The sequence below is a fragment of the Sus scrofa genome, chromosome 2 (assembly GCF_054392235.1).
Source record: "Sus scrofa isolate SSC_HxYL_T2T_F1_AM1 chromosome 2, Sscrofa_HxYL_maternal_Yorkshire_Landrace_v2.0, whole genome shotgun sequence".
Classification (NCBI taxonomy): domain Eukaryota; kingdom Metazoa; phylum Chordata; class Mammalia; order Artiodactyla; family Suidae; genus Sus; species Sus scrofa.
Window position 1 is genome coordinate 62672161 of NC_139384.1, and position 72089 is coordinate 62744249.

Sequence of the window (72089 nt, forward strand, 5' to 3'; positions counted from 1 at the left end):
ACACATATACATTGAAAGTGGGGTATGGAGAAAGATACTTCATGCCAATGAAAATGACAGGAAAGAAAGTGTCACAATATTCCTATCAGACAAAATCTTTTTAAAAAGGTCATAATGAAGGACCAAGAAGGACTCTATTAAATGTTAAAAAGAATCAATCCAAGAGGAGAATATTATACTTGTCAATATATATGCCCCTAAAATAGGAGCACCCAAATACATACACACAGATACTAACAGACATAAAAGAAATCGATGGGAATGAATAATAGCAGGAGATTTTAACACCCCACTCACATCAATGGATAGATACTCTAGACAAAAGATCAACAGGACCACAGAGATCCTAAATGATACAACAGAACAGTTAGACTTACTTGATATTTTCAAGACATTACATCATCCAACCAACCAAACAAACAAAAAACAGAATATACATTCTTTTCAAGTGCACATGGAAAATTCTCTTACATTGACTACTTACTGGGACATAAAACTAACCTCAGCAACTTTAAGAGTATATAAATTATTTCAAGCGTCTTCTCTGATCTACAATGCACAATGCATGAATCTGAAAACAATCACAGGGAAAAAATGAGGAAAAAAAAAAAAACTACTACATGGAGACAAAACACATACTACCAAAAAAAAAAAAAAGGGGGGGTCAGTGAGGAAATAAAAAAGGACATAAAAAATACCTTGAGACAAAGGACAATAAAAATGCAAACATGCAAAAATCTATGGGAGGCTGCAAAAGCAGTTCTAAGAGGGAATTTCATAGCAATACTGGCCTTCCTCAAAAAAACAAGAAACAATCTCAAATCAGCAAAATAAGATATCACCTAAAAGAATTAACAAAAACAAGAAAAAACAAAACCTAAGGTCTGCAGATGGAAGGAAACCATAAATATCAGAGAGGAAATCAATAATACAGAGATTTTAAAAAAAACAGAAAAAAATCAATAAAACTGGTTATTTGAAAGGGTAAACAAAATCTATAGGCCTATGGTAGGACTCACCAAGAAGAACGAGAATCCAAATAAATAAAATCAGAAATTCAAAAGGAGAAATCAATTTCAACAGATGCTATAGAAATATTAAAAAGAGAATACTATGAATAATTATATGCCAAAAAATTTGACAACCTACAAGTAATGGATGACTTTCTAGAAACACATGGCCCACAAAACTGAATCAAGAAGAAATAGATCATTTGAACAGATTAATCACTAGGAATGAAATTTGGATAAATAATAATAATAATAATAAAATCCCTACAAACAAAAGTCCAGGACCAAATGGCTTCATAGGTGAATTCTACCAACCATACAAAAAAGAATATATAATGAATCCTTGTTAAATTCTTCCAAAAGATTGAAGAAAAAGAAACACTTTCAAAGACATTCTGTGATATCTAATACCAAAACCAGACAAAAATACTACCAAAAAAGAAAATTATAGGCCAATATATTTGATCAATATACATGCAAAACTTCTCAACAAAATATTAGCAAACTGACTCCAATGATACATTAAAATGATTACACACCACTACCAAATGGGATTCATTTCAAGTTCACAAGGAAGTTTCAATATATGCAAATAAATCAATGTATTACACCACAATAAGAAAATAAAATTCTAAAACTACGTGATCACCTTGATAGATACACAAAGAGCATTTGACAAAATTTAACAACCATGCATGATAAAAACTCTAACCAAAGTGGTATCGATGAAATATATTTCATCATAACAAGGACCCACTACATACCACAGGGGCATCTACTCAATATTTGGCAACAACTTATAAAGGAAGATAATTTGAAATATATATATATATATGCATATATATATATACACACATACACATATATATATATTAGATAAAAAATTACCTTTACTGTAAACTGAATCTAACACAGCACAGTAAGACAACTATATTTTATTTAAAAAATACTAATAATTAAAAAAAAAAACTGTGGTGATTCTTCAAACAAGTAAAACTTGAACTACTACATGATCTAGAAATGCTTCTTATAAGTCTCTTAAAAAAATGACAACAAGCTCTAAAAAAGGTATCTATACCCCTATCCTTATTGAAGCATTATTCCTTTTACAACCTGAGTTATGTCTGTCAACTGATAAGTAGATAAGGAAGATATGCCCTATATAATTTCATCCATGATAAGAAATAAATCTTATCTTTTGTGACCAGACAGATGAAACTGAAGGATACTATCCTGAGTGAATTATAAGAGAAAAAAATACAAATACTATATATCACTTACATGTGGAATCCAAAAATAAGCAAATGCATGGGAATGGAAAGTAGAGTGGTGGTTACCAGGTAATGGGAGGGGAAAACATGGGGGGTATCAGTCAAGTGATAAAAATTTTTACTTAGAAGATGAATAATCTGTAGGTATCTAATATGTAGTATGGTGATTATAGTTAATAACAATGTATTATAGATTTGAAAATGTAAAACACATAGAAGAGAATAAATAAAAAATAAAGGAGAATCAACAGTATTGGAAATGTGAAAGCAATTGAATCTATAAAATAGAAACTGGTTTTTAAAAGTTATAAAACTTTATCCTGCTAACCAAGAAATAAAAATAGAAAATTCACAAAGTAACAATTTGAAAAATTAAAAGGGATCACTACTTAAAAAGATAATTAGGCATACAGTGAAGCAATTCTGGTATATAAACTTGATGAAATGCGCAAAAATCCTTGAAAATCTACCTAAAACCCACACAGGAAAAACTAGATTATCTATAAAGACATAAATAAACTTAAAATCAATATCATGAGGTAAAAGAAGCTAGTCTGAGAAGGGTATAACTTGTATCATTCTAATTTCATGACTTTCTGGAAAAGGTCACTCTATAGCAACCTTAGAAAGATGAAGAATTCCCAAAGGGGAAGGTGGAAGGAAGGATAGGTTAATTACATGAAGAGAGTCATTTTTAAGGAGATAAATCTCCTCTTCTTACAATATTGGCTACATGACATTATGTGCCTTTCAAAAATTAACAAATTTTTAATGATCAAAGAGTGAACCTCAATGTACATAAAAATTTTAAAAGATATCAACACATCCAAGAAGGATATGAAGATCGTGACAAGATAATCTAACTGAATGGCAAATTTATGAAATAACTTCACTGAGGGGAATGTAGGGTAAGGTTCTGACCTAAGACATGAGTGAAATCTCTAAAACCAAAAAAAAAAAAAAAAAAAAAAAAAAGAAGGCACATATATATTGCATTCTACTGATAAAGTTCATACAGTGTTGCAGACTAATAATTCTAATACTGCTACATGTGAGTAATAAATGGAAAAATAAAGTGAATAGATAGTGGGTGGTGGGAGCAAGTTTTCACAATATTAGAGTAGAAGTAGAGTGGAATAGTAGAGTGGAAGTTTATGAATAAGCAAGGGGAACAGACACTAGATTGATCCACCTGTTAAAAAGACAGAGATGGATATCTATTCATTACAACTTCATGTTAGCATAATATATATACATGTTGTTACATATGCAAACCTAAGCTTTTATTCATTTGGTACCACACAGATTTATGCCTTGTCTGTGTCCCTTGAAAAGCTTTAGAAACCATGACATCTACTGTAGCAATAATCATATCTAGTGTCTTGACTTTTGTTTCTAATATCATTCTCCAGCAAAATGAAATTTTAAAGCCATTTTAAAGCATTATGGAGAGATGGCTAATTCTATGTTTGTGGTTGGAATTATGCAGATGGACCTATAGCATCTTGTAATTTCATAAATTAAGGATGTGTTTTGAAAAAAACCACTTGGGGAGTTCCCATCATGGCACAGTGGTTAATGAATCCGACTAGGAACCATGAGGTTGAGGGTTCGGTCCCTGGCCTTGCTCAATGGGTTAAGGATCCGGAGTTGCTGTGAGCTGTGGTGTAGGTAGCAGACACAGCTCAGATCCCGCATGGCTGTGGCCATGGTGTAGGCCGGCGGCTACAGCTCCGATTCAACCCCTAGCCTGGGAACCTCCATATGCCGTGGGATTGGCCTTAGAAACGACAAATAGATCAAAATATAAAAAATAAAAAAAAATAAAAATCCCACTTGGTTTAGGGCATGTCAAAAGGACATAGGAGTCCACTAAAGAGCTCTCAATGACCAAGGCTAGAGCTTTTAAGTAGAAAAATATATATTTATATATGTAGAATATATTGTAACAATTCAAAGAATAAAATAAATATCTGGAGTTCCCATTGTAGCTCAGAAGGTTAAGAACCCAACATAGTGTCCATGAAGATGTGGGCTCAATCTCTAGACTCAGTGGATTGACTATCCCAAGTTGACACAAGCTGTGGAGTAGTTTGTATATGTGGCTTCGATCCTGTGTTTCTGTGGCTGTGACACAGCTGTATCTCCAATTTGATCCCTAGACCAGGAACTTCCATATGCCACAGATGTGGCCATAAAAAGAAAAAAATTTAAAATCCATGTATTCATATTGAATACACATATATTTAGTCTGCATACAAATATGAGCAAGGAAGGAACATAAGTTTCAGGCTGAAGAATTTAAATAATATATGTATAATTCACAATCAATGAAAAGGAGTATAACCAAACCCTACTTAAAACTGGCCTGTGATTTCATTCCAAAGAAATAAAATGCTTAAAAAAAGGTGGGGGGGGAGAGAATAATTTTGTATTAAACTAAGAGAATACTGTTTCATCCTATTATCTAGGTCAACATCAACAATGACAAATCATATTGATTACCTTTATGCTTTGAAATGAGAATGGCATTTTCCATATGGTCTCCCATATAAAAATCCAAAGCACAGTTTAATGATGAAAAAAAAAAAAAAACAAACATATTCTACTAAGAGGACATACTACAAAATATCTTATGAATACTTTTCAACAATGTCAAGATCATTAAAAACAAAAAGTCTCAAAAATAACCATAACCAAGTACAGCCTAAGGAGACACTATAATCGAAATGATGATGTGAAATGGATGGTCTCTGGAGTAGAAGACAACTATTAAAAGACTAAGTAAACATGAATAAAAGATAAACCTTAGTTAACAATGATATATTAACATAATTTTAGCAACTGTAACAAACTTACCAACTAATATAAGAAAATTGTAGAGGAAAGTGGTGCAAAATATATTAAAAGACTGTACTCTTTTCTCAAATTTTATGTAAATTTAACATGGTTTTAGGAAATAAAACTTTTCTGAACATAATATTTATTTTGTTGTTAAATTTAAAATTTTACATTTTACTAAAATAATTTAATGTAAAATATTTAATATCTTGAAGTGACACAAAGATTAACATCTAATATAATCAATTCACTGTCTGGTTTTGATCTATATTGATGTAAATTGAGTGTCAACAAAATCAAGGTGTTTTCAATTAACTTTTTCTTAAGTAGTTGTGGCTCCATTACTTGGATATTTGTGTGTGTGTGTGTGTATATATATGTATGCACATATATATATATTTACAAAGATTTATATTTATATATAGTTGTATCTTTATAAATATTTACATTATTTCTAAATATTTTTGAATTTATAAAAATTACATTATATTTATAAATATCTATACATGTGTATATATTTATTTTAAATATTTATATTTACTTATTTTCACAATTATGGACATAATTCTTCATTCTACTTTTCCATGTAAGAGTTACTTTTATCATAAAATAGAATAAGTTTACACTGATATTTATGAATGTAAAAGGAAAAGTGTAAGTAAAACACCTAAATTCTCAAGGAAATTTAAGAAATATACATGAACAATATTAACAACCACAGTAATGATCTGGTTAGCAGAGAGTGTTAATTTCTACATTCAAAACTTTGATCATTTGTTTGTCACAGTTATTATCCATAAACAATTTTATAAGCCCTGACGATTATCAGATTAAAATATACTTTCACAATATAATATACAGCACGGTTACTATAGTTAAAATTACTGCATTATATGCTTTAAAGGTGCTTTAAGAGTAGAACTTTAGCGTTTTCATAATAACCAAAACAATATGAGATTTATGTGAGGTGAAGGATATGTTAAGTAACCTTATTGTAAATATTTGGAATTTATACATGGATCAGTTAATTACACTGTACACCATATACACAGTACAGTGTTATGTGCCAATTACATCACAAAGTTTTATTGTAAAATTAGCATTATGTGTGAATAAATTACTCAGTACCATAGTTAAGCTGTACAACTAACTGCCATAATGACCAATAATAGGTTAGATAACAATGCTTGGTCCACCATGGTTGACTGTTGAGTAAGAGACGAAAAAACAGAGAGCAGAGAATATATTGGTAACAGTGTATTACGCATAGCCAGATGACCATGACACTCACAAGAGCCCAGAGTATTAGGGAAAGCACTCTGCAGAAGGGCAAAAGCATCATAGAGAAGTTCATCAGTGGCTGCCAATTTTGGCCAAGTTCATTGATCATAGATACTGCTGTGTAATCAGAGATGTGTTTGTAAGTGGGAATAAAAGGATACAGAGATAACAGACATCATGCCGCAAACACTTCAAAGGAAATGTGAATAATTTGCAGAAAGTCCATGGACCCTGGCTCTCTTAAATTTAAATATATGTGTAGCCACCAAAAATACTGCATAATTTATAGAACCAACAAAAATAAAGATTTAGAAAATGAAGTTCCTATGTGGCTCAGCTGGTTGAGGATCTGGTGTTGTCACTGTATCACTGAGGGACCATTATGGGACAGGTTTAATCCCTGGCCTTGGAACTTCCACATGCCACAAGTGTAACCAAAAACAAAAATACAGCAAGCAAATAAACAAAAAAGACATATAGAAAGTGAAAAACTAACTCTAGACATGGTTAGAAAAAAATATGATTAATTAATTTGTTGCTTGTTTTGAGTTAATTGAATCTCAGAATTAATCCAATGAAGACACTAGGTCACCTGAAGAAAGGGCTCAAAATTCAACAATAAATTCATATGCTCACTGTATATCAATCCTTCTCAAAGAAAATGTGGCCATATACCAGAGCAGATTTTTTAGCTTTTTAGCTTGGGCTTACTTAACAAAATATCATAGGGTAGATTAAACAACAAACAAACAAACAGATATTTATTTTCTCAGGGTTCTGGATGTCTTCAAGTCTAAGATCAATGTGCTGGGTAACTTGGTTCTCAGCAAGGCCTCTTCCTAGTTTATAGAAGGCTGCCTTATCTCCATGTCCTCACATGGCCTATCCTTAATGCTCAAGAAGAGAAAGGGTGAGCTCTGGTGTCCCTCTTCTTAGATCAAAGACCTACCTGTGTGGTCTAATTTAGCTTTATTCAGACCTGTAAAGCCTTGTCTCCAAATATCTTCATATTTGGGTTTAGGATATCCAACATAGTAATGAAATCCAAGCCATAGCACAGAGAATGGACACTCTAGGTTAAGCAAAATCCTTACATCTTTTGACAGCTGTTGTTTACAGTCTGATTGGCCCTAAAGTGTGCTATTAAATGGAATGCAGTTCCTTGCTACATGGACTCAAACTACATAGGGAATTGGTGTTTTCTGTTAATCTCTTTCTATTAATCTCTTTTAGGATTAATCTCTTTAGGATAGAGTTCCAGCTTCTCAGTTTAGGACTGATGTATTTATCAGAGGCATATAAGCAGTCTCTCCAAATCAAAAGCTGGGCCTGCCAGAAGATGATTTGAGCTCCTCATTCCAGCATGCTCCTGTGGGCAGGTTGCAAACAACTGTGAAATTTTGTACTGGATGGAAACTATATTTTTATTGAGCTCATCAACTTGCTAGATATATTCTGTGAGCCCCATCACATGATTCATCTTGTCTATGCTACACGAAGCCAGCCTCTAGGAATGACAATCAGGGGACCCTTTTCACCTAGACTTCTTATTCAGAGTGGCGTATGAAATATTTCAGAAATTATTCTGTACTCCCATTTCCTCCATCCTCTTTTGGTGCTGAAGTATTTGTTCTCCAGGTCCTAGGAGTGCCAGCATCAGACACTATCAGCTAATACCTCTCATGCCATTGTTCTTAGTTGAGAAAAACTACCTAGCCCAAGGCAATCTATGTTCCTTTCCTGGGATTAGGTCACATTCAAACAATGCTCCTGTGGGTACACACAGGGAACCATGTGTACCCGACTTCAGGAGACTTGGTAAGGGCATGTCTGAATTCCTCTGGTTAGCTGAGAACTTGTGACTCTATCATGGTTCAACACCATGCTGTACCCAATTCTGTTCCCTTTATCTCAAAGTGCGTTGATCCTAACGGCACACCACAATAAACTTCCTGCATGCCTATCTCTGTCTCAGAGTCTATGTCCCACAATTTATCACATGTGTCCCCCTAATCCTGGAAGTTGAGAGGACAACAGCAGAGTGATATTCATTTCCCTTACTTCCTGCCTGCTTATGTGTGACTTCTTGACTGTGCATTCTAGTCAAGTTTGAGCAGCTGTTAGAGGTCCCTTTCAAAATAGCCTGTTTTTGTGAAGTTTGAAAAGTCTTCCATTTCCACGTATCTCCTAGAGAAGAGGTGGGGAAGACAGTCTGTTCATACTAAATGAGTATCTGGAATAAATTTTCTTTGGTTTCCCTAGTTTATGTCCACCTATTTATAAATTGTCCTATATTATTCTCAATTATGACACTGAGGTTCAAAGTAATTTCAGTTTCATGGTGGAATTCTGAGAGGTATGTCCATTTTTGCCTTTTATATAGAACGTTTGTTGATTATCACTGGCATGTCCCCTGGCAACCCACAGAACATTTGATCTACATTGCTCAAAGTCTGTTTATCCCACCTGAGAGCCGCAACCCTGTGTTACCAGACCATCATTTTGGCAAATCTGAGACTAAGTCAAAGCAATAGTCAGAAAAGGATATATGAAAATGTATCGAAAGTAATTGTTAAGCTGCTGCTGAAGGTCTTATTTGAAACCTGATATACTACCTCTCTATGATGTACTGCTTGTACTTAACTAGGTGACTGAGGTTTTGCACAGGAAATAATATAGCTTTCTTTTAAATATAGATATCACTCAGGTGGTCAATTATGTTCTAAATCAGAATATTGACACTCTGATAAGAATCAACATCCTAGGATGTGCTCCCTTTCTAAAATGAAAACCAAGACAATCAAAATAATAATTATTATAGCTTACTTGGATTAAGCAATTACAGTATATCATGCTTTTACAGAGGCACGTTTTCAACTAACTATGCCATGATAAAGGTATGTATATAGTTTTACAGCTGATCCTATGTTTACTCTTAGACAAGGTCAGAGGAGTACTAAAATGGAGCCAAAGAAACATGCTTTTCCTGGACTGTGAAAATGTAAAGTAAAATAATAATAAAATCATGAAAAATATCCCAGATACAATAAAATTGAAAAGTTATTTGTATAAGAAAATATAATCTGGTATAACAGTCCTTGGCTATTATTTACATACAAAATTTTAAAATATAGATGCAAACTAATTGAAACTTACAACATATAGTAATTATCTCAAAAAGTTCAAAAAGGAAAAATAGTAGTTGAATTCTACCTGGGTTTGACAAAATCTGGTCTTTCAACATTCTTTAATCCTTACCAAAGTTTAAGCAACTAAAGCAAGAATCAGATTAGACCCCTCCTTAGTGTATTTTTAAATCATCATCTCTTTCCAAACATTTATATACATAGGTTTTTTTTGATAAATAATTCTCTCATTTTAATGAATCATTGCATTCTGAAATGCCGTATTTTGAAGTGTTAAGAATCTGTAAAATCCTTGAAAATTAAATATCTCTGACATCCAAAGATTCATGCTAATGCAGGTCTGACATCTTAGTAGCATAGTAATTTTAGAACAAGATGGCAAAAGGCCACACCCCTTAATACGTCACTTCAGACATTGATGTGACAAGCTTGAGGCTGCAAGACCAGAAGAGCCTTCTTCCACTCAAAGAGGCATATTAGGAGGATGTCCTATAGAGTGGATGCACATGCAAGTTACTGGGGTTCATCATCTTATGTAAGTTGTACTAATTTTTAATATTTATTAGTTTTGCTTATGGTGTTTGAACTCTAGAAAGTCCATATTTATACCATTTTCTCTGTATTTTCCTCCAAGTATTATCCATTTGACTATCTATTCTGCAATCTGAAGGATTTAAATAAAAGTTGGCTGACCAAGTCATCAGGTTAAAACACCTGTAATAACTTGCCAATTCTGTCAAATAAGTGATTTGTCTCTTCTTATTTTATTTTTTATAGAATAGATTGATTAATCATCTTAGTATTTTGGGGGGAAATTTATAGTTTTCATTTTGAGGGTGAAAAGGATCAGAAAAATATAGAAAGAAAAATTGTAGTTAGTTATAAATAGTCTATGACTACTCTATAAAAAAAATGAGGGATTATATTTACACCTTCTGGTAGCATTGCATAAGAGATGAGTTTGTAATTTAAAGTAAAAATATCACAATTTTAGCATCATCCTAAGTGAACAACTATAGAGACAGAAGAAAAGATAGAAGATGTCTAGTGTTCTGAAACCGTAGCAAAGAAAGAAGAAAATATTCATTTTTACTGTATTCCTACTCCTATTCTAATAAGTTAGAAGTAAGCTTTTACACTTCCACCTAATGTTACTTTCATTATTTTACTTACAAGATGAGTTAATTCCTCTTTTAAAATTTCACCACACTTTGTATACATAATAAATTGTGTTTGAAATTTTCCCTCAGAATCCTCTTTGCGTAAGTTTCCAAACATTCTAAATAGTGACAAACTGTCTCACTGAAGCAATGTGAAAAGATAGGAATTGTAATCAAATCAATAGCAAAATGCTGTCATATTTTAGGAAAATAAAATTTCCCACTCATTTTATTTAATTGACATATTTAGCTACTATTTCCATTAAATAATCTAAACATTATTGGAATGCTGACTAGTCATTTATATTCATGATAAACTGCTTGTTTTTTATATATTTATTTTCACCTAAAAATAAAGTGCATATTTATGTCACTTACATCTGTTGAAAAGTTAGGAGCTAATGATTTAATATATAAAATACTTAAACACAAGTATAAATTTCATGTTAAGAATATTTTTGTAAACTGAAAATTTATGTAAGTTATAATTATTATCTAAAAACATAAACCTCTCTTACATGGTATAAGCAAAAATTCAGCTATGTATATTTTTCAACAAAATTAAAAATAATCACTACATGTTAATAACAGCAACAAAAAACCCATTAAATTGATAAATACACAAATGGGGTAGAACCAACACAAAAGCCCATAAATGGAATTAGTAAGTAAAATGTAGTCCATGCATACAAAAGTACATTGGTCATCCTTAAAATGGAAAGAAATTCTGACATATGTTACAATATGGATAACTTAGATGATATTATAAGTGAAATAAACTAATGAAAAAGCAAAAAAAAAAAAAATGCTGTATGCTTTCACTTATCTAATGTCCCTAGAGTATTCAATTTTATGGAGACAAAAAGTAGAACAGTGATTGCCAGAGACTGAGAAAAAGGGGTAGTGAGGAATTATTGTTTAATGGGTTATTGTTTCAGTCAGAGAAGATGAAGTCTAGGGAATAATATTAGTGAAGGATTCACAACAATATGAAAATATTTAATGACACTGCATTAACAGCACATTTAAATTAAGAAATTACACAACACCAAATAGTTACTAAATTACTTATTGATTTCTAAACAAGTTTAAAGTTCTATCAGTCTTCAGTAATCAAAAGAGATGAAAGTAACGGAATATAAGGGCTGAAGTCAAAGAATAAGAGGATTTCAGATCCTTCAGAAGAGTGATGCTGAGGACTCTGATTAGGAATTACATATAGTTACCAGTGGTTCAGAATGCATACTATAGGTATGAGGATGTGCAGAACACCACAATTTGGCAAATCTGAAATACATCTGACAAGAAGGAAGTGTATTTCCATGACATCTAACTTTAAAACATTCAGCTAAACCTTACAAGTAGAATGTTGTCAGAATAATGATGAAGCCCAAGCAGTGGAATTAAGGATAGAGTGAGCCTTTTTCGAAGACTTTTTCCTTCTTAATTGGCAGTCTAGTGGGAGAAGGATATAAGTGGTGGGAAAGGGAGTGACCATTGAAGAGGTGGACTCTTTCTGCCATGTAACTTCATTGAATCATACCATACCTTTGAGACTGAATGAATAACTTTATCTCTGCATCTATGGTTGTATTTATTCAACAAGCTAGAAAAGTTTTGACTCCAGGATATCAGAGGTGAAAATGTCTCTAGGGACTTAGAACCTCTTGGAACTAAAGAGACTTTTTTATCTCTATGGTTGGGTGAAGAAGCAAGGAGTTTTATTTTTTTTCTTCTTTACCCAGTAAAGGTTGTACTTCTGTTACTTTGCAGGAAAACCTTCCCTCTGCACAAAATGTCTTTTAAGGTTAATGAAAGTTTGCATCATAATGTTAAATTAGGGGAGGATATTCTAAGGTCATTTTTTTTTTTTTTTTTGTCTTTTTGCTATTTCTTGGGCCGCTCCCGCAGCATATGGAGGTTCCCAGGCTAGCGGTCCAATCGGAGGTGTAGCCACCGACCTATGCCAGAGCCACAGCAACACGGGATCCGAGCCGTGTCTGCAACCTACACCACAGCTCATGGCAGCGCCAGATCCTTAACCCACTGAGCAAAGAGAGGGATCGAACCGCAACCTCATGGTTCCTAGTCAGATTCGTTAACCACTGCACCACGACAGGAACTCCAGTCATTTTTATTTTCAATGTATACCTTGGCAGGTTTAAATGAAATTCATTAACAATTTCAAAGTAAGTTATGTTTATACCAGCAGCCTCAATACTTCCAGCTCCTAGGCTTAAGAAAATAAGTCCTCTTGAAGTTCCCCTTGTAGTGCAGCAGGTTAAGGATCCAGCATTGTCACTGATTGCTTGGGTTGCTGCTATGGTGCTAGTTTGGTCACTGGCCTGGAAATGTCCACATGTCTCATGTGGTGAGGGAGAAAGAATGTTCTCGTCATGGCTCAGTGGTTAACGAATCCGACTAGGAACCATGATGTTGCAGGTTTGATCCCTGGCCTTGCTCAGTGGGTTAAGGATCCAGTGTTGCCATGAGCTGTGGTGTACGTTACAGACTCGACTTGGATCCCGCATTGGAGTGGCTTTGGTGTAGGCCAGCGGCTACAGCTCAGATTAGACCCCTAGCCTGGGAATCTCAATATGCCATGAGAGTGGCCTAAGAAATAGCAAAAAACTAAAATAAAATAATAGTAATGATAATAATCCCTCCCTGGATTAATGCATGTCAGCAAATTTCTCCAATTTTAAGAGGTTTTAATAAATTTTGGTATGTTGTATATGTGTAATCCTCATCAATTTCTCCATTTGCAGTGTCACTCTTGTTTGAAATCATGGAAAACTGGAATCTCACTTCGGATTTCATTCTCCTAGGACTCCTTAACCACACAGGACCACATCTATTTCTCTTCATGATGGTTCTCACAATTGCCTTCTCCTCCTTAGTGGGCAATGCCCTCATGCTTCTCCTGATTCTCCTGGACCCCCAACTCCACAGGCCCATGTACTTCCTACTGAGCCAACTCTCCCTCATGGACATGATGCTGGTTTCCACAGTTGTGCCCAAAATTGCTGCTGACTACTTGACTGGCAGGAATTCCATCTCCCCTGCTGGCTGTGGGTTGCAGATCTTTTTCTTCCTCACTTTGGGAGGGGGTGAGTGCTTCCTCCTAGCAGCCATGTCCTATGACCGCTATGTCGCTATTTGCCACCCACTGAGATACCCAGTCCTCATGAGCTGGCAAATATGCCTGAGAATGATTTTGGGGTCTTGGTTCCTGGGTGCAGCTGATGGACTCATGCAGTCTGCTGCTACCCTGACCTTTTCATATTGCAGTTCACATGAGATCGATCATTTCTTTTGTGAAGCCCCATCTCTGGTGCGTTTGGCTTGTGCTGACACGTCTCTCTTTGAGTCTGTCATGTACATATGCTGTGTGTTAATGCTCCTGGTCCCCATCTCCCTCATCCTGATTTCCTATAGTCTCATCCTTGCTACAGTTCTCCAGATGCGCTCTAATGAAGCCCGCAAAAAGGCTTTTGCCACCTGCTCCTCTCATCCATCTGTGGTGGGACTCTTTTTTGGAGCAGCCATATTTACCTACATGAGACCCAAATCCTACAGATCAGCAAACCATGATAAAATTGTGTCAGCATTCTATACGATCTTCACCCCAGTGCTGAACCCCCTCATCTACAGTCTGAGGAACAGTGAGGTCAAGGGAGCTCTGAAAAAATGTATTGATCAGTGTGTTGCTTTAAATCATGATTAAGATTACATTTATTTTCCTGAAAGTTCAAAGCTATACAGAGTTACAAAGTATTTACGCAAGATTTCCTTGAAGGAGGTTATGTACACATTATATCTCTGTCTCTTATTTCTATTTTACTTTGGAATACATATGGATCTCCATACGTTGGGATTATTTATTAAGCAGCCATTAATAAATCAAACTGTGGATCGGTAAAAATTTGTTTATTCACAAATTCTTGTTAAAATGTTTATGCACCTTACCTCACAATAAATAGTTGTTCAAAGAATGAACAAAGTAGTGAAATAATGTTGAAGTTTCCTGATTTTTAAATTTGAATTAAAATTTATAAACACTAGAATACTCAGATGTGAAGGCTGCCTTTCAACCAGTTGCAATGTACATGAACTTGTAAGTTATACCTACTAACAAGAGACAAAACTTTTGCCAGACTAGAAATGCCCCTCATTCATTTTTCCAGTAAAATACCTCAACCTAGAGACAACCACTGTTCTGATTTAGATATCTCTTCAATAATTTAACTTATTCTTTCAATTCATTGAAAACATACAGCAGGTAATTTTTTATATGTCTTCTTTCTCTCAACATAATATATATATATATATTTTTTTTTAACTTTACATTTATCAGTAGTTTGTTTTTCTCATTGCTAAATAGAACTTCCTTGTCAGTATACATCACCATTTATTTGTGCACTGATTTGTTGATAGACATCTGGGGCTATTTTCAGTCTGGAACTGTTATGACTAAAGCTGATATTTTTGTGTCTGTGATCATGTTTTTAGTTCTTTTGGCAGATACAAGAATAACTTTTTGGTAATCTCTGGTACCTGATTTTCAGTTCCCACCAGCAGAGTGCATGAGTAGTGCAGAGTGCATGAATAGTGCAGAGTGCATGAGTAGTGCAGAGTGCATGAGTGCAATTGCTCCAAATTGGCCACGAACAAAACCTTTTTTTTTTTTTTTCCATTTTATCTGTTCTATTTACTGTAGTAACTCATTTGGATTTAATTTGCCTTTTCCTGATACATACTGATGATACAAATTTTGCATTAGCTTATTGCCTATTTGTGTGGTCTTCCTTTGTAACTTACTCATGCAGACTTTGATAAAAGCAAAAAGAAAAAGTTTAGATGCTTTTAAAGTGAACACAATTTGACCGCTTACTGATAGACATGATGCTTATTGATAGGCACATGATGTTCATAGAAATATTTGGAATTTTTAAATAAAATTGTATCATGTTATTTGTTAATATTTTATGTTTTCTAAAATCTATATTTCCATTCAATTCTTGAAGATTATTTTCATTGATCTGGATATGTATATAATGAATCTCTTCAACCTCCTCCATTGGACTTGAAATTGTAAGCCTGTTTGTTTTAATTATGAATTGTAACTAAATATTTCAATTACACTGGTGAAATTTTGTCATTGTTAATCTGAAATTTTTTTTCTAGTATGTACTCATCACCTAAAGAAGGAAGATAAAAAATCTATGGTTTGGCCCTGCAAAATATTGTGCACAAAAAATAATTAATAATTAATGGTCAACCGGAGAAAGAAATGGAAAATTTTATTTGAGCCAGTCTGAGTGTTATAACCTCTCAGAGAACTCTGAGAACTGATCCTATGAGGTAAAGTTGGACATTAGTATATATGTGATTTTGATGAAGATATACATGCAGTCAAGCAAACATCATGTTAGAATTTGCTGCTTTTGCAAGGGACAGACCTCTTAGATAATGGTTTAAGTGCTTTTCTCAGTTCGAGAAGATGAAAGAAACTGAGTTCACAAAATTTTCTCCTGGAAAACAAACAAACAAACAAATCAAACAAACAATTAAACAAAAAAACCTAGCTCTTTGAGGGCCACCTATGAGTTTTCCTGGGCACAAAGTTCCACATCCTGATCTTCACCCAGAAATCCTTTGAGGGGATGTGGTCAGCAATAGCAGTGATAAATGACTTGATTCTTATATAGCTGGATATTGAGAAGCATTCTTTAGTTTATAATTCCCTCCCTTTTGGTATTACTTTGGTCAAGGTTTGGGAAGCATTTTATGATCAGTTTGTCTCAAGGTGATAGGAATGCTCCTTCCCAGGTCAGGGAAGGATTTCATTGATAAGCCATTCAATGTACTATTATTGGGCTATGACCTTTTAACTGTAGCCAAAACCTTCTGAACTGCCTATCCTACTAGTTTGTTATGATCCAGGAAATAAATGATTCACCCTTGCTGTGTCTTACCTTATCTGAAATTGTCTAGTACAATCATTGATATTAGACAACTTTATCTTTGGTCACGTGTTTTAAGTTCCTAGTCATCATTATTATTCTCAGAGGCTCAGTTACACATCTGGTAATACAATAACCAATAATGTTGCAAAATAAGTAGAATTCAAGTAACATAGCTAGTAATAACAATAAGTTCATAAGTATTAAACTAAGAAATTTCCATTAGATGCTGCTTAGTATCTCCCCAGGTCATCTCTTCCAATCTGTTTTGAATCATCCACCATCTTTAAGGGTAATAATATTTTGGAATCCTATATAAAGTTTACCAAAAATATCTACATTTACAGGGTAAATAGTGTCTCATCCTGAATCCTTACAAGATTGGGAAAGGAATGTTATCTTCTAAGGAGTTACATAGCTGACATCAGAAGAAGAAGGAAAAAAAAGCTCTTTATATTTGAGCAGGTATTTTTTTGAGAAGATCTGATTTATGTGTAATACAGATGCAATAATACACATGGGAGGGATGGGTGGAGATCCAAAAGGCCAGAGAAAAATGTTATGCTCAAGATTTTTCTTGAATTGTCATGAAATATGAATTTTATTTTATCAGTATATTCCTTATTTTCTCCTGCTAAGTATGTACCTACAATTTCAGCCAAGAAACTTGGCAAATTTAAAGAGACCATTGGTTTTGCAAAGAAAATAGTTACAAATGTGTATTTATTTATATGTACATATTTACAAATAACTCTCCAAAGTGATAAAGTAAATGTAAAGCAATAATTTAAAATAACTCATCCAAAAATATATTTAGAAATTTAATTTATTTTGCCTTTTTTGCTTGATCGTAATCCCATTTTACGCAACTTTTGTTGCTATTGTTGTTTTTGTTCCTTAAAATTGTTGTCCACACTGTTTTCCATATCTCACATGAAAAAAGAAAAGTATGACCTAAAGAAGAGAAAGTCAAGGAATATGGGATAGAACCAGTTTTGCAGTTTCCTGGAGTATTTTGGAAGTGACATCAAGAGATTTAGAATAAAGGCCAGATGATGAATTTATCTTAAACCTGAATACAGTGTTTTAAAGTCTCTAATGAAATTCAATCATTTTATTGTATTTTAAACCTTGTTTGTTCCCCTAAACTCAGTTATACTTTGATTAAAGGGTGACTTCATTAAATATTTTGTTCCCAGAGTTCCTTTAAGGTACATTAAGTAGATTAAGTATAAATCTTCACCGAAATGTAGTAAATTTAACATCATTAAATAACATTAATAACATCAATAAACACAGCATAAATATAACATATTTCATTCTTGGATTATTTTGTCATTGCATTTGGCTTACCATTTCACTTTCATATTCTTTTTTATTTATTTATTTATTTATTTATTTATTTATTATTTATTTTTTTTTCTTTTTTTTTTGCTATTTCTTGGGCCGCTCCCGCAGCATATGGAGGTTCCCAGGCTAGGGGTCGAATAGGAGCTGTAGCCACTGGCCTACGCCAGAGCCACAGCAACGTGGGATCCGAGCCGCGTCTGCAACCTACACCACAGCTCACGGCAGCACCAGATCCTTAACCCACTGAGCAAGGGCAGGGACCGAACCCACAACCTCATGGTTCCTAGTCAGATTCATTAACCACTGCGCCACGACGGGAACTCGATATTCTTTTTTTAAATCATTATAATCTTTTGAGGAAGGTTCAATGTTAGTTTTATTTTTGAAAAATGGAAATATGTTTATTGGGGAAAAAGTATGGCCCACATTCACAGAGATCTGAACTCAGTTGTTTGTTTTTAAAAATCTTACACTTGAGTGGGATGAACAGGGAGTTTGGCGTTGGTATATGCAAACTATTACACTTAGAATGGATAAGTGATTAGGTCCTGCTACAGCATGAGGAACTATATCACATCTCTTGGGGATAGGACATTATGGAAGATAATATGAGGAAAGGAATGAATATATATGTATGACTGGGTCACTATGCTGTTACAACAGAAGTTGTATTGGCAAATCAACACTTTAATGAAAAAAAGAAAAAGCTTATGCTCAAGAAAGGATTGCTTTTAAAAAATAAGACTGGAAAAACACATCCTACCCCCCACAATACACACATTCTTTACCTTTCATAAGGAACAAGATATTGTCATATTATGTCAGGGTAAAATAGTTAAAGATTGTAGGGAAAAACTAATTTAGAATGTGAGTTCTGAGACAGCACCTTAGGACCTGAAACTTTGGATAATCTGCATAACCTTGAGGATGTTGCTTAACATCTGTGGATCCCATGCAGTTCTCTGATAATTAAATAAAATTGTAATGTGCTAATAAATACAAGATGATTAAAATTGTGTCTGACATTAACAGCTGTGGTGTGGGTTGGATTCCTGCCCTGGGAACTTCCACATTGGCCAAAATAAATAAATAAAATAAAATAAAATAAACACTCAATAAGATTTGACTGTGAAAATAATTGTGCACAAACAAGTATTAGCTGGATGTTTTTAGCTACATTCACTTATATAGTCTATTTGGTGATCATTTTATAGACTCATGCATCTATCAAAAAGGAAAATAAGCAGAATCACTCAGATGAAGCAAGTCCACTGTTTTAAGTTGTGTTCTTCTATTAGGCAATCTGTGGAATAATTAGGTTCAATCTATTGATGCCCAAACATCCAGGAGCAAGTGAGGTACCCAAGCAGCCTGTTCTGAAGCATCTACCTAATGTAAGAGACAGATCATACATAGAAACTTTAACACAGACATTATATTCTCAAGCCCTGAAGAGTGTGAATAAAATACGTTTAGGAAGGAGGGAATGATGGGAAAACACAGTTTACTCCTTTCATGAAATGTTCAATCTTGCTTTGTATAGGCAACACTTGTATAGACTATACCCTTATCCCTGTCACACCTGGACTCTTCTGCTGCATCCAGAAGAAAGTGTGATCTGTCTCAGTGCTCACACTTTTCTCCACATATTCTATTTCTTCATGTTTCTTTTACTTCCTTCTTTGGCTCTCCCGTGGGGACACACTTTCCCATGTCACCTTATCAAAGGGTGGTTGTTGTCCTCTCCTAGGTGCCACACATGCCTGGACTTCAAGAAGTAGGTGTCCTGTCTGTTTCTCTTTACTTCTCTCAAACCATTTGTCCCCATATCTCTGCAAACCTTTGGCTACATTGAAGAAAATGCCATGGCATCACCCCACGTCTCTCAATTACTCTGAAAGAAGTGATGTTAAGCAGACACCTGAATGGTGTAAGAAAAGGCTGGTTGCCACTGAAGAGAATATTTATTGTAGGCTCTGAGGCACCAGTCAGGCTAATGTGTTAGATGTGAAAAGACTCAGCAAGAATTTCCTGTCTCAGATAGTGTGAAACTGGTAAAGTGGAATGGAGTGAGATATGGGCCCTGGGGAGTCTTCAGGGACCAGGTTAAGAAGAGTGTATAGGGGAGTTCCCTTAGTGGCTCAGCAGTTAACAAACACAACTAGGATCCATGAGCATGTGGGTTCGATCCCTGGCCTCGCTCAGTGTGTTAAAGATCCGGTGTTGATGTGGGCTGTGGTATACAGGTCACAGATGGGCTCGGATCCAGTGCTGCTGTGCCTGTGGTGTAGGATAGCAACTGTAGCTCCAATTCAACCCCTAGCCTGGGAACTTCCATATGCCACAGTTGTGGCCCTAAAAAGCAAAATAAAATAAAAAAAAAAAGGAGGTCAGCTATGTTCAATGTGTAGAGAGTAGTAAAATTAAGCAGAAACAGTAATACTCCAGAGGAAACATTGTTTCCTGACAGAGATGTCTAGTTCTGAGCAGGAAGACAAGCAAGGAAGAGAGGCCTAAGGAGAACAAGGAAGACTCCATGTAAAGAAAATTTAACAAAATCTTAGAGAGTAGAAGACTTCAAAGTCCTTAGAAATGTTGAGAGAGTGTTTATGTGGAAGAAAGAATATGGATATGGGCATAAATGCATGAAAGCAAGAAAAACAAGGTTATATATATGTGTATATATATACATATACTTGTACACATGTATACAAATAAGAATATACATGTACATATATATAGAGATATGCATTTATATAGAAGCTTGTGTGTGTGTGTGTGTGTGTGTGTATACATATACACACTTGGATAAAGAAGGTACATATTTATGTGTGCATGCATGTACCTTCTTTATCCATTCATCAGTTGATGTACATTAGATTGCTAGCATGTTTCCCTACTGTCAATAGTGCTGCAGTAAACACTGGGGTGCATGTATATTTTGAATGGTGATTTTTCTCCAGATAGATGCCCAGAAGTGGGATTGCTGGATAATACAATTGTTCTCTTTTTAGTTTTTGAGGAACAAACATAGTGCTCTCCAGAGTATTTGTGCCAGTTTATATTCCCACTAACAGTGTAAGAGTGTGCCCTTTTCTCCATACCCTCCCCAGATGTATGTGCGGGGAGTACATTTAAGCACAAACAGTGAAGCTGCAGAACAAATGTGATGTCCTGACAGAGCTGTCTAGTTCTGAGCAAGAAAGAGAAGAAAGGGAAACATGTCTAAAGAGAGCAAGGAAGTTTGTTCACAAGGAAGATTTAACATAAAATTGTAGATAGTGGAAGACTTCCAAGCCCTGAGAAATTGTGGAGAAAACTTTATCTGGAAGAAGACTATCGTATGGTGGGCAAAGATGCAAGAAAGAAAGAAAAGCAATACTATATACAAATAAATACTTTGGTTTCACAGGAAGTAAGAAACCAAAGTATAAAATAGGATAAGATTTTATTTTATTTGTATGCTTATTTAATATATTGTACATGGAATGTAACCAGTGGATTATTTGCATTCTTAAAACTATGTTCTAGGAAAAATAACCTAACCTAGGACAAAAAAAGGGCATTTATGTGGGAAAAAGGTGGAGGCACAGGAGCAACTGAATTATCAGTACAATATATAATACTTTCTATCTCATAAAATAATTTTAATCTTTTTGGATAAAATATACTGGAATAATACTAAATCTGTTACCTCCAAAAATTTATAATTCAATGGGAATGTTAAAGATGATAAATATGATTGCTTTGTCCCCTTTCCAATTTTTTAGAAAAACTTGCTAAGTTATTTCATACTAATACCCCCACATTGTCATGATCAATAGTATATTGCATGTCATCTCACAGATTTCTACTCCCAAATCCCTGAACTTTGTTCCCTGTACATCTAGGAAGAATGCAGAACCAAGCATCATAAAATTCTAACTAGCAGAATGAAGAATCATGTATGATTCTTCAAGGAGAATCATACATGATTCTCCACTGGCTTCAAGGAGAGTTGAGATTAAGTGGGTTGTGCTGACCTCATACAGATCTATTTAATTAAAAGAGAGGAGTATGATCAATAACTTAGAGCCACCTTGGCAATGTACGGTATGCCCCGAGAGGTTTGTACATATACTAGGTAGAAGATGGTGATGAAGATTAGCATCTGGAAGAGGGCAGATGTGAGAAGTCAGGATGATGTTCTGATTTCCAGCTATACATGGTGATATCATTTATTGTTTCAGGGTACTTACTTGGCAGCTCAGTGTTACACATGATGAATTTGACATCACTGTGAGACACTAATCACAAGATTCTCTTAGTTGAAGAGACATTAAGAAGAGCCAGAAGTAGGATCACCCATCAGTAATTCCCTTGGACATGATGCAGAACCTTGGAGTCCAAAGGGCAAGAGGTGTGTAATGAAAACCTCATTGGTTATTATAAAATGAAATTATGAGCAGATCAGCTGACTGATTTCAGAGTAAGAAGCGGTAAGGAGCATTGCTTTACTCTTTCATACATGATTCTAAGTTTGTGTAAGGTTGGAGAAACCAATCCAAAAATTGTTATTCAACATGCTGAGTTTGTTTCTCTTCCAGAGAGACTTCTGGATCAATTTTAGCTCGTAGTGAGTACAGCTGAACTTCTGATTCGCCTCATTGAAATTGATTTCTATTTACTTGGTTACATTCTCTCATATCCCAATATATCTCTGTCTCTCTCCTTCACTTTGTCTCTTTCATATATAATAGCTTAAATGCATATTTTCAATATGAAGTAATAATAATACCTTCATTATAGAAATACTCATGTAATAGTTATAGAAACAAAAATTGTAATAATAGAAAAAAATAGGAATGCCTTTTGTGGTTCAGCAGAAATGAATCTGACCAGTATCCATGAGGATTCAGGTTCTATCCCTGGCCACACTCAGTGTATTAAGGATCCAGAGTTGCTGTGAGCAGTGGTAGGTCGCAGATGCGGCTACAGCTCTGATTAGACCCCTAGCCTGGGAAACACCATATGCCATGGGTGTGGTCCTAAAAAGACAAAAAATAATAATAATGATCATAGTTTGAGTATTTACTATGTTCCATGTGTGTGCATGTGTATTTTTAATGTGCTTTATTATTTCTCATTTAATCTTCAAAAGAACCCTATAAGAGAGAATGCCATTATCATCCCAATTTAATATAAATTCATTTCAGCTACACCTTAATGTCTGATTGGTGTTTTACATTATGATGAGGCATAAAATGAAATATTTTAATGGTTTGTATTTCAATAACACTACTTTCTTATCTTTTCAAAGCATACTTGAGTCAATAGTATAGGTGATATCACTGAACTGATTCCAAGGCTAGGTGATATCACTCATGTATTTTTGTACCCATATTCAGTATCAACTCCTTAAAATGAGTAATGATTTTATTCTATCAAATTTTAGGGCAATTCATTGTGTCACTTCTGTCTCTTCAGTGAAATTCCATTTAGTTTATTGAACTATTAGTAACAACCAGTTATTTTTGAGGCATTTGCACACCAACCAAGTCTGATATTTGAAGTTTTATGATAGAGCTCATAATCACTTTATCAAGAAGTTCATTGATATAATAAGGTTTTTGAAAAGTTCAAAAAATAAAAAAGATGACATTCATATAGTATAAAATAGAAAGGAGAACCTCAGAGTTAATATTGCCCATGAGTTTCAAATAAAACATTTCTCAAAATAAATGTGTTTTAGGAGTTCCCATTGTGGCTCAGCAGTTTATGAACCTGACAAGTATCCATGAGGAGGTGGATTCAATCTCTGGCCTTGCTCAGTGAGTTAATGATACAGCATTGCCGTGAGCTGTGGAGTAGGTCACAGACACGGCTTGGATGCTGTGTTGCTGTGCCTGTGGCATAGGCCAGAAGCTGCAGTTCCTATTCCACCCCTAGCCTGGGAATAACCATATGTTGCAGGTATGGCCCTAAAAAACAAAATAAATTAAAAAAGAAATAATAGAAGTTCCCATCATGGCTCAGCAGTAAATGAACCCAGCTAGCATTCTTGATGAAATGGATTCAATCCCTGGCCTCATTCAGTGGGTTAAGGATCCAGTGTTGCCATGAGCTGTGGTGTAGGTTACAGACAGGGCTCGGATCCCACGTTGCTGTGGCTGTGGGGTAGGCTGGCGGTTGCAGCTCCTATTGGACTTCTAGCCTGGGAAACTCCATATGCCGCAGGTGCAGCCCTAAAATGACAAAAATAAATAAATAAATAAAGTAAATAATACTTTTTAGAAAAATAATGATTTGGTGTTTTTGCATTTTGTTTGCCTTACTGTCAGAACTTTAATGTCAAGACACAAATTAGAAGCATATAAATATTTGTTTAACCTATAAATATGTAGTCTTACCAAGATTAGTGACTATTGCTTCCAGTTAAATCTAAATTTAAGATAATATTCTGTTTGATTCATTTATATAATGACAGATCTGGTAGAAAAAGGAGAAGTATTTTGAATTTAGTTACAGCAAAATTAATGGATATGTAGTGCATCTTGTGAATCTTGATAAATGAAAAATAATAAGGATGATGAGACTGTAGTTTCACTGAGTAAAGAATACAAAGGCTTTCAATTTCCTTTGAGAAAATACTGAGATATGGAGGTGTTTGTAAATAAAAATAACACCTAAAATTATAGGATTCTCTATGATTAGATTCAAAGATCCTTTTGGAAGATACAGAGATGTAAAATATATGTTACATCTGTTTTCTGACACTTAGCATTATTAAAGAAGGAAATGTTGGTGATAAATGGAGAGAAAAGTACTTTATGTTGAGTAAGAGTTGCACAAATACAGATGAGGCCATGTTGTATGTGATGTGTGTTTCTCCACGTTTTAACTTAGGAAGCTCAAAATTCAATCATTCCTCTTTGGATTCAAGAATATATGTCATTCCTGGAGTTCCCGCCATGGCTCAGTGGTTAACAAATCCACTAGGAACCATGAGATTGCAGGTTTGATCCCTGGCCTCGCTCAGTGGGTTAAGGATCCAGCGTTGTTGTGAGCTGTGGTGTAGGTCCCAGACGTGGCTCAGATCCCAAGTTGTTGTGGCTCTGGCATAGGCCAGCGGCTACAGCTCCGATTAGACCCCTAGCCTGGGAACCTACATATGCCACTGGCGCGGCCCTAAAAAGAAGGGAAAAAAAAAAATATATATATATATATATATATATGTATATATATATATATATTGTTCTTGGATGTCACTGAAGGCATTTTGTCCATAATTCCAGTGTCATGGCAGGATGCTCCAGATGCCTGATTGACTGATTAGGCAAAGAGTTATAAAAGACAGAAGTCAAAACTTTAAGTGCCCATAGACACGGGGAGAATGTGTTAGAAATAAGATGATGAACAAGTTAGAGAATGTATTATGGACTGATGGACTTCTTCCAATACCTGAAGACAAAATAAAAGATAATCTAGTGGAGACAACAAAACTCTAAAAATGTAAGTAGAATTGATGCATCATTGGAAACATTTGCTATCAAAGGTCATACAAACATAAAGCAATAATTTCTTTAATAAGCATTTGAGAACCTATGATGGCCCAGGGATTCAGTGTGAATAAACATTATCCATATTTATTCATACTAAATGGAAGTATTAAATTTTGAATTAAGACAACAATATAAAAGTACATCTTTAATGGAAAAAGCAAAATCAGAAGGACAATATTATTCCAGACATAAAAATTCAACAACTCTGTATGCAATTATACTGAATTTGAGTTGTCAATAATCATTGATTTTAAAGACCCATTTATGACCAGTATATGAGAGGCACCACTGCTGGAAGTCTGAATCAATATGTACCTCAAATTTTACTGAATTGTAGTCAAAACAGACAGGGACCAATTTCACATTCAAATATCCTGCAAGCCAATTCGTGGGCTGATTTTTTTTAATTTGAAAAACTACAGCAAAAGAGTTCTAATATTCCAGGAAATTAAATATAGAATTGAAGTGTTTGTTTTTTATAATGATATAAAATTGTTGATTCAACAGATAAATGTCCCTATTATAAAACATAACCTTTGCCAAAAGATGGCTGAAAGTCCTTTAGTTTTAATTACAAGATATATGCCACTAACACTCATTTTAGTATGCAGCTAAATGTAAAGGAGATTGAGATTTACATTACTTTTCTTTCTGTTTCTCACATAATTGATTATTTATTTATATTATATATTTATAGGTAACAAAAGGAATTCATAGTGGGACATGAGAATTACTCTTTCAGCAATAACTTCATTCTTTTGGGACTCTTCTTCCCAAACAAGTCTGATTTTCTTCTCTTTTATAGTCATAATTTTTATTATGACTGTAACAGAAAATGCCATCATGATTCTCCTTATCCACAGGGAATCACGACTCCATACTCCAATGTATTTTCTGCTCAGCCATCTCTCTTTCATGGATATCTTGCATATCTCCAACATTGTTCCCAAAATGATCACTGACTTTCTCTCAGGCAACAGGGCTATTTCATTTGCAGGTTGTGGCTTCCAAATATTTCTCTCCCTCACCCTCTCGGGTGGTGAGTGCCTTCTCCTGGCAGCAATGTCCTATGATCGCTATGTAGCCATCTGTCACCCACTGCGCTACCCCATTCTTATGAATGACTATGTCAGCATCCTCATGGCTGGAGGGTCCTGGCTTATTGGGACAGTCAATTCCATTGCTCACACAGCTTACACACTGCATTTACCCTTCTGTGGCTCAAGAGCCGTTGACAACTTTTTCTGTGAATTCCCAGCCATGTTGGTGTTGTCCTGTGTGGACACAACACACTACGAACGAGGAGTTTATGTTTAAGCGGCATCATTTTCTTGCTTGTCCCTTTCTCCCTCATCTTTGCCTCTTATGTCTAAATTCTCCTTACTGTCCTCCAAATGAAATCATCAGAAGCATGGAAAAAGTCATTTTCTACCTGTTTCTTCCACATGATTGTGGTCATAATGTACTATGGGCCATTTATTTTCACATATGTGAGGCCTAAAAAGTACCACATTCCAGGCCAAGATAAGTTCCTGGCAATATTCTACACCATCCTCACACCCTCTTTCAACCCAATTATCTACAGCTTTAGAAATAAAGATGTTCTAGAAGCACTGAAAAATATGATCAAAAGTAATTTTCTCCATAAAAATAATAGAAAAAGTGCTTGAAAAACACATTCTCTATTTTTGTATTTGTATAGAGAGAGGATGTTATTCATATCTCTTGAGAGAAAATAAACAATTGTATCTTTTCAAATGAGGAAAGAAGTAGATATTTTCAAAATTCTGATAATAATAAAATCATCACAGATATTTGTTTTATAAGTATGTATATCTAAAAATATAGCATTCACTCTATTGTACAACCAATGACATCACCAAAGTCACTAACAGAAAATCAAAGATAAAGCTTTCAATTTTCTCCCACTAAAATATTGTTAGAATTTGTAAAAATTATCTTTTTTCTTTTCTTTACTTTTAGGGCTGCACCTGTGGCATATGGAAATTCCCAGATTAAAAGTTGAATCGGAACTACAGCTACCTGCCTGTGCCACAGTCATAGCAACAAGGGGTCTGAGCCACATTTGCAACTACACCAAAGTTCACTGGCAATGCAAGATCCTTAACCCACTGAGCAGGGCCAGGGATCAAATATGCATCCTCATGGATACTGTCAGGTTCATAAGCCCCTTAGCCACAATAGGAAATCCCCCCAAAATTTATCATATTATAAATATGATAAATACATAAATAAATATATAGGGAGAGAAAGAGAGATCCACATAATTTCTGTATTTTTATGAAAAGGTAAGATTATATTTCAATTACAATGGTATCAAAAAATTGTAAAAATTCATAGGCAACATAGGTGAAGTTGCTCAAAGGCACAAATGTCTTGTTATGAGATGTATAAGTACTAGGGATATAATGAATAGCATGGTGATTATAGTCAAAAATGATATAGTGGATATTTGAAAGTTGCTAAAAGAGTCGATTTCTTAAATTCTCATCACAAGAAAAAAATTGTAATTGTTGGTGATGGATTCAACTAAATTTATTGTGATAATGTTTTTGTAATATATACATATATCAAAACAACATGTTCTACACCTAAATGTAATTAATGTTATATGTCAAATATACCTCAATGCAACAGGAAGATAATTAATTATTATTGCCTTTTTGTCTTTTCTAGGGCCGCACTCATCGCACTCATGGCTAGGGGTCGAATTGGAGCTGTGGCCAGCCTATGACAGAGCCACAGCAACGTGGGATCCAAGCTGTGTCTGCGACCTACACCACAGCTCACGGCAACACTGGATACTTAACCCACTGAGCAAGGCCAGGGATCTAACCCACAAACTCATTGTTCCCAGTTAGATTCATTAACCACTGAGCCATGATGGGAACTCCTTAAATGTATTATTACTATTAAATGAATAAATTGTATTTAGTACATATCATTTGTATTATATTATTAAATATTATTTATGATATTATATTCATTTAATATTATTTAGTTAATATTATTATAGGAATAATGTTTGTTAAAATTTTAATAAATTGCATTTAATTTCTATTAACACAGCCCATAAATATAGAAATTATTTAAATTTGAAATTCATGAGCCATGTTTTCTTACACAGTGAAAGCAGTAATACTGCACATAAGAATGCACACACATTAAACCCAAGTTTGTCATAGTCAGCATTGCTGGAACTTTCTTTGTTGTGATGTCAAGGCAGAGGGCTGCATCTCTGCATGTAAGAAATGATGTAGAAAGAGTCCAGTATCAGTCTTGTGGGCAAAACCAATTTCTGTTCCTGCCCTCTCCTCAGCTCAACTGAGGAGGAATTTTGGGAAATAAAATGTTAGAATTACATAAAAATCACAAACCAGTATATCCATATACATCACTCTACCCACTCCTGAAAATATCATAAAATTCATTTGAAAAAAATAAATACCTAATAAATATGACCAAGGAGGTTAAAATTTATATGCAGAGAACTATAAAACATTACTCAAGGAAATTAAAGAGGATTCAAATAAATGGAAAGATATTATATGCTCCTGAATTGGAAGAATCAATATTGTTCAAATGGCCATACTACCCAAAGAAATCTCTAGATGCAATGCAATCCCTATGAAATTACCCAGAGTATTTTTCACAGAACTAGTACAAATAATCCAAAAATTTATATTTAACCATAAAAGAACCAGAATTGCCTAAGTGAACCTGGGGGTGGGGGGGAATCAGGAACTGTAACTTCAGAAAATATTACAAAGCTGTGGTAATTAAGATGTGTGGTACAAATTCAAAAATAGACACATAGGCCAATGGAACAGAATAGAGGACCCAGAAATAAACCCAGACACCTATGGTCAATTAATCTTCAACAAAGGAGGCAGGAATATAAAAGACAGTCTCTCCAGCAAGTGGTGCTGGGAAAACTGGATAGCTGTATGTAAATCAATGAAACTAGAACACACCCTCACACCATGCACAAAAAAATAAAATCAAATGTAAGCCATCAAAATGGCTTAAAGACTTAAACATTAGACAGGACACCATTAAACTCCCAGAAGAGAACTTCTTCAAAACATTCTTTGACAACAACAATATAAATGTTTTCTTAGGGCAGTCTCACAAAGCAACAGAAATAAAAACAAAAATAAACCAATGGGTCCTCATCAAAATTACAAATATTGATTCACAGCAAAGGAAACCATAAAAAACCAAAAATGCATAACCCACAGAATGGGAGAAAATAGTTTCAAATGATGCAGCTGACAAAAGCTTAATGTCTAAAATATGCAAACAACTTATACAACTCAACAACAACAACAAAGAAACCCAACAACCCAATTGAAAAATGGGAAAAAGACCTGAATATACCTTTCTCCAAAAAAGATGTACACATGGCCAACAGGCACATGAAAAGTGTTCATCATCACTAATTATCAGAGAAATGCAAATCAAAACTACAATGGTATACCATTTCTCACCAGTCAAAATGGTCATCATTAACAAGTAAACAACAATTGCTGCAGAGGTTGTGGAGAAAAGTAGCCTTCCTACAGTGTCCGTGGGAATGTCAATTGGTACAATCACTATGGAAAACAGTATGGAGGTACCTCATAAAACTAAATACAAAACTACTATATGATCCAGCAAGCCCACTCCTGAGCATCTACCCAGACAAAATTTTCATTGAAAAAAAAAAAAAAATGCGGCACCTCTCTGTTCATTGCAGCACTATTCACAATAGCCAAGACATGGAAATAACCTAAATGTCCATTGACCAAAGATTGGATTGAGAAGATGTGATGCATATACACAATGGAATACCACTCATCTATAAAAATAACAAAATAATTCCATTTGCAGCAACATGAATGAAACTAGAAACTCTCATACTAAGTCAAATAAGTCAGAAAGGGATAGAAAGACAAGTACAAGTGATATCACTTATATCTGGAATCTAACTTATGGCACAAATGAACCTATCCAAAGAAAAGAGACAAATTCATGGGTATGGAAAACAGACTTGTGATTGCCAAGGGAGAGGGGGAGATAGTAGGATGGACTGGGAGTTTGGGTTTAGTAGATGCCAACTATTGTATTTGGAGTGGCTAAGCAATGAGACCGTACTGTACATCACATCTAGTCACCTTCTGATGGAACATGATGAAGGATAATGTAAGAAAAAAAATATATATATGCATAGGTGGGTCACTTTGCTATATAGCAGAAATTGGCAGAACCTTGTAAATTAGGTATAATTTAAAAAAAATTAAAAGAAAAATGCCTAACAGAGAATTCAGAATATCATAAACAAGCTTAGTGAGCTAAAAGAGGACACAAATAACTAAGCAAAATCAGGGAAACAATATCAGAACAAAATGAGAACTTTCACAAATTTGAAACCATAAAAGAGTATTGAGCAGAAATTCTAATTCTATAACTAAATACATTAAAATTATAAAAGAAAAACACCAAGAGAGACTAAACAGTGGGACTTGATCAAGTAAAGGAAAGAAACTGTGAGGTCAAAGGCCAATTATTTCAAATTATCCAGTTAGAGTAACAGCCATTTAAAAAATAATTTAAAAAAGAATGAAAAAGAGTTGTCACTGTGGCTCAGTGGTTAATGAACTCGAGTAATATTCATGAGGACGTGCAAGTAATCCCTGGCCTTTCTCATTGGGTTAAGGATCCAGCGTTGATGCTGTGGTGTAGGTTACAGCGTTGAGCTGTGGTGTAGGTTACTGAGGTAGCTCAGATCCCACATTGCTGTGGCTGTGGCAGAGGCAGCATCTATGCTCTGATTTGACCCTTAGCCTGGGACCTCCATATGCCCGGGGTGTGGACCTAAAAAGACAAAAAGACAGGGAAAAAAAAAAAACTGTAGTACTTATGTGAGTATATAAAATAGTTATAAATGCATTATAGGAATCCCAGAAGTAGCAAAGAAAGATAAAGAGGGAAGAAAGTTTATTTATAATAATAATGACGGCAACAACAAAATCCCAAATCTGAGAAGGGAAAGGAACATCTAGACTCATGAAGCCCAAACAACTTGAAATAAATTAAACATAAACTATTGCCTTTGGAATGGATATGCAATGAGATCCCGCTGTATAGCACTGGGAACTATATCTTAGTCACTTATGATGGAGCATGATAATGTGAGAAAAAAGAATATATACATGTATGTATGATTAGGTCACCTTGCTGTACAGCAGAAAATTGACAGACCACTGTAAACCAGGTACAATGGAAAAAATAAAAATCATTATTAAAAAAAAAAAAACCTTCAGTTAGTGTGAAAAACAAGGCTTCACTGAGACACTGCAATTCAAACATCATATATTTTTAAAATACCATTTTAAAATATAAACTGGATCAATGTTATACCTTCCCAAGTAAAAGGTATAATTAAGTCACTTCCTAAAAATTATGAGAAATATAAGAACTCTCAAGTTATAATCTGCATTACAATTGCATTGTCTAAAATTCCCTAAATATTATTGCACTGAAGTAATATCATTTTCACTATTTAGCTTAATACATGAATTTTTTTAAGTTTAATGTGTATTTCTAAAAGAATGAAAACAATTTGAAATTATGTGATAAAATAAAGGTAAATTCTCATGGAGTTCCTGTCATGGCTCAGTGGTTAACGAATCTGACTATCATCCATGAGGACGCAAGTTCAATCCCTGGCCTCACTCAGGGGGTTAAGGATCCAACATTGCATAAGCTGTGGTATAGGTGGTAGACATGGCTCGGATCCTGCATTGCTGTGGCTTAGGCCAGAAGCTAGAGCTCCAATTAGACACCTAGCCTAGGAACTTCCATAGGCCGCAGGTGCAGCCCTAAAAAAAAAAAAAAAAAAAAAAAAAAAAAAAAGAAGATAAATTCTCAGAAGTGTGGTGTTTTAAGAATTCCTGCTCATATGATTTTATTACATTAACCAAATTCCATTTGATTTATTAATTTTTTGGCTAAAATAATCAGAACTGGGAAATAAATATTTGCAGGTATATCTTTACTGTGCATTTACTGAACAACAACACATGAAACATAAGATCCAAAATTTTAGAGACATATAATATTGGAAGAATCTGAATAACAAATTTGTTTCTTTCCCCACTGAATTGACCCTAAACACACCAGAGAAAACTTCTATAGAAATTATCAGAACTGCTTCCTCAACTTTGGCTTGAGGCCATCCTGGGCTATTAGTGACTTAACCTGCATTATCTAAGTCTCTGTTGACATATGGACATTCCTAAGTGGGTAAGGAAAAAAAAAAAAAAAAAGGATTAAATTGAACCTCCAGGTAAAGAAGGACTAGAATTAAATTACTGCTACTCCTGAGTTTCCATGAAAGTATTTAAAATATCAGCTGTAGATATAAAAACATTACTATGCATATTTGTTTAGAATTTTTTTCAAAGAAGTTTACTCAGAAAGTGATTTTGCTTCTACGAAGAAGTGGGAACTGATTTCAGCTAATCAAGCCAGTGAGTGTGTAAAGGTACGGATATAATAAAAGGTACTAGTCTTAATTTTATTTTGTTTTCCTATTCACCACAGAAGAGGAGGGACTCTTTAATAACTATTTAAGAGAGGTTATTCAGAATTAAATATTTTTGTTTATACTAAGCATTGAATATATCCAGGTGCATCATTAGCCAGGAACTGCTAAAATAAAACTGTATTTGACTGCAGTTCATTTAAGATATATAAATATATTATACTAATATATATTTAAGTATATTTAATAGTGCATATATATATATAGAACCTTAAAATAAAAAATAGATGGGCTACTGAAATGTTTATTCACATTTTTTAAAGATATGAAGCTCTTTTTAAACCCAACGCTTATTATACAATTCTGATAATTGATATGATTGTGAATTATTAACTGTGAAATTATAGCAAATAAAACCAAGAAAAGCAATGGCTAATGTTGGCTCTTACTGTTCTGGATTATGGTGAATAATACATGGGCTTATCCTCAACTATATCAAATGCTGAAATTCAAATGAAAATGATTATGATATTCTATTATAAAGTATGCAATACAATTTATATGAATTAAAATGGTATTTTGAATATGAGAAGACATATTTGGTCATAGTTGAAATAAGATATGTATAGAAAAAAAGAAGGAAGTTGAAGGACAAACAATATTCACTAAAGAAGTGAGGATCCATTGTATCCAGAGCCTGTGATGTATCTCTGGACATGGGAAATGTTGCAGCTAAGAAGAGAATGCTCTATAAGAGCACAGGTAACATGAATTATGTTCTCTAGGAGTAGCAATGTTTTCATGCAAGCACACTGGGCAATCAAATAGAAGCCAATTTTATTGTATTAACCTTTCTGGAAGTGTTGTTTACTGCCTTGATTGAAATCTTCAAGATTGAAGGTAATCAGTATAGGATTGGGGGATGTAATATGCATAAATATTAACTAAGCTGAGAAACAGAAGATTTTAAATGGAGTTTGAGTCTAGTGAGTGGCTGCAATTTTTAGAATACTATTCAAAAAAATTGTAAATTATGAAATGGAGCACAGAAAGTAGTTTTAGAGCTGAATCATAATGTACTTTCTGAAAGAGAAGGGAGATGAGGGTCTTGAAAGAGATAGAGTATGCTTTGGATGTATGCAAATGATAACTTGAAGAATAAACCTAACACTTAGGGATCCCGATCCTCAATAAAGGCTGTGGAGGAGAGCCTTTCTTGAAATTTCCTGCTTTATATATTTACACAAATGAAGAGTGCACCTATTATAATCTGAATACTGCCTCCTATTAGTTTTTTACCCATAATTTATTTGCAAATTTTAATCAAAACCTAAAAATTCCTTGTCTAGATTTTATATGAAAATATAATATAGAATATAAAGTGAAGATTAAAAAAACGGCTAAGGTTACCTGTCTATGTATATATTTAGGATCATTTATACCATAAAGTCTATGTATGTATGTGTGCGTGTGTGTGTGTGTAATTAGAAAGATAACTTCTAGAAATAATCCAGGTTATTATATATTTAGTTATAGTTATCCATTTTTTTTACAGTTAATTTTTTTTTATTTTCCCACTGTATAGCAAGGGGATCAAGTTATCCTTACATGTATACATTACAATTACATTTTTTTCCCCCACCCTTTGTTCTGTTGCAACATGAGTATCTAGACAAAGTTCTCAATGCTACTCATCAGGATCTCCTTGTAAATCTATTCTAAGTTGTGTCTGAAGCCCAAGCTATCCATTTTTTTACTTTTAAATATAATATGTGTATAATTGAAATGTCCTATATCTTTAAATTTTGCATTTTATTTAATTCCCTTTTTTCTTGTAAGCATTGATGAATTTCCTATGGAAAAATAATCATATTTGAATAAACAACCTTGCAGAGGTTTTGTGAGAATCAAATGACTCTAACATACAAAAACAATTGAAAACTATATAATCATGCAATTGTAGTGGATGACAAGTAAGGTTAATATAAATGATGATTATGACAATGATAATGATAAAGATGCTAACATTCACAACTACTTTTAAATAATATTTATGCACAGTCATGCACTGATTTTATGATTTTTCTCATAGATAGCTTATAATATCCCATGTTTCTTTGTATCTGTTCAACTTAAAAAATACATACGCAGATACTTGCAGTCTTTAATCTAAGTTTACATATCTTGTAAGGAGATAAGCTAGAATTATATGTAGTTTTAAACCCAAACTCTCTCTGGCGTACTTGTATAATAAAACAGGGTAAACACATTCCTATTGTAAATCAAAATTGAAGAATAGTACTTCCCATGTAAAAGAACAAAATTTGAAGAACATATTATTATAATCAGCTTCTGTCTTTGAAAATATCTGATAATTATCTATTTACCAAATAAGGCTAATTCACCTTTGTAAAATTTCACAGAACAGCATGAATTAGAAGCACACAAACATATGTACACAAATATTCACAAACATATATATATACAAATATTTATGTATTCTAGATATGTTTACACTGTAAAAAATGTATCATTCTCAACTGTATACCTTCAAAAATTGGAAATATACATGATTAAAATGTTAAATACTGTCAGTAAAATCCCTGTCAGTAAATTAATATAAGTACTTATGTACCACCTGTCACTTCTTTAGTAAAACCTGTTGCAGAATCATTTGAAGGAATGTAGAATCTCATGTAGGTCATCACTGAACAATTCTATATAGAACTATGTTTGTCTAGACTGCAGAGGACACTCTTCTGGGTATGTGATTCTGATCCTATGAAAGTCATCTAACAATGCTATAAATTCTAGATAGTTGATGTTGATGCAAAATAATTCTTATTACAGATATTTAGATTGATGTATGAAATCAATCAATTAAATTTCTGTAGCTAATGCACTCAAAGTCCTCTTTGTAAAGTTGACCTGGTAACCTGATTTACCATTTTTCCAGCCTTAAACATGATAAATAAGAAAGTTTGGTTTAGGGACAGCTAACATTTTAATTGAATTCAGAAGACAGGAGGTGATTCAAATTTATGTAAAAACTGGTAGAGAATGCCTTTGTGCTTTAGGAGTTTGTAAAACTGTAATCTAAGATATCTTAACACTTTCAACAAAGATAATTTAAGGAAGCTTATTAGATAAAGCCATATTCTTACTGCATCTCTGCAAGTAGTCATATCAGCTTTTTTTTTTTTTTTTTTGGTCTTTTTTTATGGCTGCACCTGTGGCATATGGAGGTTCCCAGGCTAGGGGTCCAATCGGAGCTGTTGCGGCCAGCCTACGGCAGAGCCACAGCAACACCAGATCTGAGCTGCATCTGTGACCTATACCACAGCTCACAGCAATGCTGGATCCTTAACCCACTGAGCGAGGCCAGGGATCAAACCCACAACCTCATGGTTCCTAGTTGGATTAGTTTCCAGTACACCATGATGAGAACTCCTCAGCTTTGTTTTTTAATCAAGAATATTTCATTGATGAGCTTTGATAAAAGCAAGGAGAGAAAATTATAAAAATCTGTTTCAGTGGAAAATTCTTAAATTTTCTAGATTCTAGAGGATACTCTTTCATGTTTTCCAACTCTATCATTAGGTCACTATACAGGTTTGAATAACTCACTATATATCTTTGTGATTTTTTTTTAAATCTTTCAATAATAAAAAACTAGTTTTTCAAATTATGTTTTATAAAATATATGAATATGAAAAGAAGCTTTCTTTCAGTATTTCTCTTTCAACTCTAAATATAAATAAAGAGTTAAAAAGGTCTTCAATGAAATTGATGCATAGTGACCTTTTCTTTTTTTTTCTTGCTTTTTTAGGGCTGCATGTGTGGCATATGGAAGCTCCTAGGCTAGGGGTTGAATGAGTGCTACATATGCCAGCCTAAACCACAGCCCCAGCAACACCAGATCTGAGCCAAGTCTATGACCTACACCTCAGCTCAAAGCAACACCAGATCCTTTAATCCACTGAGCGAGGCCAGGGATCAAACCTGCATGCTCATGGATCCTAATCAGGTTTGTTTCCCCTGAGCCACAATGGTCATATATAATTCATTTTGAAACTTGGGCAACATTTGGATGGTTTTACTTATCACACAAAGTATGTATATCTATAATCTGAATTACACAGAAAATAATACTGTTGTTGCTTTGTAAGTGAAATCTCCTAGGAAAAGAGAATTTTGTTTTGGGAGCAAAACATGAACTGCATTTCATTTAAAATATTGAGAAACCAGTTTTGAAGATAATGTGTTGTGGTTGTTGTAGGGTTAAGTAAAAATGCCTTAAAGCTAGTATATATTAGAGAGTAGAAGAATACGTAAAAATGAGTAAACTATAAACATTGAATAACTGTTTTAAGACATATTTCACATACGTTCTTGGCCTTCTACTACCTATATAAAATTTCTAGTTTAATGACTTCAATTTCTTGGTGTTTTTTTCCTTTTTTCCATTCCAGTTCTTTTTTTGTGTTGGTAAATAAAAAATGACCCACCTTATTTCAGATTTATTTCCTCAAAATATTTAATATTTAAGGAATAAAAGAGGGGAAATATGGGATGCATTAGGATAGATAGATAGATGATAGGTAGATAGATGATAGGTAGATAGATGGAATCTGGAAATAATGTTCTCCAACAATATATTTTATGGTAAAGTCACTTCAAATATCTGAATTCAATTTCATCATCTATAAAATGTTAGTGGTGGTGCCAAAGTCAAGAGATTGTAGTAAAGATTAAATACAATTTAATTCTGGAACACATCCTGATACATTCCAGGTGCCAGACTATAAAGCTGATCAATAAAGTATTAAACCTTTATTTTATCTTCCATGTAGGACATAGCTCAGATTTTTTTCTGCTAGCACTTTCCTTCTTTGTTTAATGTAATTAATGCGGATGCCTAGATTGCAAAATTTTGAGGAAATTTTAAAAATCAAAGAGATTTAAAATGTTATGTAAATAAAAATAGATTATTTATTGTTCCTTCAGTGGATAAAAACAAAATAAGTGTCCAAAAAAGCTATTTGGATTTATTTTAACCTAAGAAAAAAGGTCCAATTAACTTTAGACCTTGAAGTATTCAGGGCTGATTTTCAATAATGAAATTGCTTCTCTGAAAAATGCAGGGATCTTTAGAGTAATATAACATGACAGAATACTAGAACAACGCAGCATGAGTAACCAAGAAATGTTCTTTAAGTCATTAAACATGGAATCAAATATCAGATATAATGTATCATTCATTGCTTCCCTTATTTGCTTGTTTTTTTCTCCTTTAGACTGTGATAATATTAACTACTTTAATATTACAACTTCATTGTAGGCTTCCCTATATAAAATATATGTGATAGGAATGATCAAAATTTCATTGTTAATTTCAAATACTATATTTTAACTTGTCAACAGTGGAATTACTTATATAAATTTTATACTATGGAATCAGTCTAATATCCTATATCATGATGAACACAAATGGCATTTATGGAAAAAAAATTATTCTCCCACATTTTCCTTTACAAAGTTGTTAGAGGCCATGGATTATTCAAACTTTGACTCTTCAAAATGTTTGGAAGTCCACCATAGTTTTTGTACAATATACTTGGAGTTTCAAATATGAAATAACTGCAGTTATATTTAAATGTTGTTTTATACTTTTAATTGTGATACATATGCATACTATAAAATGTACCATTTTGTCAATTTTTAAGCATACTGGTCAATAAATGACATTAAGTACATTGGCATTATTATGCAACCGTTATAGAAATTACACCAGAACATTTTTATCTTACTCAACTGAAACTGTGTACCCATCACTTTCCATTCCTTCTACCTCCCAGTCCCTAGTAACCACCATTCTACTTATTTCTCTATGAATTTTACTATCCTCGGTAACCCATAAGTGTAAAACCATGTGTCATGACTGGCTTATTTTACTTGGCATTAATGTCTATAGACCCATCCATGTTGTAGCACATAGAAGAAATTCCTCTCTTTTTAAGACTGAAACATGTATATTCCATATTCTGTTTATTCACTATCTGTCAATGGACATTTGTGTTGATTCCACCTTTTTTTGCTATTGTGAATAAAGCTTCTAGGAGCATGGGTGTACAAATATCTGTAGTAGAGTCCACTTTCATTTACTTTGGAAATATAAATAGAAGTGAAATTATCAGATCATATGGTGATTCTATGTTTAATTTTTAGAAATTGTAGTAGCATTTTCCACAGTGGTTATATCATTTTGCATTTTCAGCAGCACTGCATATGTTCACATCCTTGCCAAAACTTATTTTCTTTATTATTCGTAGTACTTTCCATTACCTAAAGGTGAAATGTAGTATCTTACTGTAGTTTTCATTATAGTTTTAACTTTAATTCTCCTAATAATTTTTATGTTGAGTACATTTTCCTTATTACTGATCATTTGCTTATCTTCTTTGAAGAAATGTTTATTCAAATGGGTCCAACATTTTAAATTTGAATTGTTGTAGTTCTTTGTCTATTCCCTATATCAATCCATTATCTGACATATATTTCGCAAATATTTTCTATTTTTTTGGTGCTCATTCATTTTACTGATAAAATTTTTTGATGCCAGAATTTTTCATTTAGACAAATTTCAGTATATATCTATTTTTTTTGTTGTTTCACATGCTTTAGGTGTTACTTTAAAGAATGCACAGCAAAATCCAAAGTCATGAAACTTTTCCCCTATGTTTTCTTCTAAGAATTTACAGTTTTAGTTCTATATTTAGCTCTTTCATCCATTTAACTTAATGTCTATGTATGCTGTAAGGTAATCATACAATTTCATTGTATGCATGTGGATCTTGAATTTTCTGAGCAATATTGTGGAAAACATCTCAATTGACGGTTTGAGACCACTGTCAAAAATCATTTAATCACGTATGTGAAAGATTGCTTTTTTTTATATCTCCAATTTTGTTGGTTTATGTTTTCTTCCTGCCAATACTGAAGTCTTTATTATTGTAGCTTTGTGGTAATTTTTGATTCAGAAAGAGTGAATTCAATTCATTTATAAAATTTTTGTGTATCTTGAAATTTTGTATAAATTTGAGAATGTATTTTTCTATTTCTTCAAAGTCCTCCTAGGATTATGATAGAAATTTCACTCTCCATCTGTCTTTTGCTAATAGTAGTATTGACATCTTAACAATATCCAGTTTTCCAACCCAGGGGCACTGAATGTTTTTCTACTTATTTGTCTCTTCTTCAATTTCTTTTAGCAATGTTTTGCAATTATCAGTGAATACATTTTCCCCTTATTTGCTAAGTTTATTCTTAGAGATTTTATTCTATTTTGTGATATTGTAAATTTAATTGTTTCCTCAAAATATTCTTGTACAATATAATTGTAAAGAAATACAATTGATTTTATATCCTACAGTGTTGCTGAATTTATTAGTCCTAAGAGAATTTTATTTTCTACATATTAAATAATCTGTGAACCAAGTTAATTTTACTATTTTCTTTACAGTGTGAATGTTTTGTTTGTTTTACTTACCTAATTGTTCTTTTTGTATTTGTAGTGCTATATTAATTATAAGTGACAAAAGTGGACACCCTTATCTTGTTCTTGGTCTTAACAGAAAAGCTTTCAGTCTTTCACAAATGAGTATGTTAGTTATGAGTTAATTTTTAAATGCTTTAATATAGTTATAGATTTACAATGTTCTGTCAATTTCTGCAGTAAAGCGAAGTGACCCAGATACACACACACACACACACACACATACACACACACACAGGCACATACGTGTACATTCTTTTTCTTGTATTATCATCTATCATGTTCTATACAAGTGATTGGATATCTTTTCCTGTGCCACACAGCAATGCTAAATGTAATAGTTTGCATCTACTAACCTCAAACTCCCAGCCCATCCCACCTCCTCCCCTCCCCCTTGGCAACTACAAGTTCACTATAAGATAAATTTTTAACTATGACATCAGTGTTATACCACTTTAATATTTTATTCAAGTAAACAAGAACATGATCTCAATAGGGCTCAGGATGAACCAATAGTTTCATAACCCACTCTTCCTGATCAACAAAGCAAATATCCTTTTTTTTTCATTTTTTTTTTCTTTTTCATATTATTTTCCCATATAGATTATCACAGACTGTTGGGTAGAATTCCCTCTAACATACAGTAGTTCCCCATTGGTCAATCATTTCATATATCACACTGTGCATATGTCAATCAAAAACCCTGATCCATCCCTCCCCGAACCTGTCCCCTTTGGGAAACACAAGTTTGTTTTTAAAGTCTATGAGTCTGTATCTGGTCTGTAAATAAGTTCACTTACGGCCTGTTTTTAGATTTCCAAATATAAGTGATATCATATGATGCTTGTCTTTCTCTGTGTGACTTACTTCACCTACTATGACAATCTGTAAATATATATATATATATATATATATATATATATATATATATATATATATTTCAACTTCATTATCATTCCTCTGTCAATGGACATTTTAGTTTGCAGCCATGTCTTGGCAATAGTAAAGAGTACCTCAGTGAACACTGGGGTGTATATATCTTTTCAAATTATGGTTTTATCCAGATAGTTTCCCAGGAGTGGGATTACTGGATCATATGGTATTTCCATTTTTAGTATTTTGAGGAACCCATAAGGTTTTCCATAGTGGTTGTCACAATTTATATTCCCACCAAGAGTATAACTGGGTTCCCTTTTCTCTGCACCCTCTTCAGCATTTATTATTTGTAGACTTTTTGATGATGGCCATTCTAACTGGCGTAAGGTTACAGATACCTTATTATAGTTTTGATTTGCATGTCTCTAATAATTAGCAATGTCAAACATCTTTTCATTTGTTTTTTGGTCATCTGTATGTCTTTGGAGAAATGTCTATTTAGCTATTCTGCCTTTTTTTTTTGACTGGATTGTTTAGGTTTTTTTTTTTTTTTTTTTTTGGATGTTGAGCTGCATGAGCTGTTTGTATATTTTGGAGATTAATCCCTTGACAGTTGCTTCATTTGCAAATATTTTCTTCCATACTGTGGGTTGTCTTTTGGTTTTGTTTATGGTTTCCTTTGCAATCCAATAGCTTTTAAGTTTAATTAGGTCCCCCCCATTTTTTTTCTTTTTGGGGTGGCATGTGTAGCATATGGAATTTCCCAGGCTAGGGGTTGAATCAGAGCTGTAGCCTCTGGCCTTCACCACAGCCACAGCAATGCCACATCTGAGCCATGTCTACAACCTACACCATAGCTCACAGCAATGTCAGATCCATGACCCACTGAGTGAGGCCAGGGATCAAATCTGTGTCCTGGTAGATACTAAACAGGTTCATTACTGCTGAGCCACTACTGGAACTACCTATTACTGTTTTTATTTTCCTTACTCTTGGAGATGGATCTGAAAAGATATTTCTGTGGTTTACATCAGAGAGTGTCCTGCCTAGGTTTTCCTCTAAGAGTTTTATAGTATATGTCTTATCTTTTGGTCTTTAACCCATTTTGGGTTTAGACATGTGTTAACACCTACCCTTCTGAAAGTATTACAAAAAATTACAGACGAAGAAACACTCCCAAACTCATTCTATGAGACCACCATCACCCTGATACCAAAACCAGAAAAAGCACAAAAAGAGGAAATTATACACCAAATATTTTATATTACTTAACATATTTCCCTTTATATACAAATATATTTTCTCCAATATTTTTATATGCTAATACTCATTAACAAGTATCAAATATAATCTCCTGACTCTTCTCTCTGGCTAGGGTAAACAGAGACCTTTCCCCTCTGTATATAACCACTTCCATCTATTTTTGTCTTTTTCCATTATTTCAATATAGTTTCATCCCACTTCATGTCTGGGTCAGCCAGGTCGATGGCATTTTTAAGTCTTCTAATAAATATTGCTAAAATACAAAAATGTAAATTATTTTAAAAATATTTTAATCAATATTTCTATCTCTATAACTCTTCTCATCATTGATATTTTCTCTCTCAAGACATTTTTTAGGACTATATATTTATAGGTAATATTGAAAATTTTCAGAAAATATTCTTAAAAAGACATTTAGAATTTTTAAGGAAATACTTTTCAATAGAATATTTCCCATTTATTTTTCTGTGTTCTGTTTTTGCTATTTTGATACAATGGCTTAATTATATAAATTCTGAAAATGTTTTCCTTTGATAATATTAACTGTATTATTATTTTCCTAAGGCATTTCTAAGAATGACTATAAGCATATATTGGTTGCTTATATTACTTCTCCAATTCTCCTATGCTTTCAGAATGGCACTCAAAAGAAGTTGTTGCTTTTTACTTTTTTTTTTTTTTTTAATTAATCCTGTAGGTTTTTTTCCCACTTTGGTTTGAAACATTCACATTCTTTTTATTGATTTTCTTTTTTAATTTTCATAAGATTTTGTTCTGTGACTCTCATATATCTAATGATATTTATATTGTGGATTAATGATGTCTCACATCTTTGAAAAGAAACATACTATTTTTTAAATGTGTTCTTTTCTACATTTTCCAATTATTTTCCAATTCATTCATGAGTGTGTGAATTTGTGTGTTTGAGAGTGTGTATATGCACATGTGTTCAGCTTCCTCTTTCACATAGAATAAATCTTTAAAAATCTGGTAACACTGGCTCTAAAATAATACTTACAAATAAAACTCTATGTACTGTGTAGAACTTTTTTTCTTGTGATGTCTCTAAGAATTTCTGTCTCCATATCTATGTGAAGACTCTCGAAATGTCATTGCCATTGTTACATTTAAGTGACTAACCATTCTTCTATCCAAATTTCTTCTTTCACAGGACTTAAAATATTTCCTCTCTCATTGAGCTTTATGCTTATCTGCCCTCATTTAGTTTATAAAATATTTCTTAATCATCTTGATAGTTTTTTTCAAGAGGGAAAGATTATAAATATATACACTTTACACATTAATCTAGAATTGAAAATAATTTTAAGTACAATGGGAAAAAAAGATAAAAAATTAAGTGATTCAAACAAAGTACCATAGGCAATATTTATCATATAATGTTTAGAGAAGCAGAGAGACATAAAACATCCACTGCTGGGAGAACATGAGAAAATTAATGGAAAAGAAAAGAGGTGCATCTACAGATGTGCAGGCAAAGGGTCTGCTTTTTCTACAGCATTCAGAATCTTACTGAGTCAGTTACTCGACTGTGTAAAAGGCTCTTGTCTCAAGAAAGAAAAATAGCTTCTCAATTTGAGCTGATAAGCTGTGGAGTTTTAGAGATAAGCCTTATGGCTTGAATATGAAGATAAATCATTCCTTAATGAAAATCAAAATGTATTCGTAATAGAATTTATATAATTTATGCATTTACACTGATTTCCTATGAGTATATTTTGAATATGATAACTGATTTTTCTGTTACTTGGGTTTGTGTAGAGCAGTAAAATATACTAACGATGTTATAATAATTAAAAATTATTTTAAAGATTTCTTGAAAAACAACTTGACAACACATATTTGCAACTTAAAATTTCTATCTCTGGCTTAAAAAAGTTTATTTTTTTCAAAAATAGATAAGAACATCTCTTTTTTTAAGTTGTAATTTTTTTAAATGTTATAATTTTTAAATAATGCACAAACTAAGATAATACCTTAAAAATAGCATTTTATTTGTACTAACTCTTGTGTCTCTCTTTAGGAAAAATCTTATCAGTGCCTTATGGAAAACTATACTCAAACATCAACTGATTTCATCTTATTGGGTTTGTTCCCCCCTTCAAAAATTGGCATGTTTCTTTTTATTCTCATTGTTCTCATTTTCCTAATGGCTCTATTTGGCAACTTATCAATGATCCTTCTCATCTATCTGGACACCCAACTCCACACACCCATGTATTTCCTACTCAGTCAGCTCTCCTTTATTGACCTGAATTATATATCCACTATTGTCCCTAAAATGGTCTCCAATTTTCTGTCTGGAAACAAATCTATCTCCTTTATTGGGTGTGGGGTTCAGAGCTTCTTCTTCTTGATTTTGGCAGTTGCAGAAGCCTTGCTCTTGACATCTATGGCTTATGATCGCTATGTGGCCATTTGCTTTCCTCTTCACTATCCCATCAGAATCAGCAGAAGAGTGTGTGTGTTGATGATAATAGGATCTTGGATAATAAGCTCTATCAACTCCTGTGCCCACACAGCTTATGCCCTCCACATCCCTTATTGCAGATCCAGGGCCATTAATCATTTCTTCTGTGATGTCCCAGCCATGTTGACTCTGGCCTGTATGGACACCTGGGTCTATGAGTACACAGTGTTTGTGAGCACCACCCTATTCCTTGTGTTGCCTTTTATTATCATTGCATGTTCCTATGGCCGTGTTCTCCTTGCTGTCTTTCACATGAACTCAGCAGAAGGGAAGAGGAAGGCCTATTCGACCTGCAGCACCCATCTCACTGTTGTGACTTTCTACTATGCACCCTTTTTTTACACCTACCTACGCCCAAGATCTCATCGATCTCCAACAGGGGACAAGGCTCTGGCTGTGTTTTACACCATCCTGACCCCAATGCTCAACCCTGTTATCTATAGCTTGAGAAACAAGGAGGTGATGGAGGCCTTGAGAAGAGTAACCCAGAGAATCTACTTTATGAAAATGTGAACAATTTTTTTTATGAATATCAGGACTTGAATATAAATACATACATCAGTGTACAGTAATTTTAAATATTTTATGCTTAAATGAAAGGAGCAAAAATAATATAGAATAGAAGAAAATAACTGATGTGTGGGAAATATTGGCTTAGAACATATATGTATGTCTAAGCCTAATTATTTTTTCTTCATGATGTATTTTTCTCATAGTTTATCTTATTATTTTATTGAAGTATGTATGACTTACAATGTTGTGTTAAATTCTTGTATAAAGCAAAGTGATTCAGTTATAGATGGATATAGATGTAGATTCTTTCTCATATTATTTTCCATGTGGTTTATTACAGGATATTGAATATAGTTTCCTGTGATATATAATGGGACCTGGTTGTTTATTTTATATATAGTAGTTTGTATCTGCTACTCTCAAAATCCTAATTTAAGCTCTCCCTCACCCACTTTCCCCTTTGGTAACCATAAATTTGCTATGTCTGTGCATCTTTTATTTTATAAGTAATTTCAATTTGCATCATATTTTGGATTCCACATATAAGTGAGGGTATATAAAATTTGTCTTTCTCTTTCTGATTTTCTTCACTTAGTATGATAATCTCTAGGTCTATGTTGCTATAAAAGCATTATTTCATTCATTCTTACGGCTGAGTAGTATTCCATTTTATATATATATATATAAAACGTTCCTATGGTTTATGTCATATAATGTTATATATATATGTGTATATTCCATTTTATATATAGTAGTATTTATATAGTGTATATGATATATTGTATATAATATACATGTTATATATATATTAATACAATATAATATGTATATTATATATAGTAGTATTTATATATGTATATTCCATTTTATATATAGCAGTATTTATATATAGTAGTATTCTGTTATATATATATATACACATATATATGTGTATATATATATATATAAAACATTGCTATGGTTTATGTCATATAATGTATTGCCTATGTTCTCTTCAAGGAGTTTTATGATGTCATGTTTTAATTTTATGGTATGATGTGTATTTGTAAATGCATTAAATTTTTTAACATGTTGTCAAAGAAAATGTAGACATGAAAATGGAAACTGAAGTTATCATTTAGCACAATAGTTCTATTATTTTCTGATATGTCTAAAACAGAAAGATAAATGTTTCTAGATGCCTAGGTAAATTGAAAGGCAGATGGCTTCTTAATCTTCTCATAGTAAAACTATAATTACAAGTAACAGTTATACTTTCTTTTAATTTAAGGAAACATATTTCAGAGATCTAGTTAGGACATCATCAGTGTTTCTGAATTCATTATATCACCCTGAATAGAAAACCACATGGTTATCTGTTTTGTTTTGTTTTGCTTTGCTTTGTTTTGTTTTGTTTTGTTTTTTGGTGGGTGGTGAATCCTAGGGAAGTGATTTAATATCATGTATACCTGAGAAGCAACGATATTGACTTGGATAATTGTTGTGCCCCAGGTTTAGGTGAGTTCCTGGGACAGGCTGCTAAAGAAGGGTTCTTGGAGTTGCACAGCAAAGAATTCCTAGGCAAGTCAAAGTAAAGTGAAAGAAGATTTATTTAGAAAGACACACATTCCATAGGCAGAATGCAGACTTCTCAGAAAGTGAGAGTAACCTCAGGGTGTGGAAGTTTTGATTTTGGGGGCAAAGTCACTTTTTACACTAAGAAATGGGAGGATTATTCCAAATATTTTGGGAAACTGGTTCATATTTCTAGGAAGTGGACCACTGTCCACTTTTTATCGTCAGTCTCAGAACTGTCATGGAACCTGCGGGTGTGTCATTAACATGCTAACATATTTCAATGAACATATACTGAGGCTTACAGTTATTAGAAGTTGAGAGTACCACCATCTTTGGCCTAGTCAGTTTTAACAAATTTTTGTCTTATCCTGTTTGGTTCAATGGCTGTTATTGTTTTATTTTTTATTTTTTTATTTTATTTAATTAATTTATTTATTTATTTTTGTCTTTTTGCTATTTCTTGGGCCGCTCCGGCGGCATATGGAGGTTCCCAGGCTAGGCGTCCAATCGGAGCTGTAGTCTCCGGCCTACGCCAGAGCCACAGCAACGCGAGATCCGAGCCGCATCTGCAACCCACACCACAGCTCACGGCAACGCTGGATCGTTAACCCACTGAACAAGTGCAGGGACCGAACCCGCAACCTCATGGTTCCTAGTCGGATTCATTAACCACTGCGCCACGACGGGAACTCCTATTATTGTTTTAAATGTGGTCCCCTGCCATCTGCCCTCATACCTCAATGGCTTGGGCCATTTAAGGGAGTTATTCAGTTTTCCTGGGTTTCTCCCTTGTGTTTAGGATCCATCCATGTTTAGATAGATAGATGTATAGATAAATAGATAGATAGAGATAGAGATCTATAAATTTTCCTCTCAATCTGATTTTTATTATAGCGGATATCTATAACAAGATATCCAAATTAACCTTCCATTCCAAAGCCCATCCTTGTGTCATGTATAAAATTATTTACTACATCACTTGAGAGCTAGAATAAGAAATGCTAAGGAGTTTAAACATTAAACTTTTTCATTTTTATTAAAAACTAGATGTGTACATATTGTCATTGTGAAAAAGCGTATCAGGGAACAGTTAACATTCATCAAAGAATACAGAATATAATGTTTTTAAAAACTGTTGCCACATTGCAAATCATATATCCACAGGATTAAGAAATAGAAATGGCATATAAAGATTTAAAAATTAATATGAAAGATAACTGATGGAAAAGAATACTCACTTCATGTAAAATTTCAGAAAACAATTATTAAATTTTAACATCAACTTACCCTATTATTGAAGATGTGATTATAAAATGAATTAAAAGGCATTTGAAACTCAAGCTATTTTTTTTTAGGGCCACGCCTGCAACATATGGAGGTTCCCAGGCTAGGGGTTTAATCAGAGCTATAGCTGCCTGCCTACACCAGAGCCACAGCAACACCAGATCCGAGCCATGTCTGCAACCTACACCACAGCTCACAACAATGCCAGATCCTTAACACACTGAGGGAACCCAGGGATTCAACCTGAAACCTCACGGTTCCTAGTCAGACTCGTTTCCACCATGCCACGACAGGAACTCCAACTTCTGATTTTTTTATACACAGTCCAAAAATTATGAGAAATGTAACAGGAATAATTGATGGAATTTATTTTTAAAATTAAATTCAGATTGATATAAAATGATTTCTATGAATTGAAATTTATTCATAAGAGAACACTTTTAGAAAAAACTCACTGTGAATCATTAATTCCACAGCCACTAAAAGTTATATTTTGACATAATTTATCGGAATCCCAGCCCAATATTTTCAAAACTTATAAACACTGATAGCTGTAGTAACATAAGCAGAAATATTATTTTCAAAATTAAAAATCATGAAAAACTTATTGCAACTTAGCATTTTTCACCTCTGGCTGAAAATATTTTCAATTACATTAAAAGAGAATAAACTTTCTATTAGTATACATTTTGATAAAGATAAATTTGGAGGAAAGTAAGCCAAAAACTAGTATGACCAATAATGACATCACAGTATAAGCATTACTTTTATTATGTATGATATTCTGATGCAAATTTTTCTTTACAATTTCATTGTATTTCACATCTAATTAAACAATTTTAGTGAGAAAACTATACTTGAGCAAGAATAAAGTCATCTTTTTCTTTTTTTGAAAAAGAAGCCTCATATTTTTATTTTTTGCTGTGCTCTGAAAATTATGTAGAATATGGCAGTCTCTTCCCTTCCACATCTGAGAGGTAAATAGCATTTCTGCACTGATCATTGATGGACAGTGATAATACTTTGCCTACAAAGTTCACTTGAGCTGACAGCTTCTTGCAAGACCTTATTAAATCTGTTGTCAGAAAGGAAAGTAACTAAGTTGAAAAAACATTTAAGGGAAATAAATGTAAATGAGATAAGAGGTATTAGATAAACTCTAAGGGGATATTTATGTTTGTGGAACGTCTAGCTAGAATAGTCTCTCCAGATTTTGGTAACTTGAAATTAAAATGAAGAGAACTCATTGACTATCTAGGTCATTTCAAATAGGATAAAATATAGGAACATTTATTGCGGGGTAGGTCTAAGTTTACATACCTTTTTTTTCTTAGAAGAAAAAAACTAGACACATGTTTTTTCAATCAGTAAGTACAGGCATGACACATAGTTCTTAATTACTTGCTTCTTAGTTTTTGCCAGAGATTAATGGTTTTAAGCATTAAAATATTATAATAAGTTATAATTCTAGTTATTTTAACTGTTTCCTTATCAGTTAAATTGCAAACAGGTGTTTAACCATGGATTTTAAGTCTTTTTGCATTTACAAACTATTATTATTCTACTCTTATGCTTTTACAAAAAGTGCTTTATCTTCAAAAAGGTTAATTCGAAGCCTATGGAAGTGGTGTGTAAAAACCACTTACACCACCATCTCATCCAAGCTGAGGGCATGGAATACTTCCATAGCTAAAAATTTGCATATACTAAGGGTTCCTTGTCCCCATATTGTGTTCATAATTTATCCATTCCACAGATTCATATACCTGCTTTTTTCTTGCATTCTTCTGTTCCCAGGACAATAATTACAACTCCAGGATTATGTCTGGATATATGGCACTCTCCAGAACAAGAGCCTAAGCAAAGTGCATCCCAGGGAAAATTTAGCCCATATATAAATGTTTATCCCTATATTGATAATCTGTGGCATGAAGGAGCTTAACTATTAGGACATTTGGCCCCATTGGTACAATACATAATAGTACTCAATATCTTTCCAGGAGGGTCATCAGAATGATATTGATAGAAATAAGACTGGCTAGGAGATTGGTAGCTCCATGGGGAGGTATTGCCTACTCTAAGAAATGGAACCAATAAACCCTAAGAAACAACCCTAAGAAATGTGACCAATTCTTTAGGGTGCCTAGATCTGGCCACTGGAAATGACCTGAACAGACTTTCAATTTCTTTGGAATCACTGGCTAATGTGGTTATGACAATCATTTGGCATTAGACTAGATATTAGCTTGACCAAATGGCATGTGTGTGGTCATAAACAAAACCTGCTATATCAATGTCAATAATTTGGGCCAGATAGTGATGGATATCAGCAAGAGTTATGACCAGGCATCTTGGTGACACCACTACAACCAGAGGTCAGATCCTAATGCAACATTAGGATCTGGTCCAGTATTAAGAGGAGCCTAAAGAGTTCTGTCGTACAGATGCCTAAGGATCTGGCTTTGGCCACTGCTGTGGCATGGGTTTTATCCCTGGCTTGGGAATCTCTGCATGTTGTGGGTGTGACAAAAAAATAATAGCAATAATAATGAGAGGAGTTCCTGTCATGGCTCAGTGGTTAACAAATCCAATTAGGAACTATGAGGTTGCAAGTTTGATCCCTGGCTTCACTCAGTGGATTAAAGATCCAGCATTGCCATAGGCTGTGGTACAGATTACAGACATGGCTCAGATCCTGAGTTGCTGTGGCTCTGGTGTAGGCTGACTGCCACAGCTCTGATTAGACCCCTAGCCTGGGAACATCTGTATGCCCCAGAAGCGGCCCTAGAAAAGGCAAAAAGACAATAATAAAAACAAAAATAAAAATAAAAATAAGAGAGCAGCTTCTTTAGTCTTACTTGGTTCTTGCCTCTCCTCGGCCCAATAATAGTCATACTCTTATTCCTCCTTTTTGGACATTGACTCTTGGTAAATTTTTTGTCCTTCAGGTTACAACAGCTCCACATCAGGATGATAGCTATGTTGCCAAAATTTGGCCTCTGTCCGCCCATGCCAAATTGAAATGCAGAGATGGAGTTTGGGCTAAAGGCAAAAAAGATAGGTTCATTGCTTTACCAGGCAAAGGGGGCCAAGGCAGGCCAATTCCTTAAAGACTGTGACCCCTTTAGAAGGGGTTAAGAGGTAGTTTTTAAACCGGAGATGGCCCTGTGGGGCTCCTGGGTGCAAGAGACTTTCTGTGTCCCCCATTTCTTGTTCTTAGGAAATGGGTCTCATTCAGCCTCCATGACCTCCCCTGAGTTCCTAGGGATGGGTTCAGACAGTTGCTGATCAGGGAAGGGAGGAACATTCAAGCAACCATAGTATAGCCTTAGGGCAGAGTTCTGGTTCCCTCTCAAGAAATACATATAATAATATAGGCATCTTATACACCTAAGAGAAAAAGTTATATTCCTGTGCTTCTTTTAGAAATTAATACTTTAAAACTGAACAACTTATAGTCCTTCCTTGTCCGTCTCTCTGACTTAATTTCACCCTAAACACAATCACCCGTAAACTCAAGATTAGGCACCCTGAGCATAATTGCCTGTGGGTTAAAAATTACTAGCATCTTATGTTTTTCAGGAACTCTCCTAGTTTGTTCTAATCTCTGATCAATATACCCTTTTTTGTAAGTACTGTTATTCTAGGCAATAGCCAGAAGACCACCATCATGAACATCTCCTGATTCCATTTGGATGACGGTATCTTAGTCATCAAAAAAAAAAAAAAAAAAAAAAAAAAAAAAAAAAAAAACAGAAAAAAAAACCTGTTTTTCTCCTTTTTACTATAAAACTCCTTACAATTCTTTCTAAAAGGGGATACAGTCTTTAAGGCATTAGCCTGCCATGACCCTCCTTTGCCTTGCACAGCAATAAAGCTATTTTTTTCTCCTTTGCCCCAAACTCTGTCTGTCTCTACATTTCAATTCAACACTGGAAGACAGAGGCTAAATTCTGGCAACAGTTTTATAGTTTGGGGAGTAGAATAAGGATCAGGGCTGTAGATAAGCATCACGGTAGAGGCAACTTTCATTGTTTCTCAAAGCTGGTGTTTAGTGGCCCCAGGAATGGCCCTGGTGCTCCTCCTCCTTCCAGAAATGAAGAATGCTTCATCAAGTAGTTATTCCATTTGTTGGGGGTTTTAGTTCTGCAGGAAGGCTCAAAGATATTGTCATGTTTATCCCTTGGGGAAGAACCAGGACCCTCACCAAGGCTGCACTGCTCTTCCCTAGTCTCTGTATTCCCTCTCTTCCCAGATTAGCAACTGTCCTTTGGAACTCAGGGAAGGTCATGGAGGCTGAGGCTTATTCCATAAAAGAAGAAATGGAGGACACGGAAAGTGTCATGTGCCTAGGAGCCCCACAGAGAATTAGCTCAGTTACAGCTATACAAGGATTCCAGCCCATACCACTCTCCAACTCAAGACAAGAAGTTGCCCTTTTCTTGGGGCCCATAGTTCAGACATCCAGAGTTTTTTATTCCCTGACAGGCAGGGTCAATGCCTCTACTCAGCCCTGAAGCAGCTGCAGAGGACCGACTGTTGCCTCTCTATTTCCCATAAGCATATGGAAGTAAATTTTCTGAGTGTGTGTGGGGGGGGATGAGAGAGCAGGAAAAGGGGAAGGCACGACCATGAAAAGAATGACACAGTCCTTCAGAAAAATAATATGGAAAAAAAACTGCTTAGAGCCAACTAGGAACAAGATAGAGGAAGATTCAGTTTTCACTAGACCTTGAGCCTCCTTGGTTATAATACGTTATTATTATTGTAAAGAGTTGAGATCATCTTAACACATTAGCTTGCTAACTGACACACTCATAGGTGCCAAGAAAGTTCTGAAGCTTACCTTAAAATGTCAAAAAGTGGATGGTGGCCCAATTTCTGGAAATACCCACCCATTCCCCAAAATATTTGGCATAATCCTCCCACATATTAGTGAAATTACCCAGACCATAAAAACTAACCACCCCCACTCCATATTTGCTCTCACATTCTGAGATGGTTTGCATTCTGCCTATCAAATGTTTATCTCTCTAAATAAACCTTTCACTTTACTTTGGTTTGCACTTGAATTTTTCCCTGTGCAAAACCAAGAACCCTCACTTGCCAGCTCATCTCAAGAACTCACCCAAAACCTGGGACATGACTATTTCCTTTATCCCCTTCCTTTGTCATACAACTTTAAATATTATTTTCAGCTAAAGGTAAGAAATGTCAGAGTTCCCACTGTGGTTCAGCATATTATGAACTTTACTACTATCTCTGGGGACGTAGGTTCCTTCACTGCTATGGTTCAGTGGGTTAAGGATCCAGTTGTTCCTGTGAGTTGTGGTCACAGATGTGGCTCAGATTCCAGATGGCTGTGGCTGTGGTGTAAGTCAAAAGCTGCAGTTCTGAATTGACCCCTAGGCTGGAAACTTCTATATTCCCTGGGTGTGGCCTTAAAAAGCAAAATAAAAATTAAAACTAAAAAAAAAAATAAAATTTGGAAAAATTAGATGGCCACTTATGGCAGATTACCAGGAAAGGCATAGTAAATGGGGATACACTTGCTATGCAGGTTTAAGTTACTATTATCTGTAAGAGTTTCTAAAGATATAGTCATCCCGGCACAGAGGAAAGATCTTTGCCAAAGCAGATAACCCTTACAAATGTAAATGTATTTTATAAAATGATAACTTCTGCCCAAGTTTTCAGAGCATTTCTGATATTTTCTCTTTCTTAAAAATATCCAATTTAAAATAATTCTTTCTCCGATGAGGCATATTTTTTGGTTGCAAATGATAGTTTCCTTGGGGGATGGTGTTAAGACCTCCACCTCCAATATGGGTGTTCACATTGGAGAACTTCCCAGGGCAAGATTTGACCCCCTTCTGGAATGTGGATGTTCAAGTTAGGCAGTGAGAAACAATGGCCTGTTGAAAACAATGATCTCCATATATTAACCACCTACAAAGATTAACTGCCTTCTGTCCTGAGATTTGACCCTATACCTATCTTAATTGTGTTGAGGAAAGGTGACTCTGGCTCAGAGCATCAGTGTCAGAAAGTAAGACACGCAAACACAGGGAGATCTTGACAAGGCTTCTTACTTCTGCAGAAGGGTGCAAGTGCTCAAAAAAGCATGTGCAAAGAAGAAAGACTCCCATATTTATCCCTAACACAGGGGGTACATCTCTCCCCTTCCCTTGGTCAGGTCAGGGTGCACATTCTTCTGGGTTGGCTAATTAGAAACAAATTGTTCCTGGGAAAAAAGGGAAAAAGAGGTGTGGAAGAGGGTGCCTCAGACAAAGCAGGAACAAAAATGGAGTAACCCAGCCTTCATTTGATTGGAAAGACATATGTTAATTCTCACAATTTCCCTCTTTCATTTCTTTATCAGATATTCTTTTCTTTAAACATTTTGAGCATAGTTTGACTTTCACGTTCTATTGTGTCCATTAAAGGCATATTGATTCAGTGGGGAGGGGGTCCCAATCGTTTTGCCAGGGTGGTTTCTTAATCTTTGAATAAGTCCCCTGGCACAAGGAATTATACAACAATCAACTAAGACAGGGACCTTAATTACAATAATTAGAGGTGGAAGGATCAAAGCTTTTAGTCCCTTCCATCTTCAAAGCCAATTTTCTAAAATGTGTGTGAAGGGGTCATTAATACCAGAATTTTCTGAAAGTTCATCTGCTAAGGTTATTAGCCTGTTGTAGGGCCTTGATAATGGTGCCATCTGGGGCAGTGTTATTGGGAATGAAGTTGCAGCACCCAATACCAATCATTACACAGGCCCCACGCCTTTCTGCCAGCATCATGTCTAAAGCAAATCTATTTTCCCATGCCATTTAAATAGTTGGTCCCAGCTGTTTGGCTATTCCTTTAATTGGCATCTCTAGTGTAATTAACAAATCTTTGTTGATAGGAATAGATGTAGTTTATCCAATCAACATTTTTGTTTATGCTTGACCACCAAAAGAGAACAGATTCAAACCCAGCAGCTATTTGATTTCTTGCCTTAAATTTGTTTTGAACACCCCATGGAATACCTATTGAGTCAATACAGACCTGGGGGTCAAAGACCTCCCCTCCCCAGGATGTCTCATTCCTTCTGGATTGGCTGAGTTTGGGATTGGAGCCTAAATGTCAGGGCAAAAGGGATAGACAAGTGCTCCAAAGTACAGGTGCTACTGAAATTTTCCAGAAGAGTGCCCATTAGTGGATCCCCACAATACCACTAGACATATGCACAGGGCAGTCAGAACTGGAATTTATTGTACAGGGTGTTGTAGTATCAGCTTTCACTGCACCTGATCAGATTGTCTAAGAAAGTTGCCATTTCCTCTTGTCATTCTAAACACAAGGAGAAGTTAACATTTTATTTGGTAGCCGAACAGTTTTCAGGGTGTGAGAATTAATGTATGTCTTTTCTATTAAAGGAAGCCTTGGTTACTCCATTTTGTTCCTGCTTTGTCTGAGACACCCTCCTCCACCCCACCCCTTTTCTCTCTCCTCCAAGTAACAGTTTCAAGTTAGCCAACTGAGAAAAATGTGTGCTCTGACCTGGCCAATGGGAAGGGGACAGATATACTGCCAGCATTAGGAATAAATAATGGGTTCTCCATTCTTTGTGCACACTTGCTCACTTGGCTGCTTGTCACTGATGGGGAGCACTTGCACCCTTTTGCATAAGTAAAGAGCCTTGTTGAAATATCCCCATGTTCATGTGTCTTACTTTCCAACACTGATGATCCAAGCTGGGGTCACTTTTCCCCAACAAGGGGCTGACTTACAGAACTTTTCACCTCAGGAATTATCAGTGACAAAGTCTGACAGGACTTGTTATGCTGTTTTGTCCTGGAAGAGGCCATCATACATTCAAGACCCCATGGGTCTGATGACCATCCCAAAGGAAAGGGAACCACTTGGGCCTCCAGTCTCCCTGTGGCACAAGCATTAACTCCTGCTTTTGTGTAGTGTGCCCACAAAATATTTTATCCATTCCAACAAGGCAATTGTGTCCCTATATCCTGTTTCTACTTGAATAGTTTGATTTAGATTGGTAACTTTGTCTATTTTAGCTACAATAGAATTATTTTGAGGGCATGGGGTAGGAGAAGGTGAGGGTCTTAGGGGAGGAGTAGAGCTTGGAGGTTGGGAAGGAAGAGTATTTGGTTGGGTTGAAGGTACCAATCTAAGAGCCTTTTGTACAACTGAGTCTGTTCCAGAAATATCAGCCCCTAAACCATATATTCAAGTTGCCACTACTGGCTACTGAGCAAGTGTGACTGGATTGTCAATAAGATTGAATTAAATGTTAAGTGGGTACAACTAATTGGAGGCTCTCCCTTTGAGAGGTGATTCTTGTCCTTTAATGCTTGTAAATTATGATTATGGGGGGAGGCCCACCACTTGTATTGGGTGGTCCACCAAACATCATTCCAAATTATACATGGGTACTTATACTCCCATCTTCCCCCTTGTCTATACAGTTCTTGTGGGTTAAGTCCTGGACAAAGATATTTATCTATAGATGAGAATTGTCTTTGATTTTCTAGAGTTCCACAATCTAGGACCTGACAAGCATCAAATTTTTTGACTACTGGGTTAGGAGTCTCAGTTAAATTAATAATTAATTTGGGTAGATAATCTGCCCATAATCCCAGGCCCCAATAAAATATTGAGGTTAGAGGATCCCATGATCTACCCCAACTACCAACATTAGTGATCTCCAAAGAGTCATCCATATTAAGAATATTTAAACCCTTTTTAGGACCAACTGTGTTTTGGTGGTTACTGGAAAAGTCACCCATTGTTTTTTGTCTGTTATGGCCCCCATTTTTTCAGCAAGGTGTGGTGCTTCCATCCTCTCTAGGCCATTCAAACTGCAGTTTCAATGGTCAGCAACATGAGGAAATGTCCCACCCAGCTTGGTTGGAATTTGTCTTCTTTCCATGATTTGATTAACAGGCTGATGTGGATGGACTGTGAAATCAAACGGTGGAGTCTGAGCTAGTAATCTCTCATGTCTGAGAAAATGAAGAGTGGAAGATACACCAAGCCCATAATTCTTTAAAAATTGATATTTTGTTTCAAATGTAGGCAGATCAGATGATCTACTCAGATAAGGAAGTCCGTATAATATTTCACATGGAGATAGACCAACGTCTTTTCTGGGAGAAGTTCTAATTCTGAGTAAAGTCCAGAGTAGCTGGGTTTATAGTATTAGCTTAGGTGAGTTTTGAGAGTTTGGTTCATTCTTTCAATTTGACCAGAAGAGGGGTGTACCACTTGGAATGATATTCCCATTTAATATCTAATTTATCAGAGAGTCCCTTTATTATTTGAGCCACAAAATGACCTCCACTATCTGAATCTGTGTTTCCAACCAGCCAAAATCTGGGAATAATTTGATCCAATAAGGCCTTTGTCACATAATTAGCTGTGGCACTGGGTAATGGGACAGCTTCCACCCAATGAATTAGATGATCTACTACAACTAAGAGATAGTTGAGTCACCCTAATTTGGTCATTTCAGTGTAGTCAATTTGGATGCTCTGGAAAGGTCTTAAACTGGGAGACCTTCCTCCAGTAGCTGTTTTCCTTAAAGTCTTTTTATTGGTCTTTTTGCATGTTAAGCAACATTCTATTACCTGTTTGGCAACTGTAAATACCGGCACACTTATAGACCCTTAAGACTGTGTCACACATGGCTTGTAGTCCCCAATGGCTCCCTTGGTATAGGTATGTCAGAATTTCTCTCTTAAGGGGTTTGGATAGCATTTCCCTCCTGGTCTGGGAGGAACCACCTTTCCTGAGTATCAGGCTGACCCCCCAGCTGATGTAGCTCTTCCATCTATTTTTCTGAAAAGGAGGGAGAGATCATTATTTTGGGAAGAGAGGGAGTAAGATGGAAGATGGGGACCTCTGATGCTAATGCTACTCTCTTGGTTTCCTCATCTGCTAGGGAGTTTCCTTGGACTTCAAATGAGACCTTCTTTTGGTGGCCTGGCAGATATACTACCACTATTTCTTCTGGGAGTTGGAAGTTGCCAGGTACCTATTTGATTATTTCTCCACATATTAATCCTTGTCCTTTACTGTTAATAAGTCCTCTTTCCATCCAAATTTTTCCAAAGGTATGGACCACCCCGAAGGCATATTTAGAGTCAGTATAGATTGTTCCATATTTTCCTTTTAAGTATTTTAAGGCCTTGTTAAGGGCATAGAGTTCATAAGTTTGAGCTGACCATGTATTTGGGAGTCCTCCTGACTCAATTATTGACTGAGGCTTTCAATTGACTATGGTGTTGTTTTCCCTGAATGACCTGAGAAGATCCATTAAGAATAAGTGTCTCCCTGAACAGAAGGGAGTTTTCCATAGATTTGGTCAAGTTTTGGTCTGATAGACTATTAAATTTAAACAATGACATTCAATTGGAGTTGAGGGCTCCTTTTGGGTGAGAAAAGAAGCAGGGTTTATGGCCTCATCAGTGATTAAAGTTAAGTCATCCTTTTCCAATAAGATTGCCTCATACTTTAAGATTCAGGAGTCAGTGAGCCATCTCCCTACCCTTTGGTTTAGGATGGCTCATACCTGCTGTGGAGTACTCATGTCAGCCTTCCTCCAAAGGTGAGTTTTCTGTTTTATTCAGTTAATAGGGCAGTGGAAGCTACTGTTTGTATGCACTTAGGCCATCCTCTTGTGACAGGGTCTGGGAGGTAGGAAAAGAAGGCCTGCAGCTGGCAACTTCCCCCATATTCCTGTGTAAGGACACCTAGAGCCATTCCCCTGTCCATGCTTACAAATAAAGGAAAAGGTCTTTCAAAGGATGGTAGTACCAGAACAGGGACACCCATCAGGGCGTCTCTTAAAACCCTAATTTTTTTACCTCCTCCTGGATCCAAAGTAAGGGATCAGGGCCTTCCTCTACAAGTTTGGAGTATAAATTTTTAGTTTTTAATGCATAAGTATCAATCCAAAGGTGACAATATCCAATCAGGCCCAGGAACTCCTAAGTTTATGTTAGGTAGCTGGCAGAGGCAGGTCTATGATCCCCTCTATCCTTTCTGGGTGAGTTCTTTTTACTGCCAGTTATCATATGCCCCAATATTTTACCTCTTTTTCAACAAATTGTACTTCTTCTTGGAGACTCTAAGGCCTTGTTCCCCAAGAAATCTGAGGAGGGAAACTGTAGCTTCTGTAAGTTTTTTTTTTTTTTGATCAGGGTTTGAGAGTAGTAAGCCATCTACATATTGGATTAGACCAGTCCCATGTGTGTGGGGGGGGTGTTCTCCTAACACCTGTTCTAAAATTCGTCCAAAAAGATGTGGGGAGTGGCCCAAAGAAATAGCAAAAAGACAAAAAAAAAAAAAAAAAAAAAGATGTGGGGAGTCTGTAAGCCCCTGAGAGGAGACTGTCCATCTATATTGTTGTCTTCTTCCAGTTACTGAGTCCTCCCATTCAAAGCAGAATATGCCCTGACAATCTGAGTCCAAGAGGCATGCCCAAAAGGCATCCTTTAAGTCAATTATACTGAACCAGTGGTGGTCAAATGGAATTTTACTCAGGAGGGTATAAGGGTTTGGCATTACTAGTCTTAACAATTGGATTTTTTGCCAAAAAGTCCTGGACTAAATGATAGGACCCTACCATCTTAAGCACAGGGAGAATAGGGGTATTGTAGGAAGAGAAGCAAGGTTCTAAGAGACCTCTGAAAGTTATCTCTACATAATAGTTTTAAGTCCCATCCTTCCAAGTAGAAGGATAGGGTATTGTTTCCTCTAGATTGCTTTTCCCAGGGTCTTTAACTATATTTTAAACAGGGGTCACTTTAATTCCCCTATGATTTCCCTCTGATGGCCACACCTATGGTTAAATTTGTCCTTCCACTGCTGAGGTTAGAATATTCAGTTTTACTGTCTAGTTTTTTTTTTGGTAACCTGTAAACCCAATCCCAATTTGGCCATTAAGTCTCTTTCTCACAGGTTTGCTCCTGCCTCTGGAACAAAAAGGAAACTTATTTTGCACAACTGTTTAGGAAATTTACTTTGATTTCTTCTAAAATTCTTGCTGAAAATCCCTCTCCTTTCACCCTAGATACTAATATTTGTTCACAAGGAGAAAGCTCTTTGGGCACATAAGGAGTGAGATGTCCCAAAATCAATAACAAATATCATAGTTTCATGGTGTGGACCTACCTCTAAATTTATCAAGGGATCTTGGTATGGCACCTCTGAATTTTTAAGTTCATAAATAACTAATGAGAGCTCCTGAAGCCCCTAGTGCTCATATTCTTCAAAGATCATGAAGAGGGTTTTTTCTCTTTTTCCCATTCAGGGCATTCATTTTTGAAATGTCCCAATTTGCCACACTAAAAGCACTTGTTTTCACCCTGCCATCTATTCCCTTTTTCATCATACTCCATTTTCAGGTAGCAGTGAGGCTGATATTGTGATCCTCTCTTATTTTGCCTTAGGACCCCTTTGATTCAACCTGTTTTGTTTATGTTGATATGCAAACATGATCTTGGACTTTTGTTTTTGCTTCTCATCTTCCTTTTTCACATAAAACCATTAGTAAGTCTTCTAATGGTTTATCTTTCCAATCCTCTATTTTTTTTAACTTTTTGGAAATATCTGGCCAACTATTAGTTACAAAATGAAGTTTGAACATGCACTGTCCTAAAGAGTTGGTGGAATCTATTCCATCATATCTTCTCATTTGCGCTCTGAGTGTTTCCAAAAATCAGTTAGCCCTTCCTCTTTACCTTGCTGTACTTCAAATGACTTAGATACAATTTGAGTCTGAGGTACAGCATCTCTAGTCCCCTGAATTATGAGATTTCTCAAGTCTATCATGTGCCCCTGTTGTGGAGCATTATTATTGTCCCACCCTGGGTCCTCATTGGGAAATTCAGTTTCCTCCCAAACTTTCTGGGCTGGGGAGGCTGGGTTCACTCACATGAGGCCATGGCTGCCCTTCGAAGCATCCCTCTTTCTTCCCCGGAAAATAGAATACTCAAAATAGACACTAATTTGGGCCATGTAAAAACTTGTGGTCCAAGGAACTGATCCTCTTGATCTGCTACCCCATATGGGTCCTCCAACAATGACCACAATTCCCTCTTAAAATTTCAGACTTCAGTGCTGATTAAAGGGGCATTTACCTATCCTATTTTGCTCCCATCCAAGTGAAATTCCCATAGTGGGAATTGCAGTTAAGTCTCTTCTTGTCAGTCCCCAGGGGCAGCAGAGGGAAGCAGAAAATTTTGCATATCCTCCTCACGTTGCTTTAACTCTTATCTAAGTCTGGAATAAAGTCCTGTCATATCCCTTAATTTTGTTGAGGCCATGGACTCTGACCCCTTGGATGGCAGCAGCATGTTCACGCCTGCATGTGGCAGTATCTGAGCCACATCTGTGACATACACCATAGCTCATAGCAATGCTGTATTCTTAAGCCACTGAGCGAGGCCAGGGATTGAACCTGAAACCTCAGGCTTCCTAGTTGGAGTCCTTTCTACTGTGCCACCATGGGAACCCCCTTAAATTATTTTTGGTAGTAAATTTTCTGGATCTTATTTAGGTAGTATCCTGTACATTGTCTGTGGGGAAATCTTTTTTGTCTTACTTGTTTGAGTCATTATCAAAATATATTAATGGCTACATATTAGATCTTTCAAATTAGAGAAATTTATAAACTGGTATATTTTCAGAGAGCTGTCATTGTAAACAGTTATTTTATCATTACTTCAGGGAAAAATAAGTTAAAAGGTGAATGTTGTGTGTGTGTGTGTGTGTGTGGTATCTCTTTACCCTCCATGGATATTAAAAATGCTAATAAAAACAGTAGAATAATTAGTGTTATTTAGGTTTGTGAACTGAAGACTGGCACTTTCCGTCTTCCTCTACACAAACTGAATCATGAGACACTTCAGCTGGCAGGGTGAGGCAGGAGATAACTCAAATTAAAGATTAGGATTGAGGCACTATGTGCACTGAGAAAACGGGCAGAAAAAGTCTTCATATAGATATTTTCAGGAGTGGATTTTATGAGCCCAATTCTTGCATCTTCTCAAATCATTAAAGTACTTCATGGTGACATCTGTTTCTATGACTAGCAGTAACCTCCATGATGTGAGAATTAACATATTTCTTTTTTATCAAAGGAAGTTTTGGTTACTCCACTTTGCTCCTGCTTCATCTGACACCCTCCTGCACCCCTCCTTTTCCCCTCTCCTCCCAGTAATTGTTTGTTTCAAATTAGCTGAGAAGAATGTGCTCCTTGACCTAACCAATGGGAAGGAGACAGATATCCTGCCTGCATTAGGGATAAATAGTGGGTTCTTCTTCACATGTACTTGTTCACTTGTTTGCTCATCATTGACAGGGAGCACTTGTGCCCTTTTGCAGAAATAAAGAGCCTTGTTGAGATGTTCCCATGTTCCTGTGTCTTACTTTCTGACAATGATGTTCCAAGCCAGGATTACTTTTCCACAACAATTTGGGGGCTTTTCCAGGATTTGGGGTCCACTGGAGCATGAGTTCTTGAGGAGGGGATGCCCATCCCAGGGCCCCAATGTGGTGGTCCTGAATTGCAAGGTCTGTGCTTGTGAACCTCAAACCAAAGGGAGATTCTCAACAACACAGGAGGACAGTCTGAGAAAAATTTCAACCAGGGTGACCAAGTGACTCCATGCATAGACCAAGGTAGGAAAGGTGGTAGGGGTAATCGAGTATCTCTTTGGTGGTCAGGGAAAGGGATTGGTAAACCTCAAAAGGTCTCAGCTGAGACTGGCAATCTCAGGTGAAATCATAAAATCAAGCACAATCCTCAAAAAGTCTTGGGTGAGACCAGCAGTCTTGGGTGAGACAGACGATTTGGGGTGAAATCAGAAGATCAGAGCACCATCCTGGGGAAATAGGAAGTAAGTCTTCCCAACCCGTGCCTCCACTCAGAGGATCTCTGCATGGAGGGGGAAACCAAATTCCTCCAGATAGTCCTCTGGGATTAATGTTAAAGTATTGGGGCAAAAATCCATGGATGAAGGACAAAAAGAAGGGAAGAATGATTGAATATTGTTGTTTTATCTGGACACAGACACTTATTCTTGCCCCATCCATCTTCTGGCCAAAGTTCAGATTGGACAAGGATTGGGTCTGTCAGCTGCTCATTCAGTTTCTCCAGGACAAGACACCAGGGTCCCAGGAGGAAACTGATTATACTTTCTGTTGGTGGCAGGGACTGGTGGTCTTATTTCCCCTCAGCATGGGAACAGAAGGGAAATGAGGAGGAAACCCAAGAACATTCACCTTGCAATCCCCAAATTGGCACTGCCCCCCTCCTACCACAGCCACCACCACTGTCACCACCAGGGGAGCATGGGAGGGTGAGGGTGGCAGGGCCATTGCACAGGCATGAGCACACTAGTGCTGCTCATGGAGTCAGTTTATGAGGGGAGGGATGCAGGGCCCATCGCACAAGTAAAAACACACTGCCAAGCAGCCCACAGGGTCAAAGACCACTACCTCAACAAAATCAAAGGATATTATAGGGTCTTGATCCAGACTTAGGTGAGAGTTAAAACAATGTCAGGAGGGTATTCAAAATTTTCCATTTCCTGTCGCTACCCCTGGGGACTGACAAGAAAAGCCACAACCGTTATTCCCACTATGGGAAGTTCCCCTAGGTTGGGGAAGAATAGGATATGTAAATGCCCCCTTTAACCAGTACTGAGGTCTGAATTTTTAAGAGGGAATTGTGACCATTGCTGGAGGACCCATATGGGGTAGCAGATCAAGTGGATCAGTTCCTTGGACCATAAGTCTATACATGGTCAGAATTAATGTCTATTTTGAGCATTCTATTTTCCAGGGAAGAAAGGGGGGTGATTTGAAAGGCAGCTATGGCCTTGTGGGAGTCAACCCACCCTCTCCAGCTTGGGGAAGTTAGGGTGAAAACTAACTTTCCAATGAGGATCCAGGTTGGACAATAACAATGCTCTCCACTGGAGGCATATGATAGACTTGAGAAATCTCATAATTCAGGGAATTAGAGATGTTATACCTCAGACTCAAATTGTATCTAAGGCATTTGAAGTATGGCAGGGTAAAGAGGAGGGACCAACTGAATTTTTGGAAAGACTCAGAGCATGGATGAAAAGATGTGCAATATATCCCATCGACCCTTTAGGAAAGGGCATGCTCAAACTTCATTTTGTAGCTAATAGTTGGCCAATTATTTCCCCCACAAGAAAGTTTAAAAAAATAGAGAATTGGAAAGATAAACCATTAGAGGACTTACTAAAAGAGGCACAAAAAGTTTATTTGAGAAGGAATGAGGAATGGAATTCTATTTTATCAAAGGAAGACTAAGTCTGTCTTCTAGCTTATTGTTTTAAATGGAAAATACAGGACAAACTAATGGATACAGAAAGTTCTAGAAGGTTTGTGGGAAGTAGACATTGAGAGAAGGGTTATGAATTGCCAGAACTAAGTTTAGAATAAGTTTAATGAAGTAAATTTTAAAAATAAGCTGGTGCAAAACTTGAACTTGGCTTTTCTTTCTTAAGAAAAAAAAGTTTCCTTGGAATACTAATTTGATAACAGATTATATAATGTTCTTTTTAATGATCTGCTGCGTTTGCTTTTGAGATCTCTTGAAAAAGTATTATCCACAATGACCTATTATTCTATCTGACCAAATTAATAAAAAATGATTTTTATAAACATTATCAAATTCTAATTAAAGTGCTTTTAACTCAGCTAACTTTAGAATGCTTCACAGGACCCTTGGGGGCATTCCAAAAAAAAATGTTAAATTTACTAGAATTATTTGAAATGTTAAAATACATAGAGAGCATTATCAAATGAGTGATGGATCTCGGATTACACAGATGAGTAGATATTTTTAATATAGATATTCTAGAACTTTTACAGTTTCTGAAATTTGGATATGTACTGGTATTGTTATAATTCTATTTTTGTTGTTGTGATTTCAAAATATTATATGTCACAATGGTAAGCAAGTTTCATTTTCAATTTGCATTGCAATTAGATTTAAAATGTGCCTTAAGTCTTTTGTCACTGTTATGTTAATGGCTTTACTCTGATGCCTTTGCAAAAATGTTTCCTCTTCAAGAAGATCTATAGAAAGGACTTTTTAAAGAAATACAAATTTCTGACTTCCAGACCTTAATGATGAGCTGGGTAAGAAATTTAAAAAATATTCTAAAAGGAAATATGATGATTTCATAGACAGTTAAGCAAAAAGGATTGGTTACATTGGACTGTGTGAACTGGTGAATATGGTTATAATTTTATGGTTTCTATTTGAAATAATACTGGCTTTTAATCTGTGTTTTCCAGGTGTAAAAAAATATTCCTCAACAAGCAATTTGGTAAATTACATCTTTGTAAGCAGAATTGAAGCATTCCTCTCTTCTCTCTATCTGATTTCTTTGGAGATAGAAATTCTCAGGTTCCCAGAAGTTTTATCAGATAAATTAGGAAGGCCATGTTGCATGTAGTCTGTAGAAATATCAAGGTATTTGGATTTTTAAATAGGAAGGAATTCACCTAGATCTTTAAGATAAAAATCTTTAAGACAAGCCCTTAGAATGACTTTCCTAGCCCTGAGTTGCCTTTTAAAAGCTTAGTCTAAGATTCCTTATAAAGCTCTAACAAAGACAATTTTCAGAAAACCCTATATGATCAATTATGTTTACATAAATCACTAGGCCAATGTTGTTGATATCAGACTTAATTGGCAAATAAATTAGTTTTGATTTGGCTATATTTGATAAAAATGAGAGTAATTTTAGGAAGAGATGTTTCAATAAATGCTTGTTAAATCTGTTAATCAAATTCTTTCGATTGTGGTCAGTATCACTAAGATTTACTTCCTAGATAGTTCTTTGCTATTATGTTATATTGCTGCCAAGTTTAACTGAGCTTCTAAAAGAACATTCTAAGCTTGTTTCTAAAATTTATCTCAGTGATCTATTTTTGAAGATCAGATGCCTCAGAACATGTGACAAAGGGACTATGTATACTGAAAAGGACATAATATAAATTGACTATTTCAAAGCTTGTAGAGGAAGGCTCCAATCCCCTACTGTGGAGCCAGGAGGAGGTACAACAATATAGGAATTTAAGCAAGGAACTTATGGGTGCCCATGTTCTGGCTCTATCATCCTTTGAAAGACCTTTTCCTTTATTTGTAATCATGGACCAGGGAACCACTCTATGGGTCCTCACACAGGAACATGGGGGAAGTCACCAGCCAATGGCCTTCCTTTCCTGACTCCCAAACCCTGTTGCCAGAGGATGGCCTAAGTGCATACAGTCAATAGCCACCACCACCCCATTAAATGAAGAAAACAGAAAACTCTTCTTTGGAGAAAGGCTGATTGTGAGTATAAAAACAGGATATGGGGACACAAACACCTTGTTGAAATGAATAAAATATTCTGTGGACACACTACAGAAAAGCAGCTGTTATGCTTGTGCCCCAGGGAGACCAGAAGCCCAAAAGGTTCCCTTTCCTCTGGGATGGTCATCAGACCCACAGCATCTTGAATGTATGATGGCCCTCTTCCAGGACAAAATGGCTTGGGGAAAAAAAGTCCAGTCAGACTTCATCACTGCTATTCTCTGAGGTCAAAATTTCTGTTGGTCAGCTCCTGAGAACTATTCAGCAGCCAAATGAAAATGTCAACTTCTCCTCATGTCTAAAATAGGCAAAGGCAACTTAGGCAACCTGACCACATGCAGTGAAAGTGGGTCCTGCAATACCCCCCACAATAAATCCGTTCCAAGTTAATGGTCACCCTTCTGGGAAATTATAGTGGCACCTGTATTTTGTGCAATTGGCCATCACTTTCACCCTGGCATTTAGGTCCCCATCTCAAACTCAGCCAATCCTGAGGGAACAAGACACCATCCCAGTGGGGGGAGGGTTCCTTTGACCCCCAGGCCTATATTGACTCAGTACATTGACAATCCTAGCCAGAGTCTCTTTTCCCCAACAATGAGACTAGCAACAAACTTCTGTAAAATATGTACATGGTTGCATGTACCTTCCCCTTTGAAATTGACAGTACTAATGCCCAGAACCTAGGCAGAACACAGTTTGGGACTTGAATCCACAGTTTTAAATTAGAATCACTCATCCTATGTCTGGACTTACTGCAGTTCAGGTTCTTAATGTCTCCATGCAGAAGAAATTCAGAGAGAGACAAAGTGATAGGCAAGAAATAGGTTTATTAAGACAGGGCACTTGTGAGACTTGAAAGTGGGCAGGCACAAAAGGTCTGCCGTGAGGATCCAACTGGCTATGGTTTTATCATCCAGGGGGAATGGGGGTCAGAAAAGACAAGCTCCTCCTTGGTATCCTGCAAGGTGTGTATTCAAATCATCAGAAGGGGGGTCCTTAAACTCCTACCCTTGGTCTGAATGTAATGTAGGCCTTATCCCGTCCCTCTCCCAACGACTTGAGGCCTGAGGCAATTCTCACACTTTCATTAGTCAAGCAAGTCTACCTTGTTCTGATGGCTTATTTGAGCAATTTATTAACTTACAGTGATCTCCAAAAGTCCCCTACATTTCCCTCTCTATGATCATTTTCTGGGATTTCTACAACCATCTGTGCCTACTCTATCCCTATCACCTTCACCAAAATCACATATATACTGACATTACCCCTTACCTCTTTGCAGTTTTCTGGAGGCATATGAAATGCTGCATCCCAGGCTATAGTTTTCATTTTATCCCAAATAAAACTTAACTCCCAACTTTTATGTTGTGCTTTTTTTTTTTTTTTAAGTAGAAAGGTTAATAGGAAAATAAGGGAAAGAAACAACTGAAGAAAAAAATCTAGTTTTTTTTTTTTTTCCCAACAAAGTGGAAATGTTAAAGGCACTCCTCCCAAGTGGATAAAGAATTCTTTTTGTGATTATTTAAAAATGGGATAAATAAAATGAATATTAATGTGATTGAATCAAAGGTTTGATATAACAATAAGGTTAGATGGGGCAAAAGGATACAATATTGGTCCTGAACCTTAAAGCCCTCAAACAATCCTGTTCTATTTACCCCAGTTTAAAATATGTATTTTTACAGGACTGAAAGAAAATTACACTGAGATATCTAAAAATTGTGGAAAGTAACATAATGTCTTTTCTATCAAAGGAAATCTTGGTTACTCCATTTTTCTCTGGTTTTGGCTGAAATGTCCTCTGTTACCCTCTTCCTCTTTACCTCTTTTCCCAGCAAATTTTTTTTTTCAATTAGGCAACTGGGAAGAATGTGAGCCCTGACCTGACCAATGGAAAGGAGACAGGTAAATAACCTACATTAGGGATAAATAGGGCAGGGTCCTTTGTTCAGAGTGCATGCTTTTTGAAGTACCCACACCCTTCTGTGGAAGTAAAGAGGCTTGTTGAGATTTGTCCTTGTCCATGTGTCTCACTTTGCAACACTGATGACCCTAGCCAGAGTTATCTTAATTTCCAACACAATTACTTGGGAAAACAGGTCAATTAATCAAGTTGAAAAATTGGCAAAACGTCCTTAGTCCCTTGGATCAACCCCTCCTTGAGGAACCCAGAGCCTTTAATACAAAATAGATAAAATGGTTAGGGGATAAAAGAAAGGAACACTTTTGGAACTCCTTGTAAAACCAAAACTTGTTAATTGACTTCTGATGGAAACTAAAGTCAAATGCATTAAAGTTAATTGAATTGAGATAAAAGTTTATAAAAATCTGTAGATTCAGGTGGACATATATAAGATCCTTATTATTTTGTTTAATTATATGTGGGATATACATGTTTCACTGGAGATTGCTTCCTCTGCTTGGTATTAGAGATCAAGGAATATGAATCTGCCCCTTAGGACATACTAATTACACACCACAGGCAACTAATAGGACTACCTGGGACTGTAAAATTGAAAAAAGCAAAAAACAAATGCTAACTAATATTTAGGGATTGATAAAAATAGTAGCAGATTTTGCTCTGGATTAGGGTCTTTGTTAAATATCAAATATAATTTTTGAAAGCAGGGTAAATTAAACTGTAAAATTCTGGAATATAGAACTCTTGAATACCAGATTTAGTTGGAAATCTTCTCACTGGTAGTAGAAAATTAAAGAAGATAGTACTGTACAAATTGATCTTTTAATATCCTTTAGGTAACAGATAGTTCTATGGTGATTTCAAAGCAACTGTCTGTCTTGCAAATTTCTACAAGTCAGAAATGTAAATATAGCCAACAGTGACTTGAGACTGACTCTAATTAACTCAGTCAGGTAAAACTTGAACCCAATGATGAAAAAAGTCTTTAAATTCAAACTCCTAGAAAGGCACTCATTCAATTCTACTTCATAGCCTCCTTAAGAGTTTATCAAGGATAAATACATATATTAAAACACTTTTCCACAAACAGTAAAGCCTTAGTCATCTGAGAAGGTAAATTTAATGTATTCCAACTGTTATTTATAAACTGGTAAATTTATACTGTAATACCTGATTTATAACTAAGTATTTAAAGTGAAGCTATGAAATCTCTAGTTGGGTCTGTTTATATGTCTGCATATAGATATTATACACTTGATATGACTGTACCTCTGGGTAATATTATTAAAATTAGATTTATTAAAAAAACTCATTTAATTGACTTGGAAGTAAGTGCTTGCAAATTAAATATTTTAAATATTGAATAAACTGGCCAGATGTTTTTAGATTAGTGTGATCTAGAAAAAATATTCAATATTATATTAACATCTGTTATTAAAGCTAGCTTAATCTTTATTTTACCTTGGTTTTATCTTACCTTGGTTTATTGAAGGTCAACAAATTCATGTTCTTTCTTTTATTAATTGCTAAACAGGTGTATATTTACCTACTTTTATCTCTTATTGTTACAGTAGGTAGAAAGTTAGGTAGGAGCAGAGAAGTCTGGGCATAGGACCAGATGGCAGGAAAACAAGTTTTATGCAAATAGCAGAATGCATGGGCAGACAAAGAAAAGCAGAAACCTCCAGACTGACAGGAAACCACATATTTTGGGGTGATAAGTGCCTTGGAGGCAGATGAAGAAATGTAGAAAAAGGTATGAATCTCCAGAGTCCAAATGTAATCTGTTTTATGTCCTCTTTATGAAAAAAATTGACTATGTAGATAAGACTTACCTATCATGCACTAGTACCATGACACTTCAAATCAAAGTTAAATAAGAACACAAATCCCTGATCCCTTTGGGAAGGTGGAGCTGGAATGAAAATTAAGGAATATCACACACAAACAACCTTCTCAGTGAATATTCTTTAATTGGATGCCCCTTATAACCAGCCTGCCAAAAAAATGCAAAGCAGCTGTGGGCCTCTCTGCCTGCTTCTCTTAAAGAAGTGTATTTCTCACATAAATAAATCCTCACTATTATTTCTCAATTTTCATTTCATTTCTGAATTCCTCCTACAACTAGACAAAAATATATCCTTTGGGAAGATTATGAGAGGAAATCTAAAGATATTTAGATTTATTAGAGGTCAATATCTTACAAAAATTATGAGAGGAAAACTAAAGATATTTAGAATTTATTAGGTTCACATCTTGAAACAAATAAAAGAAATAAATTATAATGAGGCAGAATAATAATCAGGTAATTAGTGTAGGAACATGGGCTTGGATATATTTTTTGATAAGGTCACTGACTAACATCTGTGACTTAAGTGTTCCAGGGAGTATTTTCCCCATAGCTTTGTTTACTATAGGAATTATATCTGTTTTACATCCAGGTGGATGTTAATCTCTAACCCATTCTCAAATGATAAAAAAGTAATGAGGGGAATGGTGATTCCCAGTCTAAGGAAGAGAAGAACAAAGAACCACAAAACTTAAGGGGCATATCCACCTCTAAGACCACATTGGACAAGAACTGATATAGGTAAACTGGGTAAGGCCAATGGGAAAAAGAACTGATACCTAGACCCCACACTGCAACTCCCATCTTTTAAAAGATAAAACCCCTATACAACAATACAGAGGGAGACTCTTCTTCCCCCTCCCAGTGCCTGTGCTGGGACCTAATTGCTTTCCTGTAATGAAGACATTTTGCTTGCTTGCTGCCTGTGTGTGTTCACAAAGTTCATTCTTCAGCTCCGTGAACAAGAACCCAGATTCTGTTAACATCTTTCCAGTAACAATAACAATGAGAAGATCTATTTTTCAAAGGGTTATTCCTAAATTCCCCAATCAGGAAATTCTTGCATGAGAAACAGTTTTCATTTACTTTCAGTTTGGTGTTTGCTAGAGATTAAGGTTTTTAAGGGTTAAAATTATAATATATAATATTATAATACAATTTTGAAAAATATTAAGAGAAACATTTCAATGTATAAAGAAAGTAGGTTATATCTGTATTAAAAAAAAAAAAAAGGACAGACT

At 35.3% G+C, this 72089-nt stretch overlaps 2 protein-coding genes and 1 pseudogene across 2 annotated transcripts; all 3 read left to right on the forward strand.

Annotated features, from left to right (window-relative positions):
* The first annotated feature begins 13497 nt into the window (after window positions 1–13497).
* Window positions 13498–14436, forward strand: LOC100623024 (olfactory receptor 2T8-like). Its single transcript, XM_003354399.4, has one exon. The coding sequence runs from the start codon at window positions 13498–13500 to the stop codon at window positions 14434–14436; it is 939 nt and encodes a 312-aa protein (XP_003354447.3).
* A 7954-nt stretch (window positions 14437–22390) lies between these two features.
* On the forward strand, window positions 22391–27236 carry LOC100622934 (olfactory receptor 2AJ1-like; annotated as a pseudogene).
* Window positions 27237–44871: 17635 nt separating this feature from the next.
* On the forward strand, window positions 44872–45810 carry LOC106508617 (olfactory receptor 2L3). Its single transcript, XM_013992029.3, has one exon. It carries the CDS (start codon window positions 44872–44874, stop codon window positions 45808–45810), a length of 939 nt encoding a protein of 312 aa, XP_013847483.3.
* The last annotated feature ends 26279 nt before the right edge of the window (window positions 45811–72089 follow it).

What these genes read in the sequence shown, in the direction of transcription:
- LOC106508617 (XM_013992029.3), top strand. Translation starts at nt 44,872, where the DNA reads ATGGAAAACTATACTCAAACATCAACTGATTTCATCTTATTGGGTTTG.
- LOC100623024 (XM_003354399.4), top strand. Translation starts at nt 13,498, where the DNA reads ATGGAAAACTGGAATCTCACTTCGGATTTCATTCTCCTAGGACTCCTT.